This window comes from Henckelia pumila, chromosome 2, assembly GCF_033568475.1.
Source record: "Henckelia pumila isolate YLH828 chromosome 2, ASM3356847v2, whole genome shotgun sequence".
In the NCBI taxonomy this organism is placed as follows: Eukaryota; Viridiplantae; Streptophyta; class Magnoliopsida; order Lamiales; family Gesneriaceae; genus Henckelia; species Henckelia pumila.
Window position 1 is genome coordinate 99,372,476 of NC_133121.1, and position 72,089 is coordinate 99,444,564.

The 72,089-nt window shown below is 36.1% G+C and overlaps 3 protein-coding genes and 2 long non-coding RNA genes across 11 annotated transcripts in view; 1 reads left to right on the forward strand and 4 right to left on the reverse strand.

Moving 5' to 3' along the window:
• The window catches only part of LOC140883696 (probable lipid-A-disaccharide synthase, mitochondrial), a 3,944-nt gene extending 3,569 nt beyond the window's left edge, over positions 1-375 (forward strand). For all 5 annotated transcript variants that reach the window (XM_073290258.1, XM_073290259.1, XM_073290260.1 and 2 more), the window contains 2 exons: positions 1-26; positions 115-375. The exon at positions 1-26 is cut by the window's left edge and continues 201 nt beyond it. In XM_073290258.1, the coding sequence (XP_073146359.1) occupies positions 1-26; positions 115-286 (198 nt within the window). In that variant the 3' untranslated portion in view covers positions 287-375. The remainder of the gene's footprint in view (positions 27-114) is intronic.
• A 500-nt stretch (positions 376-875) lies between these two features.
• On the reverse strand, positions 876-4,674 carry LOC140880413 (transcription factor TCP2-like). 3 transcript variants are annotated; one of them, XM_073284833.1, is made up of 3 exons: positions 4,459-4,674; positions 1,762-3,149; positions 876-1,110 (listed from the first exon to the last, which is right to left on the reverse strand). In XM_073284833.1, exon 2 carries the CDS (start codon positions 3,084-3,086, stop codon positions 1,806-1,808), a length of 1,281 nt encoding a protein of 426 aa, XP_073140934.1. In that variant the 5' UTR covers positions 3,087-3,149; positions 4,459-4,674; the 3' UTR covers positions 876-1,110; positions 1,762-1,805. The 3 variants fall into 3 exon arrangements, with proteins under 3 accessions (XP_073140934.1, XP_073140932.1, XP_073140933.1); XM_073284831.1 differs by having other exon boundaries at positions 4,441-4,674; XM_073284832.1 differs by lacking the exon at positions 4,459-4,674 and having other exon boundaries at positions 1,762-3,606.
• A 13,011-nt stretch (positions 4,675-17,685) lies between these two features.
• On the reverse strand, positions 17,686-19,949 carry LOC140883762 (uncharacterized). Its single transcript, XR_012150453.1, has 2 exons — positions 19,828-19,949; positions 17,686-18,949 (listed from the first exon to the last, which is right to left on the reverse strand). It is a non-coding gene; the product is annotated as an uncharacterized lncRNA (long non-coding RNA).
• Positions 19,950-26,702: 6,753 nt separating this feature from the next.
• LOC140877565 (uncharacterized) lies at positions 26,703-27,813 on the reverse strand. Its single transcript, XR_012149287.1, has 3 exons — positions 27,769-27,813; positions 27,084-27,176; positions 26,703-26,958 (listed from the first exon to the last, which is right to left on the reverse strand). It is a non-coding gene; the product is annotated as an uncharacterized lncRNA (long non-coding RNA).
• Positions 27,814-44,609: 16,796 nt separating this feature from the next.
• Positions 44,610-46,112, reverse strand: LOC140878010 (uncharacterized). The gene is made up of 3 exons (XM_073281615.1): positions 45,932-46,112; positions 45,207-45,804; positions 44,610-44,946 (listed from the first exon to the last, which is right to left on the reverse strand). The coding sequence occupies exons 1-3, from the start codon at positions 46,110-46,112 to the stop codon at positions 44,610-44,612; spliced, it is 1,116 nt and encodes a 371-aa protein (XP_073137716.1).
• Positions 46,113-72,089: the final 25,977 nt, after the last annotated feature.

Consider the following 72,089-nt stretch of genomic DNA (forward strand, 5'->3'; position numbering starts at 1 on the left):
CCTTCACACTTGGCTCTGCTACTCGGGTGAGTTTCATGTTCTTTACACAGCGATTGAAATTTTAAAAACTGGCAAGTCGATGATGCTAGAACTTCAAGAATCGTGATGTTGCAGGGACTTGATTAATGACGAGGGTCTCCGCAAAAAACAAATGGATGCTGCTGGTAAGTTCATCAGTGCACTGAGTCCTAATAATAGAGCTACTACGAACTTAACAGAGGGAGAACCTGCACTGCTTAAGTTTACACCAAGCATGATCGCAGCAACTGTAGTACTGAATTCTTGACGCCTTTGAATTTTCGAACTGTGATTTTAATTTTTGGACTAGATCTTTTGGTTCACATTGTTTGAAGAAATTAAATTTATGGTTAATGTAAATCAGATAGCGTAACCATGATGAAAATAAAAATCATCAAACTGATTTTAAAATTGGCTTTAAGCCAATGAATCAAACTAGGAATGGTTTCGTGACTTAAAAATTGGAAACAAACACATTTCAATCACAGTTACTAAAAATAGAAAATCAAAACCAAAAACTTCTGTAAATCTACCACTAAAAAAGAAATTAACCCAACAAATGAGGTTTCTAGAATCAATGGCCTTTGAGGGGAGTCAAAACTCAATAGAGTGGAACGGCTATTAGACTAAAACAAGCATCGGTTTGGGATACATTAATATAATAATTACAAACATTACTTGTACTTGGTGTTACGGTTTCCGTTTTATAGAGTGTGCGTGAGTGTTATATCAAACAAATTACACGGAATAATGATAGATGCACTAATACACATTGTATGTATCCGTTCTTCATGCGCACTAAGCCATGATCACAAGTTGGAACAATGTAACGGTTTTATCTTTCAATACAAGAACTCTTAACCCCTCGAGTAAATCATAATAATCAACGTTTTCATACAGAAAATAGAACATGCGAATCAAATCAGGTAGCAACATGAGACACCCTGACAAAATCAATAAACTTAAAACTCAGCACCAATTCAGAAACAATCACCAACCACAAAAATGTCATGATCCAAAGCAGAAACGTGTGGTGTTTCTTGAAAATGGATCCTGTTTGAGGCAGGAAAGCAAATGCATTTCTGAGTGTACCTGAATCAAATTTGGAGAAAAAACTTTCAGCCTGAAAGCTTAACTAGCCATGACACAATGATTAAGGCATGCGCATAAATATGATCGTGTAATGTCTGTTGTGTAAAGTTTATGAATTACATTTGTCATGGTTACAACTCTCTAGGAACCTGGGATGCAATCTAAATGTCACATCGGGAGTATGTATATTCTCGTATACTCTTGAGTGGAATCTATGAAAACGAGATCAAGTATCCAATCATGTCAAAGTATTACCAGGTTTGCACTCCAAAGGATATACTGTGAGCCAGTGGAAGCTCATTGTCTTTAATCAAGAATTGTATGAATCGTAAGCTAATGTAAGATGTTAGTTAAAACATGTTCGATGCAAATATTGTTTTCCTAATAATGAGAGTCGAATAGCCAATCTGAGGTATACAAAATGCCGTTAAACACAAGAAAATAGTATAGATCATTATAGACAACAAATGATAGATTCACTACATTGAAGAAACCCTCAAACCAATGTCAAGAGAATTAGACAATAAGCAAACAGCACAAAACAATTGCAAGCGTCATAATTGAAAATTTTGGCTTTTTTTTAAAAAAAAAGTAATAATAATAATAATTCACGGGTATGAGTTTAATCAAGAAAAAAAAGAGGAAAATTACCAGGTTAAAAGACTTGGTTGAGAGGAACAATCTCTTCAATAAAGTCAGTTCTTTTCCTTTCCCTTCTGGTCGGATTGCCTCCCATCATCATTAACATTAGCATCTCCATAATAAAGCTGCAGGCGGGCATCGAATCCAGAAAGAAGCTGGTGGTGATTCTCCACAGGCACAGCGGTGCCGATGAAAAAACTTGGAGGTCCGTCTATGGGCGGAAACCTCTGGAATTGAGGCAGCAAAGACGGTGAGGAAGAATTGGACTGAAGGGTCCCCCTGTTAAAGCCTGAAAGGCCTGAAGAAGTAGCAGAAGAAGCCATGGTGAAATTCAGGTTGTATGCATTACTTCCGTTTTGGCGGTTACTGTTACCATCATTTTTTCCTCCGGCAGCGGCAGCATTGACAACTGAGACAAGGTGGTCTGGGACAAAGGAGAGGTGTTGCAGTTCTTGATGGTGGTCCGCTCCTAAACTGAACAGTGGTGAAGCCACAGGTGTTGCAGGTGGACCAAGTAGCCCACTGGTGAAGTAATCCATAGCAGCTGAGGACCACTGCCTTGGAGATTTTTGGAAGAAATTTGACTCGTTTGCAGCACCACGGCCGACTCCGCCGCTCAAGAGTTCAGTAAAAGTAGGGTGGGAAATTGTGTTCAAACTAACATGTGAAGTGTTTTCCTTGTTTCTCTCTTCCGCTGCATTCCTTTTGTTGGCCTGGTTCCAAGCTTTGATCTTGCTTTCAGATCTGGAAAGGGATAAGCCAGAACCTTCACTAGCTTCAGATGGGCTACTGCAGGCAGAGGACTTGGACGCTTTTCGCAGGTGATGATGGTAATTCTGACCTTCTCCGGCATTCATGTCCATTTCAGCTGAGTCGAACCCAAGATTATCGCCACCGCCGGTGCTAGACCTCTTCTCATCGCTCAGATGCTTAGGGCTGTCGGGAAATAAATTGCTTATCGGTGGCAGCTCCTGAATGGAACTCGCTGCGGCGTTCAGCAGCCACTCCACTGCCTTGCTTGGCTGATCGTAACCCAAACGATCTTGCAAATCATAGAATTGGATTGCAGTGTTGACGGAGAGTCGCACCCGGCGGTCTCTAAGTCCCTTTACAGTCAAAACTTTGCTGTGCCTGTCTTTCCCACCGGAGGCCCTCGAAACCCTGACGATTCTTGAAGAAGGCCAGCCATAGAACCTACCAACGCCACCGCCGAGATCTACAACACGTGCGGCGCTCCGCCTTTTGGGCGCTCTCTCTACTTCTTCATCTGCGTTACACTGAACATCGGCCTTTCCACCAGTACTGCTGATTCTTGGAATTTCAACTACCTCCATTCCACCACTTTCATTCCTTTTCTCAAGACCCTCTCACCTCTTTTGCTTTCTTATGAATCTTATCTACTCAGAAAGGCGAAAAATAATAAAGGGAAAGTGACAGAGAAAATTCATGATGAAAATGATCAGATTTTTAGGATCAAGATTTAGAGAGCAAAAGAAAGAACATTTGGTGTGCAGCTAAGAGGTGGGTGGGGTGTGGGTATTGATGTCCTGTCCTTTGCATTGATGACGATTACACACAGTACTTTGGCTTTTGTAGTGACACTTTCACAAGCTATACTCTTTCATAACAGATATCTTTTATGAACAAAAACTAATAAAAAAAAGAAAAAAGAAAAAACTTGCAATAAGATACATCACGATCAATAACAGAGAAAGCCTCAGAGGACGACTTTTGCTCTTTTTTTGGGGTTGCCCTAAAGCTCTATGCGGAAATAAAGCAAAAGATCAAAGCCTGGCGTGGGTCGACCCTAAAGCCTGTGCATATGCTCAGAACTACCTTGACTCAGCACTGAAACTACACAAAGAAAGGAAACGGTAGCCACATCCAACCAAAATAAAACCGGCCACTGAAAAATCATATCCTTCGACTTTAATATGATATATATATATATAACATCAAAAGTAAAATCAGTATTTAATCTTGAGGTTCATATATTTCCGTCCGTCACCTAGTCTGATACTAACAAATGGCTGGTGTCTTTACATTTCATTCAAAGATTATTTTTCCATTCGATGCAATGCATTGGATGATAAACAGATGTGTCATAGGAACCATTAAAAGCCATTTGATTAAATGTTCGAGTATTGGTTAGTGTGGAATAAATATAGTTCCAGACAGTGGGTTGAAAAATTAAAAATAATTAAAGCCCAGCTGAACCCAGCAATGACAGACATTATCGCTCCAAGCATTAGCTTCAATGACTGCTACTAATAAAATCAGTGTTTTTTCCTCGGAATAGTAATGATATCTTTTACAGTATAACCTCCAGTACTAATAAATGGTATTTTCTATCTACATATAAAAAATAATAAACAAATGGTATCTCATTCTCAACTTCTGCCCTCCTTTTGGTTAGAAAAATAAATGAGAGTGATTAACAAAACAATTTATACGCTCACTCGATCTGTGGAGAACTGCTTTTACTTGTTTATATATATTAAAACGTCAAGAAAACTACAGATTCAACTCTAGATTCAGAGGGAAAAAAAAAGTCCAGTTGCAGCAGGCGAATTTCTCAGCTTATTTCATGAAAATAGGTCGTATGAAGCATGAAAAATTTTCAGAAAAAAATTAAGTAAATAACATCAGCCAGTCACATGTAGAAGAAGAATCAAAGAAGATGCGCACCAAATCGGAGCAAATTACTTTAAATCGCAGTTGAGTTCCTTCTCTGAATTCAAGCATTCCAAACTCCGAAACACCTTGAAAATGCTCGATAAAATGCTCGGTGAGCCTACTCTTTCACTTTAAATTCAGGAATAAAAAAAAAAAAAAGAACGAGAAAAATCAGTGCGAATTGTAATGACATGGGAAAGGAAATCAAAAGAGGTTAGGCCATTGGAGCTATTCCTGAAATTTGGAGGGGAATTGGAATTTATTATTATTATTAAATAACAAATGGATTAATTTCATTGGAGCAAATCACCATGTTTATCGGGAAAGGACATATACGGCGCCGTTCCCTTGTATTCTCCAGTTAACCCTTCGACTTTTGCTTATTTACAGGTCGCACCAGGATCCAATTCTAAGAACACGTGAAATGCATCGATACCTTTCATTTTGACAATAAAATGTGATATTTTAGAAATAAAAAATAATTTTTTCATTCATCAATTCGTTAGAAGATTTATTTCATAAAATGATAGTCTTGTTGTGAAAAAATAAAAATTTATGGTAAAAAGTAAAAACTTTAAAACTCAAAATATATCAAACTCTACACTTCACAAATATTTTTTTTTCAATTCAATTGTATTTTTCATCACAAATGAAGACCTATTTATAGATCCACATTTGAGATTAGTCCATAAAAAATACATCATCATCTACATCATCACACACTAATTTTTCACATTTTACAACTCAATATTCAACATTCAACATTCAATATTCAACATAATATTAATAATAATAATATTTTTCAACACTTCCCCTTGTGATGATGATCGTGATATGATGACTGTCTTCATTACGTATTTTATACTGCCTCGTTAAAAACCTTACTAGGAAAAACCCAGTGGGATAAAAACCATAGTAAGAAAAAAAGAGTGCAGCCACGTAAACTCCCCCTCATATTAACATGAGTGATTCTTCACATATTCCGCAGATTGCGCATCCCAATGTTGTATATATGCTTTCTGAATATCGTCGTGGGAAGTGCCTTTGTGAAGAGATCTGATGAGTTCTCACTTGATTGAATATAACAGATATCAATATCTTTATTCTTCTCAAGCTCTTGAGTGTAGACAAAGAACTTTGGGGGTATATGTTTTGTTCTGTCACTTTTGATGTATCCTTCTTTCATTTGAGCAATACATGCAGCATTGTCTTCATACAACGTCACAGGCTTCTTGTATACTGATAATCCACAAGAAGTTTGGATATGTTGTGTCATTGATTTTAGCCAAACACATTCACGGCTTGCTTCATGTAGCGCAATAATCTCAGCGTGATTTGATGAAGTTGTTACGAGTGTTTGTTTCTGTGAACGCCAAGAAATTGCGGTGCCTCCACGAGTAAATACATATCCGGTTTGAGAACGTGCCTTATGTGGATCAGATAAATATCCAGCATCAGCATAACCAATGATACTTTGATTGGTGTCTTTTGAGTACAAAAGTCTCAAATCTGTTGTTCCTCGTAGATAACGAAATATATGTTTAATTCCGTTCCAGTGCCTCTTTGTTGGATATGAACTGAATCTTGCCAATAAATTTACAGCAAAAGATATATCAGGTCTAGTGCAATTTGCAAGATACATAAGGGCACCAATGACACTTAGATATGGTACTTCTGGACCAAGAATAACTTCATCATCTCCACATGGACGGAATGGATCCTTTTCTATGTTTAATGATCTTACAACCATTGGAGTACTTAATGGATTTGATTTATCCATATTAAAACGTTTAAGGATCTTTTCTGTATAATTTGCCTGGTGAACAAAAATTCCACATTCTTTTTGTTCGATTTGCAAACCCAGACAATACTTGGTTTTTCCAAGATCCTTCATTTCGAATTCTTCCTTCAAGTACATCATAACTTCTTGAATTTTTTTATTCGTTCCAATGATGTTTAAATCATCAACATATACAGCAATAATTACACATCCGGATGTTGTTTTCTTGATGAAAACACAAGGGCATATTGGATCATTTACATATCCTTTTTTCATCAAGTGCTCACTTAGCCGATTATACCACATTCGGCCGGATTGCTTTAACCCATATAATGATCTTTGCAATTTTACAGAATAAAATTCTCTGGGTTTTGAACTTTGTGCTTCAGACATCTTAAATCCTTCAGGGATTTTCATGTATATATCACTATCAAGTGATCCGTATAAGTAAGCTGTAACAACATCCATAAGACACATTTCCAAATTTTCAGACACTGCCAAACTAATCAAATATCGAAACGTAATTGCATCCATAACAGGAGAATACATTTCTTCATAATCAATTCCAGGCCTTTGAGAAAAACCTTGTGCAACAAGTCTAGCTTTATATCTGACTATTTCATTTTTCTCATTTCGCTTTCGAATAAAAACCCATTTGTATCCAACAGGTTTTACACCTTCAGGTGTGAGGACTATAGGTCCAAAAACATTGCGTTTATTCAGCGAATCCAATTCAACATGGATGACATCTTTCCATTTGACCCAATCATGACGAGTTTTACATTCACCAAAAGATTTTGGTTCATGATCCTCATTTTCATTTACGATGTCACAAGCCACATTATAAGAAAATATCTCATCAATATCTTCTATGTCTTTTCGGTTCCATATTTTTCCAGTATTAATATAATTGATAGAGATTTCACGATTCTCGTCAGTTTGTGGTTCTGACAGAATATTTTCATCATCAGGTGATTCTTCTGGAACACCATTTTCTATTTTATGATCGTCGTGTTTCTCTATGCCTTTTCTTTTCCGAGGATTTTTATCCTTGGAACCGACTGGTCTTCCACGCTTCAAGCGTTTTATGACATCATGAGTGTCTTCAATTTGTTTCTTTGGAATTTCAATTCGAGCAGGGGCATTTACAGCATGTATATATGATTTTGTTACCCCTTTTGTGTCTGCAAATGCATCTGGCATTTGATTTGCAATTCTTTGCATGTGCACAATTTGCTGTACATCTTTCTCACATTGTTTGGTCCTTGGATCCAAATGTAACAATGATGGTACATACCATGTGATTTCTTTTTCGATGTGTTTCTTTTCTCCCCCTAACACTGGGAAGATTTCTTCATTAAAATGACAATCAGCAAAGTGTGTTGTAAACACATCGCCTGTCTGAGGCTCAAGATATCGAATGATTGATGGACTATCATAACCGATATAAATACCGATTTTTCTTTGTGGACCCATTTTTGATCGTTGAGGTGGTGCAATAGGCACATACACCATACATCCAAAAATTATCAGATGAGAGATATTTGGTTCTTTACCAAATGCAAGTTGCAATGGGGAGAATTTATGATATGCAGTTGGTCTGATGCGAATTAATGCCGCAGCATGTAAAATTGCATGTCCCCATATAGAAATAGGGAGTTTTGTTTTCATAATCATTGGTCTAGCAATCAGTTGTAGACGTTTAATCAATGATTCAGCTAATCCATTTTGCGTATGAACATGAGCTACAGGATGTTCAACAGTGATTCCCATTGACATACAATAATCATTGAAAGTCTGGGATGTAAATTCTCCAGCATTATCAAGTCTTATTTTCTTGATTGTATAATCGGGAAATTGATTTTGCAATTTTATTATTTGAGCCATCAATCTTGCAAATGCCACATTCCGAGTTGAAAATAAGCATACATGTGACCATCTGCTAGAGGCATCGATCAATACCATAAAGTATCGAAATGGTCCACATGGTGGATGAATTGGCCCAAAAATATCACCCTGAATACGTTCAAGAAATACGGGTGATTCAGTTTGGATTTTAGCTGGCGATGATCTTATAATAAGTTTTCCAAGAGAAATGCTTTACATTGAAACTTATTATTCTGAAAGATCTTCTGGTCTTTCAATGGATGACCATGTGTATTTTCAATAATTCTTCGCATCATTATTGAACCAGGATGTCCCAATCGATCATGCCAATTTGTTAATATTGAAGAACTATTAACCACCATATTTGATTCGATTGGCCTTATATGTGTATAATGCAATCCAGTAGGGAGCATTGATAATTTTTCAACCACATATTTCTTTCCTGATTTATATGTGGTAAGACACATATATTTCTGATTTCCATCAGTTATCGTCTCAGTATCATACCCATGAGAGTATATGTCATTATAACTCAACAAATTTCTTTTCGATTGTGGTGAATATAAAGCATCATTTATCAGAAATTTTGTACCATTAGGTAACAAAAAATGTGCTTTTCCACAACCTTCAATCAAGTCTACAGGACCTGATATGGTATTCACCATTTTTTTTGTTGGTTTTATTTTCAAGAAATATCTTTCATCTCGCAGAATAGTGTGTGTTGTACCACTATCTGGTATGCAAATTTCCATGATATTATTTCCATGTTTGCTCATAGCATTTTCCATATCAAACTTCACAAAAAAATGCAATAAAGAAAAATTAAGTACAATACAAATGCAAAATATAACATGCTTTATAATACAAGAATGCATGAAAAATACAAATTTGTTACAATGTAGTCCCACCAATATTTTAATCAATGTCTTCGAAATCATTCAAAAAATCTGCAGCATTGAAACTAGTTGAACCAATTAAACGGTCACTATATTCAACAAAATTTGTCTCTTTTCCTTTCCCCTTTGTCGATTCTTTATAGAGCTTATATAGGTGCTCAGGGGTTCGACAAATATGTGACCAATGTCCTGGAGTGCCATATCTATAACAAACACTCTCAGATCTTTTTGAGTGATTTTCATTTTCACTCGTATTTTCATGCTGCCTTTTTGGTAGGTGATTCGTGACGTTCTTTTGAGATGAGTTATTGAAATAACTACCTCGATTATTTTCATATCCACAGCCACGACCATGACCGCGATAATTTTTACGTCCACGTCCACGTCCACGCCCATTTCCTCGACCTCGTCCACGACCAAAATCTGGTTAATGCCTTTGATTTTGGTTTTCATTTTTCATTACGACATTTGCTTCAGGAAATACCGTTGATCCAGTGGGTCGAGATTGATGATTTCTTACTAACAATTCGTTGTTCTTTTCCGCCACAAGAAGACATGCGATTAGTTCGGAATATCTCGAAAATCCACGCACTCTATACTGTTGTTGTAGAGTTATATTCGATGCGTGAAAAGTGGAAAATGTTTTCTCAAGCATTTCCATCTCTGTAACTTTAAGTCCACAGAATTTTAATTGCGAGACTATTCGATACATCGCAGAATTATAATCACTGACTTTTTTACAGTCTTGGAATCTCAACGTATTCCATTCAACACGGGCGGTCGGAAGTATCACTTCCTTATATGCTCAAATCTTTCTTTCAGCCCTTTTCATAAAGTCATTGGGTCTTTTCTGTGAGATACTCACATTTCAACCCTTCATCAAGATGTCGGCGCAAGAAAATCATAGTTTTTGCTTTATCTTGTGAGGTTGATATATTATTTTCTTTGATGCTTTCACTTAGACCCAATGACTCAAGATGCATCTCAACATCAAGAGTCCATGTCATATAATTTTTTCCAGTGATATCGAGTGCAACGAATTCAAGCTTTGCCAAATTTGACATGGTGGTACTAGAAAAATAACAATGCATTTTATTAGTTAATTTTTATTAGTATGATAATACAAAATAATGGAAGGACGAAAATTACAAGTGCGTATATAAATAGATAAAAAATCTGTGGTGGAAAATCGCCGGTGAGTACAAAACTCGTGAGCATGATGATCATAGTCGTTATGAAAAATAGCCTTAGAAAGGTCAAAAACTCCATCTTCTTCTTTTTCGAAAAAAAAACCGAGGAGAAAATATTTTGAGAGAAAGAGTGAATTTGGTGTGATTGAAAATGAGTTTGAGTGAACATATTTATAGGGCAAAAATTTAGCCGTTTGTTACCGTTTGTGACCGTTGAGGGTAAGAAAAAAATGATTATGTGTTGAATAAAAATTCGTGATAATGATGCAATGCATATAATGATAATCATAATTAAATAATTATGTATATCATATCACATTATTATAAGGTCGGTGTCGTAGACAACCTTTTATATAATAACATGAGATTATACAAATATGGTTAGTATATAAATACATAATAATATATATCATATCACGTTATTATAAGGTCAGTGTCATAGACAACCTTTTATATAATAACATGAAATTATATATTAATATAGTTAATATATATACATAATAAATATATATCATGTTATTGTTTAAAAACCTTAGAGGCTTTTATACTTGTCGTATCCCTTACCGGGAGTGTGGGATGTCGTCTTAACATCCTCCCAGGATTTATAAAAAGTTTTAAAAAAAACTTATTTTTTTCATAACATGATATTATATATTAATATATACACAATAAAAATATATAAACAGTAAAATAAAAATTCTTACTTGTTGAATATTTTTTACTTCTTCTTGTATTTTGGAGCGTCGGAAAATATAGAGAACCTTCGAGCGATCGTGCTGATAACGTGTTGTGAAAAAGTAAAAATTTATGGTAAAAAGTAAAAACTCCAAAACTCAAAATATATCAAATCTACACTTCACAAATATTTTTCTCTCAATTCAATTGTATTTTTCATCACAAATGAAGACCTATTTATAGATCCACATTTGAGATTAGTCCAAAAATAAATACATCATCATCTACATCATCACACACTAATTTTTCACATTTTACAACTCAATATTCAACATTCAACATTCAATATTCAACATAATATTAATAATAATAATATTTTTCAACAAGTCTCACCTCCGTTTTTATGTGTGATGTTATATCTTACTGACTTTTTACACGTATACGAAATGAACTGCTCTCTTGAATCAATTTTGACTAATTGTTAGATGAGTAGAATTCCTGTGAGTCGGTCTCTCGAATATATATTTGTGAGACATGCCGATCCAATTCATATCTACGACTAAAGTAAATCTTTTTCCTCATAAAAGGTAAATTTTTATGCAAAATTAACCCTTTTAAATGGGGTTTTATTTTAAAATTAAAGTAAAATAAAAAATTACTTTCAAAAATACCGTGGTCCTCGAATTATTTCAAGAATACCGTAAAACTCTGTCAGAGATAGCGGACGCTCGAATAAATTAATCGAGCTTCCGCTGTCTCTGACAGAGGAATCTGCCACATGGGTAGCGTCTGCTGTCTCTGGACGGTGCCCATGTGGCACCCATGTGGCAGCTCAACCCCTCCCCATCCGATTTTGGCATTTTTCTCGGTCCGGTCCCTCATATTTGAATTTTAAATTTATGGAGAACTTTAATGCACGCGTATAGAAAAATGTCCGCTCGTTCTTTTAAATGCACATGAAGTTTCAGAAGAAGCGTGAAGCTTTAATTTTCGCGGAGAAAACAATGTTCACGCGTAAATAATTGAATGCACGTGTAATTATATTGTCTATATATTTCCATATAATGCGAGAATATCATTCAACGAGAATACCATTCAACTCAAACTCATCAGAAAATATTTCTTTCCTTTATTCGTTTGTATTTTTTTACGCCAGTTTTATTTCTATTTTTCATTTTTATATCCGAAAATTCATATCTAGAATGGAAAACATTGATATCTTTTTATTTTTTGGTGGTCATGTTATTGTGAAGAATGGATTGGTATTGTATAATATCTCTTATACTAGACCGATGCGAGTATCACGATCTATTACTCTGTTCGAGTTGGTTGAAGGTGTGCATCAAATGCTGATGATTGATCCAATGAATTTTACTCTCGAGTTGTCAACGAAATATTCATTCATGGAGAATTAATCTTGACATGAAATTCAAGTCAATCTTATTGATGATAACGCTTTGGAGTTTATGATGCAATCTCCCAATATACGTATATTGCATTTGTACGTCGAAGCAAACAAAATTGACCATCACGTTGGTCATGTCGACCAAGAACCAAATATTTTACACGTCACTGAAGGAATGAACATGTATCTGTACCCAGAAATTGGATCGTGGGATCAATATATCGCTGGCACATCTGAACCTGGTCATGTACGTTGGCCACATACGACACGTGGTTGGGAACAAAATTTTGGTGCAACAGATTGGAATTCTGAAAATCCAAATTTTGCACCACGTGTTGATGATCCTAGGAGTGAAAATGAAGATGTTTCAAGAAGCGATACTGAACCAGAGATGTCATACGGGGAGTCTGAGGAAGGAGATGATGACTATGTTGAAGATGTGAATGATGATGAACATGTGAATATTCACGCAAATATTGATGAGAGAACGTCATCTCGTCCACCACCTCGTCAAACATTACAGAGGCAAGTTGTTCCATTCCTTTCTAGAAATTCTGATATGTCATCTTTTTTCAATACATATTTTGGAGAAGAGACTCCTAATTCTATTGGCGTACCTTCTGACATGCGAACAAGATACTATAATGAGGAGAGAGGAGAATTATGTGTAAACATGGTTTTCAAAGATAAAAAAGATCTGATTGCATCCGTGAAGGATTATTCGGTTAGAGTTTCTAGGCGTGAGTATCGTGTCGTTGAGAGCACACACATTTTATGGAAAATATAATGCAAAAATGATTCTTCTACCATCAGATGTCGTTGGGGTCTTCGAGATTCTTTCAAGAAGAAAACATGTTATCGGAAAATAATAAGATATGATGGGCCTCATACATGTATATCTACCAACGTCGGCATAGACCATCACAACTTAAATAGCGATATGGTTGCAAATACGCTATTGGGCATTGTACGATGTGATCCTTCGTACGAGATTAAATATATAATAGGGAGTGTGAAAGATAAATATGGATATCAAATCTCGTATACGAAGGCGTGGCGGAGTTTGAAACGCGCAGTGGAAATTTTTTATGGAACTTGGGAGAGCTCTGTGCAATTGCTACCGAAATATATGCGTGCTCTTTGCAAATACAATCCTGGAACAATTATCGACTGAAAGCATCTAAGAAACAATGAAAAAATAAAAACACTGAACTATTGTTTTTGGGCGTTCAAGCTGTGTACTGATGGATTTCGACATTTTTGAAAATCAATAGTGTCGACGATATACATTTGTGCACAAAGCACAAACATAAAATGTTGATCGTTGTCACTCTGGATGCGAATAATCAAGTGTTACCGCTGGCTTTCGCAATTGTAGATGAAAAAACATCTGATTCCTGGAAATTGTTTTTGGAGAATGTTGGTCGACATGTTATATGTGGTGAAAATGACGTGTGCCTAATTTCTAATAGGCATGAGGGAAGTGTGCGAACAGTTGAAGATCTACCCTATTTCAAACCTGCACAAGGTGTGCATCGTTTTTGTTTGAGACACGTGTGCTCAAATTTTAATGTCAGGTTCAAAGACGTGCATTTGAAAGATTAATGCTGAGAAGCAGGGAGACAACATCATATTTGTAAATTTGATGCAACAATGAAGGCAATCAAGAACAAAAACATTTTGGCACACATATATTTGGCTAGAATATCAAAGGAAAAATGGAGTATGTCCCATGACGGAGGTTTGCGTCGTGGAGTGATGACGACCAACATGTCTGAGTGCTTAAATAGTGTCTTAAATGGAGCTCATAGACTGCATATATCTGCAATAGTACACTTGACCCTTCTAAGATGCGTCCAGTACTTCTTTGAACTTGTGACAAAAGGTCAACGTATGGTTCAGGACAGTCAACTGTGGTCGGATTATGCATGTCGAAAATACGAGGAATGAGCAAGAAAATCTGGTGAACATCGTGTTGTCAAATATGATGTACGATCGCAAACTGCTCAGGTTGCAACCGGAGGAAGGCCAAGTCGTGGTCAACACATACAAGTGGTGAGAAACCAAGAATATCAACCACTGATTGTTCATGTGGTAAATGAACAATTTTTGACATCCCGTGTTCTCATGCTATTTGCAACGCTAAATGACACTCGTTAGATCCCAAACACTTGTGCAGTCATGGTGTAATATATCAGAGTACCTCGCAACGTATGAAAGAAGATTTGAACCTCTTGCTGATAAACGATATTGAGATCGACCTACCTTTGAGTTGCAACCCAACCCGGTAAGACGTAAAAGAAGAAGAGCAGTTAGGGATACAACGAGTCGACTGAGAAACGAGATGGACAGACCGGTAGCGATAGAAAGACAACAACGAAGAATGAACAGGGTAGAAATTTGGGAAATCTAATTTGTTGCTTTCATATTTTCTTATGAAATATATTTTACATTAAATATATTTTTTATATATATTTTGTATTTCGGGAACATCGGATGAACGTGGTATGCGAAGGCGTGCCGAAAAGTGTAGAACAACAATATGTTTCTAAATAACATGTGTTTGGTAATTTTTGGTTAAATAATGTATGCATTTGAATAAGATATGTATTTGATATTGGTTTGAATGCATTTATGTATTTTTTATAATATTTATTACTAATCAATTGCATGGACTAATAGATAACATTTCTTTAAATGTCAATACACAAATACATTACGTCTAAAATGAAAAATAAATATTTGTATCAAATTACAAAACAACAATGTATATCATGATTGTTCATGACAATTAAAGTTATACAAATGACCACCGGTTCCACAAGCAGGTGGTCTATGAGTCCGTTTGGATTTTGTAGAGATTTTTTAAAATAAATGTTTTTTTAAGTTATAATTTTTAGCTTTTGAAAAAGCTCTTTTTTAGACTTAAAAATGTGTTTTTAAGCACTTTTTGATCATCCAAACACCTTATTAGCTGAAAAAAATGCTTTTTTAAAAAAAAGTGCTTTTTTGGCCTGGATTTTGATACCAAACGGGGCCTATGTCTACGTTGTCCTCTACGCACTACATGAACATCAATAATTTTTTCACTCATCTCTTGTTGCTCATCAGAGTAATCAGGAAATATTACAGGTGAAAGAACGTTTCTTTCGGGATCCAAAGTATTGCATTGACCAGGTTGCTTCCAGTTAGCATTAAGAAGATCTGTAAAACTTTGGATATTTTCCTAAAATGGAGTTTGATAACCGGCATCAACATATGAACCAGATGGTCCTGCATTGTACAACCCACCGGATGGTCCGTTATTGTACAAACCACTAGATGGTCCTGCAGTATACAATCCATCGGATGGTCCCGTATTTTCAAATCCACCGGATGACCCCGTGTTGTAGAACCCACCAGATGGTCCTGCAGCATACAACCCACCGGAAGGTCCGGCATTTTCAAATCCACCTGATGGCCTCGCATTTTACAACCCACCAGATGGCCGAGGAGGAACAAACCCAAATGATGACTGATGCGAATCAGGAGATGGAACACTAAAATTTTGTGGAAGATTATTTTGTATGCCAACATCTAAATTGTGCTGATATGGCCTGAAACCAAGCCCAGTTACTGTAGGCGATATAATCCGTACAGTAATGCACTCAAACCATGGAAAATAATCATCATCGACCTGACTATATCTTCCATGTCGTTCGCCTCAGATAATATTATTCAATTTTCTATTCCAAATGTAATAGCATTTTATGATGTTCCCTCCAATCTGTGTCGCGATGATCGATTCTACTGATGTTGTGTAGGTCATCGTTATCAACTGAAGACCTTGGAATAGATTGGCGCATTTTGAACTGCTTCAACACCCGATCAGGACGATGCATCTCCACAATTTCAAAACAAATCAGAGGACAATTACACATCGCCAGATTTTTATTATCGTATGCATTAATGATCGCTTTAACATCTGCATCTTTTTTGTTGTCAACTATCCAGTTAAACTGCATAATAAAAATAAAAATTAATTCTAATTCATAAATAAAAATTAATTTAATTGTTGTAAAGTTTCAATAATCCAATAACACACCTCTTCATTAGTCATACGATCAAAGCAATCTCTTATAATTCTAACGGCGTGCGTTGGTGAATGAGTGTAACTAAACACATTTAACCACCTGCAATAAAGAAATATTATTAAAATTATGAGAAAATGAAGTTGTACTTTATAGAATGATAATAATTTTTATTTATTACCGTGCACCATAAGGACCAAATGGAATATTTTCATCGACTGCATTTTGAGGCACGTTCAGAGATAAGCCATTTAGATCAGGATTGACAAATTTAATCTTGTTCCATGCCCATATCTGTCATTAATTATAAATAAAATTAGAAAATTATTAAAATGTGATATTAGATAATCAAAATATTTTATACCTGCAGAATATATAGAGGCCCACTTATTATAGATTTTCCTATATGTGTGACATTGCATAACTCCGATATAGGAACGCCAAAACTGCACCTCCCCAACTGTAAGATTTGATGCGATCAATATCCCGAAGTAGTTGCAAAAGAATAAGTCTAATATATTCTCCTTGATAATCTGGAAGCATGATTTCTTCGATAATCATTAATGCAACACAACGGGTATATTTTACGACATCTGTCTCTGGACTATTATCATCGATAGGTGCAGCAGTGTAATGTTCATATAAAGTGGTAATCGACAAGTGACCACCTTTGAAATGCGATGTCAGTGGCGTAAATCCCAACAAAATCAAACATATTTGTTGCCACTCTTCAACTTTGTGAGAAACATCTATACCAGTTTGTTGCGTAATTTTGTGCCCGCAAGTGCACGATGTCAAGTTTTAATAAAGTGTGAGTAGAGTATTGTTCCCACGAGAAGTAATGTAAAAATTATTCAGTGCTTGTAATTAGAATAGTCTAAACTTTATCTAGAAAATTAAATAAGAGAATTTTGATTTTTAAAATTAAATAGATTCAAAAAAATTTAGCAAAGCGCACACAACTTCAGAAAATATCAATGAGAATGATAGTCTAGAGATTCTGATTTCACCTGGTTTCAACAACAACTACTCCTAATTAAATTATTTTCATGAATTTCATTCAATTAATAGCCAAGAACACTTAAGTGTATTATTTCCCTCTCCCGAATGCCAAATAATATGTATCCACTACGGTTTAATTTCAATATCCCTATTAAAAATCTAATCGTAGTGATATGTGTAAAATAATGTTCTTTTTAAGGCTCCATTAACGTTATATACTCTCCCGAGCTATATAAACAATTAACGGTGTGTTTTCTATTGGTCTTATTCAAAATCCCCCCTCTCGAGTGCCGGATTCCAAATAAAATATAACAAATCAATTATTGATTAAGTAATTGAAAAGACAATCAAATCTAGAAAAACAATTAATATAAGGAAATTCAATTCAATAAAATCAAAAATTTGTAGAAGCGTCTCAACCAGGCTACATCAACCTCTAGACTAAAAAATTTAGTTCATAATAAAAAATAAATAAAACCAATTCATTTCAAAAATCTAAACATCAATTCAATAATAATAAGTTCGAAAGAAAGAAAATAAATCCGAATATGCGATGCCGTGTTCGGTGAATCGATCTTCGTCTTTGTTCTTCAAGTTCTTCACATCTTGCCCAAATTTCTTCTCCAATTCCTTTCTCTCCAAGCTCACATTTAAACTCTATATTTTTCTTTGATATGTTGCGCGACGGCTTCCCCACAATTATGTGCATCCAAAGTCCCTTTTATATGTGCTTCCAATCCATTAAATAAAAGCTCACGAAAGTCCTAAGGTTTTCTTTCCGAAAAATAAAAAAAACTGACTTTCGCGATGGCGCGGGCGCGCTTGAGAAGAGGGGCGCCCGCGCATGTGATCTGTCTCCTCTAGGCTCAAAGTGCTCAACTGGCGCGCCCGCACATTAGTCTCGCGCGCCCGCGCATGCTTCTTGGGTATGAAATTCTACATCGTGCGACGATTTTAAAAAAAAATATATCTCACAATATATCCGTCGGATTTAGCTGAAGTTTTGACAGCAGCTTTAAAATATCCTAAATTTAATTATGAATGGTGGAGATCGGATTTAGATTTCTCAATAATTCCCAGTAATTTTCTGAAGTTGATACTCCATAATGCATCCTTCCGCTTCTTCTTGCTACTTTTGCGTCAATCCTTGAAACTCACAAAAACAACTAACACACATAAAATCCACTCGATACATTACAAAATCCAAGTCAAATCATATATAAATTAAGTGCATAAAATGCGTTTATCATAGTTACTGGCTCACCATCAATAGGAAGACCCAAAATAATGAAAATATCTTGTAAAGTGATGGTTGCTTCACCACATCTAAAATGGAACGTGTGTGTTTCACGTCGCCATCGTTCAACTAGAGCACTAAACAAATTATTATCATAAATTCGAGACCCACACAACAAAATGCCATAAATCCCCATATAATTTAAATATGCTATCACACGACTGTGCAAACCATTCTCATTATATAAATTCAAATCAAATTATCTAATCGTTTGGCTCGAACAATCTCATCAACACTTTCTGTAGAAACTGTTGGCTAAATATGTGTTGCTTGTAAATATAACACACTGGGATCTATTGGCTCACGATTTGTTGTCATCCTGACAAAATTAGTGACAATAGTTGATCAAAACATAAACTAATAATATGAAATCGCGTAGTGTAATAAAATAAGTTTTCTAAAACAAAAACTATCTAGTATACATATACACTTGATCCACGTTTAAACAAATTAGGGTGGAAACAAAAAATTAAAGTTTATGTTTAGGTAATGGCTTAGCACAATTTTTTGATTTCATCTAATTGTTAAATTAAACTAGATCCCTAATTGTTAAGCTTCTGGAGGGCAACTAGTGACGTTAAACTAAGCTAGATCCCTAATTGTAAGCTTTTTAACTTGTTTATTAATTAGTATATATTTTTGATTTCGTCAGAAAATCCAAGATCCTCGTCTCTTATTTAATTTGCAAGCAAAGGTGTTTGAATTACCAGCAAGTCATCCAATTAAACAACAAGTCATTCAACTAAAAATCGAGTGTACATCCATTTTCATCTAATTACTTAGTCACATTCCAAAAAAAATGTATCAAAATATGGTACACCAATCCTATAATTCTTAAATCAATATTTAGTTTTTTTTCTTTAAAAATCATTCAAATTATGTTACGAAATAAATATCGTAAAACACTTAATATTAATAAAAGTACCAGCTATCTATTTTATTTGTCTTATATATAATTTCGAAACACACCTAGCTAAATTAATTTACAGCAAATATCCATCACGACCCCATAATTGAAGGACTTTTTTTTTTTTTTTTTTTTTCCATTTCATTCAATCAACCACAACCAAATCTTATGGCCGATTCCAAATAAAAAATAACCTACTGCTTTAATGGATGTTTATCAACTTAATTGAAGAGCGAAAAATTAATTTTGAAATGTAATGGTATTTGAAATGAACAAAACAACACACTTACTTCTTAATTGAATTTGCAAACGAAAAAATCGAAGAAAACAAAACCACCACTACTTCAATGAATGCTTATGAATTGCGAGGAACGAAATCTTCGAAAATATTTGAAGAAAGCTTATGAATTGTGAGGAACGAAAGTTTAAAAAATATGGGAAAAAACTTGTATCATACATCTATTTAACATTTCATCACAACAATTTGGCCCCTACAAGTCTCCATCAGAGAGTCATCACGGACATGCATGTTGCCAAAATGGGTGAGGGACGGCTACTAGAATGTAGAATGGGTGGGGGACGCTGACGAACATGAGTTAGCTGCCACATAGGCAGTGTTCGCTGTCATGTTGCCAAAATGGGTGGGGGACGACTACTAGAATGTAGAATGGGCGGGGGACGCTGACGGACATGAGTGGGCTGCCATGTGGGCAACGTCCGATGTGGCAGATTCCTTTGTCAGAGACAGCGGACGCTAGATTAAATTTATTTGAGTGTCCGCTGTCTCTGATAGAGTTTTACGATATTTTTGAAATAATTTCATGACCACGGTATTTTTGAAATTAATTTTTTATTTTACTTTAATTTTTTTTTTAAAAAAACCCTTTTAAATGGCCTCGTAGGAGATTTGTGTTATTATATATGATTTGATAAATTACGCGTTCAATTTTTACAAGATTCTGTTTCATTTAAAATTCTCTTGATTTATTTATTATAATTATGTTCAAGATTTGCAGCATGGTAGGTCCCTTTACGGCTTTACCTATATAATGTTTAAACTATTGGAATTGACAAGTATAATTTATTTATTAAATCAATATTGAAAATAAGAAAATCTTCAATTGAACATGTTTTTTTTTTTTTATTATTATTATTTCTTGGACTCGACAATAATTGGATATCAGCATCAAATTCTTCTTTGGTACTGAGTTTTTATTACTACTTGGATTGGGCTTCGTACCCGCGAGCCTACTAAAATCGAATTCAAACTGTATATGTATAAAATTGAGCCCAATCCAAGTATACCTATACTGATTACTGAACTCGTCTAATTTATATCAGACTGGCTGACTGGCAGCTATAAAGTTGGGCCAGCCCAATCCGATTGACGATGGACAATTTTGACTCATAAATTTTCTTCTCTCTCTCTTTTTTTTTTTAAAGGAAAATCACCAAGAAGTCATTATTTAATTAGACTTCAAAAACCATGGAGATACTTATTCTAAAATCGAGATAGTTAAAAAAATTAAAATAATAAATAAATAAAACCCAAAAAAAACACGGAGAATAAATAATTGATAATAAAAGAGAGTATTTTCTGTTTCGATACTATTATGTCATCATAAAAGTTAAGACGTATCCGAATAAAATGTCTCTAGGCCACATCCCAGGAAGACAATCCATGTGCTTTCATTCTAAAAAACTGTCGGGTATATTTTCTTCTTAAAGAGTTAAAGTTTTCGAGTTTATATATTGTAATTTTGTGCATATGTTGTTCTTAATTTCTTGATTTAATTATAATATTATAGAAATTTAATTAAATATAATATGAGATTTATAAAGATCATTTTTTTTGTAAATATATAACATGAAAAATTAGGCACACCTTGTTGCATTAAATAAACTTACACTCTTGTTTACTCTGAGAGTACTTGAATAACGATAGTGTTTTAAAAGATGATGTCTAAGCGCAAGGGCGGAGCTACATATGCTTCCACCCGAGCTTTAGTCCGGGTGACACAAATTTTTTTTGAAATTTTTTATATATTAATTTTGAAAAAATTTGGGTTAATTTGATCTTAGCACGGGTAGCTCAATTCAAAAAATTAAAGCATTGGAGGGCTTAAGATTCTAGCCCGGGTAGATTGAAATTTTTGGCTCCGCCATTATCTAAGCGTTGGTCAATTGTTCCCGCCCTTATTTTTAGAAAATTGATGTCTGGGCACGTTATTGTATTAATCGAACGCCTATGCCGTCTAATCAACTCTTAGACAGTCGCCTAGATTAATATATAATATATTTATATATTTTTAAAATTTTTATTTTAAAATAAAAATATTATTTAACATATTTTTCTATCAATTTATATCAAATAAAGATGAAGAATATGCCATAAATTTTAATTTTGATTTCGATAAAGATAAATAATTAGAGAAATATTAAAATTAACAAGAAAAAATAGATATTTAAGCAAAAAAAAATAAAATCGAATAGGTTCCGTATAGACGGACGCCTAAACATCTAATCGCAAAATAGTGTTGACCGTCACCCTACTTTTTTTTATCATCGAATAAGAGTAACTTGAAATTTAACATTGAAATATCATCATGCAACATCCGCTCACATATGTGGTGCCACTCGTGTGACTATTTTCCCTCATTTTTTTTTTAAAAAAACTCATACTTTTGGATATTTGTGATTGTGATACATATTTTTTTGAGAAATTATTTTTTGGGTCTTGTTCTTGTATGTTTGCACATTTATGTTATCAAATTTTAATTTTAGTCCGCAATCTTTGTTTTTTTGTTTTTGTTTTTTTTGTTGAAATTTTAATCTTTTTTTTTGTTTTAACATTGACAAAAAACTTATGCAGTGTTGTGTTGATGTGTACGGTACCACATTAACACTCCTATTGAAAATGACTAAAATTACAAAAAATAAAAATTGCAGAATTAAATTTTAAATGTGCTAACATGATGGATCAATATCGGAAAGTGACAAAATTATAGAACAAAAAATGATGTATTTCATAATTTTTTAAAAAGTAATATAAAATTTGAAAAACCCGTGGCATGTTGTCAGTATATTCCTTATAAAATAGTAATTACTTCATCCGTCCCAATTATATAATCCACGTTTTTTTTGTTTGTTCCAAATATACAGTCATATATCATATTTATTAATATTTTGTTTACACTCTTTTATAATATACTCCTATTAACTACACCTTGAAAAATGTGCAATCATTTTTTAATATATTAAATAGGGATAAAATATGAAGTTTGAATAAAATTTGTTTTCCCAATGATTTTTTTTAATTTGTGTGAAAAAAAAGTAGGACTATATAATCGGAACAAAGAGAGTATAAATCAATAGTAGGGTTGGCACACCGAACCGAAAATATCGAATTTTTGGGATACCGCGTCGATTTTTTTTCGATATACAAATATTTTTTCGGTATGCGAAATTTTTTTTCGATATCTATACGTATCAATACGAGTTTTTCTATATCAAAATTTCAAAATTTCAGTATCAGTACCAGTATAAATTTTTTTTATACCGATATTTTTGATACAGTATATCGAAAACCCACCCCTAATCAATAGTAATGATATGATGTCAATGATAATTGATAACCCCAATAATAACAACAACAAAAGGATTTAATTACCTCTTTCCGAGGTATATAAATACAAGGGTTGATAAAAATTCCCGAAACTTGACTTTTTTCGAATCTCATCCCACTCTCGTTCCAAAAAAATCCCAAACCGACATTTTTTCGACTCGAATTTTTGGGATTTTTTCCATCCCGATTAATATCGGGAGAGGATCGAGAATAAAATCTTATCCCGATTGGATTTTCGACCCGTCTCGAAATAATATTATAATATATTTTATTAATAATTTAATTAATAGATTGAGATAAATATTATTAGGCTTCAACCCATATAAAAATTAATTATGGATTTAATTAACATAATGGTTTATTGTTGAAAAAATCGAATAGTAGAATCACGACATGAAATTTTATTTTTGTGTATTTTTTAAAAATTAAATTAATAATTTAAATAATTCATATTTATAATTATTTAATTATAATAAATATGTAAAACAAGAGATGCAATTTCACAATCTATTTAACAAAATTTATCTAGTAATTTGTATCCGAACATTTTATTAAGAATTATCCGATACACATAATGATGTTCTTCTCTTAACAAAATCTTGAAATATTATTCGAAATATTTTAATACTATATGCTTTTAGTTGAATTTTTTTTCTTTAGAAATATAAGTTTCTAAAAAATATTTTTTTTTAAAAATAATAAAACATTTTTTTTAAAAACGAAATCTTGAACATGAAAAAAATTTCGGGATTTTCTCTTCCTACCCGACGGGATCCCGAATATTCGGATTTCGAAATGTGTTGGATACGGGATCAGAAGAAAAAAATTTCTCGATTCTTTTCGGGACGTGAATTGTGTAGGAGGGTTACGGGACGTGTCCCGACCCTATCCCACCTCCTAATAAATACTACATAGTACCTCTTTTCAGGTTTGTTAAAAATAACAAATAAACACAAGAAAATTTTAGTATTACATAAATATAATTTAGGGTGTAAAACGTAAGTTAAATAAAAGAACATGATAGAGATGTTTTGTAGTTTTAGAAATTATTGAATTCATTTATTACTTTTCATAACCAATATGGAGTTAAATTTACGTTGAACTTTCTCAAAACAAAATTTAACGTCATATCCTACATTGATTACAATTTGTAAACAAAGTCTTGCCATAGGTTAATTTGGGATGAGTTCATGATGCCCTTCGAATAGCCTACCCGAAGGGCAATTGGACGGTGCAGATGCCCTTCGAATAGCCTACCCAAAGGGCAATTGGACGGTGCAGATCAATTTACAGATCAAATTGATCTGCCACCATTGATGCTGACATATGACAATTTGATATTTCTCATATTTGTGAGGTACAAATTTCCAACATGATTGATAGCACATTAAATTAGGGATCCCTCTTTATGTACGATGAAAATTGATAGGTCCTGGTTGCCCGCGGTACAAATTACTGGCTATAATCCAGAAACTTAAAATGGGCGGACGTCTTTGGATCCGGTATTTGACTATTCCCTTGTTTCGATCCGATAATAGGTTTTATATAAGACCGGATTCGACTCGACTCGACTCAGAGCGGATCGGTTTAGTAAATATATTATATATTAAATATGTATAATGTATATGTGAAAAAAATATGCATACTCAAGGATCAAGGATCGAAGCAGTACGTTGTGTGTTTATATATAATATATGAATGATACATGTTTGCATCTGTACGTGTCATATATTTCAATTTATCAAATATTTAATTAATTTGGGTTAATTTTTTCAGTGCTCTTATGTATTACTTTTTGGTGAGTTGGGTATGTTGGGAAGGATAATTAACTGAACTTAAAATAAGTAAATATTGTGACAAATATCAAACAACAGGTAAACTAATTAAAAGAGAAGGTTGAATTTGTCATTTTGTGTTGATCATATCAAAGAATACGTCATATTGTAATGCATTTACATCTGGTATGATATGTGGGTTCTTTATACTATTGTACTATAGTGATAATAGTACGTCATATATAATGCATTTACATTTTCCGTAAAATTTGGAGTATCAGCAGTTCATTGTACGCTCTTAGTCGAAATCTTCAATGAGTTGTTCCAACGTCACAAAACAAAGTCAGAGGAGCCGGGAGGGTTCCGTCGAAGGCACTCCGACGCTCAAGTCAGTGATTATTCAACGAATAATAATCGAGAGTAGAGCGTTATAGTGCTAACACTACAAGAAAAACGGCCAAAGACAATGTTTTTTCCGCGTTGTTAATGTTCCCGAAAAAGCGTTGTCGTAGCCAGTGTTGTAAAAGACCACGCTCAAAGACAACGTGGAAAAAGCGTTGTCGTTTTTGGAAAAGACAACGCTTTTTCAAGCGTTGTCGTATCTAAAAATGACAACGCTTTTTCCGCGTTGTCTTTGTCACAAAAAAGCGTTGTCGTAGTTCAAAAGCTTTTTAAGCGTTGTCTTTTTTAGTAACGACAATGCTTTTTCCACCTACGACAACGTTTAAAAAGCGTTGTCTTTTCTCAAATAAAAAACAAAAAAAATATAATTCACAAATTTTCAATATTATCACTCAATATTCAAATTTTTTGAAAATTAAATATAATATACAATATTTCAATATTATAAATCATTCAAATATAACAAAAATCATTCAAATATAACAAATAATCGAATTCTTCATGTTCATCTCGGCCATTTGCGCTATGCTTTCTGCCTCAAATCGGAGTCGGCGATCATACCAACTCTCAGAATGCTAAATCCATTTGGAGGACTGGAAATGTGCTGAACAATAGCAGCAAACAAGAATAACATTTCAAAGTCATGGTTATGAATGTCACAATAAATCAAACATCAAAGAAGAAAAGTAAAATGTAAACAAATACATAATCCGCATACTGAAAATGTGCTCCTCATCATCCAAAAGCTCCAGCCGCGCATCATTTCAAGAAACCTTATTTTCCAATTAATCACCTCTCAGACTTGACGAACGTTTTGAGAGATAACTTTGTCTAATAGTTTGAACCTAAAACTGCAAGTCTGAAGTTTCAGACTAGCATTCAACACAGAATAAAATAAAACAGTAGTAGAGATAAAAAGTTCAGTAATGAAAAAATAATTATTCATAGCCACAGTCTAAGGCTTAATTTCAACTTCGAAAACTGCATATTTAATCCATATATAAGAAATAAATATAGCATTCCTTTAAATCCAGATTCAGAAAAGTTTACGTACACATACAACGAATTACCATTTGAACCCTCGCGATGAGACTCATTCTTGATTTACCCCAAATATTTTCAACTGACTAGCTCTATTCTTCATAAAGTTCTGGATCAGTTATCCTAATGAATCAATCCAAATCCACAAATTTTCAAGTGTGTTATATATATTTATATGTAAACATACGTGTTGAGATCACAGGTATTTATAGAGCTAGCTTAACATGTGGAAGAAAATGCTAATATATGAGGCAATTAAGGAAGAAGTAAAATTGGGCAATAGATCCAAATTTTCCTTCGTAATTTGCTTGCTTTAATATAAAGGTAGGATTCATCATAAGCCCCATATTATCTTATGGGCATTCTATAGAAATACACGCATGATAGAATACTGGATGAGAAGATGGTAACAATCACCATAAATCAAAACAAATGCACACACGACTAAAACCCAAGAGCTAGTAGTGATTCACAATGTATGTCCCAAAAAAGTATGTGGAAGTCACCTGTATAAAGTAAATTGCGCAATTACTCGAAATATAGAAAACTCTCAGTTTATCTGTTGGCAAACTTCTAGCCTGACCAAGAACAACAATTGAATTGTTAGTCAATTCTTCATGTAAAATCAAGCTAAAAAATATTTGACACACCAGTCAAGACAAGGAAAGTTATTCCATGTAATTATTGTGTTCACGAGTATTACCTGATGATAAATCTCTGCCCAAAAAAGGACAAGAAGCGTGTATGTGGAGAAGAACAGAAGGCCAGGAAGATCCAACAGTACCAAAGTGAAAGCCTGACAAAAAACATATATAAATACACATTTCATCGATTAAGAATCGATCATGACAAGTGTCCAGTAACTTCAAGGCCTAAAAATGCAAAGTAAATTCACAAATTGTCATAGGTATTAATCTCATGTTCACGTGGAGGGGCATGACACATGCTGCCACATGAAAAGAACATAGTAATTGGACTAGATATCTTGGACCTTTTATCCGGACCAAACAATTCTATAAGGCAGTGACACCGCAACTTGTATGTAAGATGAAGCTCTCCTCTATTTCCTCCGTAATCCCAACAAAAAAATTTGCAGTCCATAGAATTATCAAGCCGCTAAAAAGGTGTCACAAATAATATCATGCTAAAAGCGCTTGTTGTGTGAATTAACCCGATGCATCAAGAACACCATCATCAAGGCAGAAAGCAACCAACAATGGACACTAATAGAAAATGTTGGAACTATTGTCTGTATATGGTATACCATTTATAGAATCATAGGAATTCCAACCTCTTGGACTAAAATAATTCAAGAAAAAGAAAGTTTGAAGAAAATGTGGTGGGAATCAGTTAAGAAGTACATTTATAGTAGATATGGAGAATCTTACCTTGGGATGCAACAAAAAAACTAGCTTGTGAAATCCAAATGAAACAGCACGGGCTGCAATTTGTAGCTTGTGATTAATCTAATGAAATATGAACACAAGAAAATCGAGTAATTTGTTTTAATACTAACTCCATTCACAATAAAATTCATGAAGTGGAAAACCTTCTGAGTGGTCCAACCATACTCAGGAACCCTCCATTCAATTCTTATTAGTTGAATCTGCACAAAGTTCACACACACTCAAGTTGGAATATTCAAAATAACCTAGCAAATTGATTGCAACAGAATACAGTAGTACATAGATAGAAACAGGAATACATACTGAGAAACTAATCGAAGACAATAGTTCACAGATAGAAAGGAATCTGAAAATTCAATAAAAATATATTATAAAATATCAATCTTCAACAGTTGCACATGCACAACTCCAAAAGGATCAAATAAATTTTACTCTATGTTTCAACTTTCAATCAGTTTGAGTGATACGACGACAAAAACTACAGTTCGAAATGCATAGTAAAATTTAAACATCCACTCGACCAGTCGATATAATGCTATTGCTATTCAGGATTCATCAATTGCACCTGCTCCCCTCTGCATTCTAATAACCATAACATGAAAAGGTAGAATTTGAGGATGGCAACACGTAATAATCACGCTGTCTGACTTAAATTACAGACAATAAGAAGAAATATAAACAAACATAAGTATAAGACATGCACTGTCTAAATTAACCAAAACCAGTGTTGCGATTCAGAGAAAATGTTAGCCTTAATGTCCAATATTTCTTATAAATATATATAGGGTAATTTAAAATCTCACAAGTCACAACTTAATTAGATACCGTAGAACGTGTTAGTTTCTTATAAACTAAGTAAAATATATTGTATTTAGTTTGAAGAAATATGTCCAGGCACATAAGATTCCTAGTCATGCCACAAAACAATTTCAACGTGGAACATTCTCAAATTAACAATTTAGTCACACACAAAAAGCTAGTAATTCCACACCACGTGATATTCCTCAGAAAAATGAAATGATTCAGGATAAAAGAAAATGAGCAGGAAATTACAAGCAAAGGGAACTTGCCCTGCTTTTCCGCAATTTTATTCCAGTCAAGCAAAACATGCTCCCTCCCAAATCCTTCTTCGATCTGAAGAACTGATTAAATTATTCAACCAACCTTTTTTTTCACAAGCTAATTTCCTACACAACAAGAAGTAAACACACAAAAGGAGCCACTTTCAGGAATTATAAATAAAAGAGAGTAAATACAAAATCACCCACATTTCATCCATTTTGGCAACCTCCTCCGGGTCATCCATTGTATCCACATTCAAAGCACCCTGATCAATTCTTTCCGACCTAAGCATTACAGAACGGATGAAATCTGATTTAGTACAAGGGAGATCAACGGACTGTTCTTATTCAAGATATATAAAGTTCGAGTACGCTGGTGGTTATTGGTTATAGAATAGGAAGGAGATCCGACGTACCACAGCGTGTCAACAAAATTAGTATTTTTCATATGCTCGAAACACTAGAGGGTACATACACACACACACGTACTTAATTGAAAGCAACAAATGTTAAAACAAAATAATAAATATGTCAAATAAAACAATATATAAAGTCATATTTATACAAAACCATAGTAGACTATACAGAGGTAATATTCCAAACAGATCATTACGACTGTCGGCTCTAAGCAATTGAACAAACTTGCTCGAAAACCAAGACATAAGAAAAAAAGTTCCTATATACAAAGAGGAAACAGGCAGTTTCTGTCCCAATCTATGCATACAATTCAAATTTTTAGAGCAAATTGGTGACAAATAGAGATACCATTGTAAAATTCTGCTATTGATTGAAATAAATGTCTTTGCAATAACTTCTTATCATTGGTTTGGCTTGCCTTCAGGTAGATTTTCAAATACACATTTCTCAAGAATATATAAAGCCGAGGACTGAGAAAAAAGATGCCCATAATATATCTGTAGATAACTTTCAGGCAGCTGGCACACGCACTGTAGGTTTGTGCCAAAAAGAATTTTGACCTTTGAGCAAAATTTTTCAGAAAGAGAGTCATCCAGATTGGTTTCAGAAAAAAACCCTCCGTTGGGACATAAGATATGCCTCAAATCTCAATAAATACAATAAAAAGTAAAGCTTTTCAGAGTCACCGATAAGAACATTACAGGATGAAAAAGAATAATGGAGATTTTATTCAGCAAAAACTTAAAACAAAAGAATAATAAATGCAAAATCTCGGCTGATACAATCACGGTTGCGTGAGCCTCGGCCTGAGGCTTGCTGTCATACATTTCTGAGGTATCCAGGTGTGTAAAATACATATGAATGCTCACGTTATACGCAGAATGAAAAAGACGCATAACGCAGGTCTCAATTTTTATTCACCAGACTAAACTCTCAAGTAACACCTTTTGTGACTGACAGACTATACATAACCTACATCATTTCATTGAACCTATAAGATTCCTGCAGTTAAACTATAAAATTATTGGCAGTTGATTTGGATTAAATCATTTTATGTGGGCAGTTGATTTGGAGAAGACTATCCATATAAGTTGTGCAAATTTCAACTAAATATCTTATATGTTTTACCCTGAAATCCATTCATCCAAATGCAGCCTTAGTTCCTTCCCATTCTTCATCCTTTTTGAGACATTACGACCCCTTCCCTCCCATTCATACAAGCTAAGAACATCAATTTCACTAGAAACAAATTTTTGGGCACTATTATCTACCAAACATGGCCTTTGTTTTAAGATTCTGAGAATGGTTATTACCTTTATTCCATGAATTTTATGTGAAATCTACAAACTAACATTAACATTAGCATGCAGCCTGTCATGTTTAACATTCATTGGTATTTGGTAAAGGAAAATTAACCTCTAGTTAAATTCAAGGATATAATCCAATCAAGAGCAACGAAAACTAAATGTTTGCTGTTGCTGCCGAGTAATCAAAAGTAACATACAAAATGTATTACTGAGAAAATAATACAGATACTAGCTGTGAACATCTAACAAGCGTTGGCCTCTGGGCCACCATTCCTGTTAAAATCAACCCATTCTCAAGCTGTCCTACATCATCATTTTAATCTTGATAGTTGAAAAAGTGATACAATTTTTTAAGAAATATAATTCCACACATAACATACCATGAAAGTCAACATTTCAGAACCGCAAAACAGATACTACTATTTAGCCTTCAGCTTCTATCTAAACCACTAAAGAAAACTTTCACACAAAGAAGCTGGTTCACATAAGAATAAATGGTATTTCTTAGTAATTTCAATCATATTCTTATATGTTTATTATAACTAATCAGGCTCTCCCCAACGAACACCCCTTTCCTTTGCTTCAAAACTATTTAGTATGCTATCACTTACTACAAGATAAAATCTTATCAAATTAATATCTCAACTCATCCAAATACATCTCATGATGACAATAACTACAACTAATTTCAAAATTATTCGCTAAAGATGAATTAGAACAAGCCCAAAATCCATATAACACGTCAAAAACTCGATAATCGAAACAGCAGGCATGAAAAAACTGGAACCTTGACTTTCCAGAGAGCTGCTGCCTGCGGGGAAATGGCGTCTCAAATCATCCAACAGCAAAAATGTGTTTGGAGGAGAAGGGGGAGAAGTGGGATTTTTTAGGGTTTAACTGTTGAAGTCAGGTGATGACGGCCCGAGTGAGAACAACAGTGACATGGGTTTGTCTTTGATCTTGTCCTTCACGCCCTTCTTCCTCCTGCCACCTCCCCGTCGTCCTCAGAAGACTGCCATACATTAAATTTTAAAGATGAAATCAGTACATATATATATATGCTAGCCTGAAATTACAAAAGAAATAAGGGACAAGAAGACGTACGGAGTTTTCAGAAGCTGTCGGATTGGCGGAATAGACTGAAATTAAACGTATGGAGCTACAGAAGCTGCCGGATCGGCAGTGTTTGGGAGCGTCGGTGTTGAATGAGAGAAAAAGGAGAAAGGGATCGGAGGGGAGAAGTAATCGAGAAGAAATGGGAGAAGGGGTCTGATTTGGGGATTTGGGTATTATTATTTATTTTATGTTTTATTTTAAATAAAAATAATATTTTTTCTACAACACTTTTTAAAAAGTGTTGTGCTACATGGAAAAAAAACGCTAATAGACAACACTTTTAAAAGCGTTGTCTTTGACCCAAAAAAAACGCTGATTGACAATGCTTTTTAAAAAAAGCGTCGTCTTTGAGTAATAAAAAACATATAACCACAACGCTTTTCGCTAAAAGCGTTGTCTTTTAAAAAAAGACAACATTTTTCACTAAAAGCGTTGTCTTTTAAGTGTTGTGTTTGTACATTTTTCTTGTAGTGTAAGAAAAGTGTGTACCTTAATAATGAGGTGACTTGAGCTATTTATAGATATTCGAAGAGTTTCACGGGCTTGAGCCTCTTATGAGCTTTTGTAGAATTCAGGGTCTGCTTAAATTAAATATAAATAATTGATAAGTGTATTTTATACAATTAAATTATATATGATTTTAATTGTTAATTGTTTGTTTCGAGCATATTTATGTGGATATTTTGTTGTTTTTGTGCTTGCAGAGAATTATTGAATTTATTTGAAAAAAAGAAGAAAAATAAGAAGTTGAGAGGAGAAAGGAATTAAAAGAAAAGAGAATTGATAAAAGGGAAAATAAAAGGAGAAAGAAAAGAATGATCAGAGAAGGACAAGAAAAGCAAATGGGCTTTCAAATTGGGCCAAAGTTTAGCGCTGCAGAAGAGCAAACGCGCAGTGTGTTCTGAAGACTTGAGAATTGGAATTTCGAACTGAAGGCGCGCCCGCTCTGATCGTAATCTGAGTGTTTTTATTATTTTGGAAAATTATTTTCATGGGCTTTTGAGTGGGCTTTTGTGTCAACATATATATAAGATTTTGATCAGACAATTTAGAAGGAGGGCCGCCACAACAAAAACTTACGTACATCAGAGAGAGAATCAGGGCTTTGATCGTGATTTCTGGAGGATTTTGTGCTTTAACTTGAAGAGCGAAGACGGAGTTCGATCGACCGGACACGGCGGCGACGACAGATTTGTTTCTTATCTTTTTATTTAATTCTGAATTTATGTTTGGATTTTTGAACATGTTTTATTTTATTCAGAATTTTATTATCAACTAAATTTTTAGAGTCTAGAGGTCGGATGGAACCTGGTGTAGACGCTTTCATGAATTTTTGATTTTATTGAATTGAGTTTCTTCTAGATTAATTGTTTTTTTCTAGAATTGATTGTCTTTTCAATTATCTGATCAATAATTGATTTGTTATATTGATTTGAAATCTGGCACTCGGGAGAGGAGATTTTGAATAGGACCATTGGAAAATACACTGTTAATTATTTATACAGCTCGGGAGAGTGTATAATTTTAACAGAGCTTTTAAAAAGAATATTGTTTTGTGATAGATCACTGCGATAAATTCTTAATAGGGATATTGGAATTGAATTGTAGTTGATAAAAATTATTTGTTGCTCGGGAGAGGGAAATAATAAACTTAAGTGTTCTTGGCTATTAATTGATTGAAATTCATGAAGATTAATTAATTAGGATTGATTGTTGTTGAAACCAGGTGAAATCTATACCTCTAGACCAATTTTCTCTGATTGATTATATCTGCAAGTTGTGTGCGTGCTATCAAAAACATCCTGATTATTTTTATTTATTGCAAATTTCTCAAATATTGATTTTTTAGATAAAGTTTAGAATATTTTAATTACAAGAACTGATTATTTTCAATTTACTCCCTGTGGGATCGACACTTGATTCATTCACTATATTAAAACTTGACACTCGTACGCTTGCGAGCAATTTTCACAACAAGTTTTTGGCGCCGTTGCCGGGAAGTAATTTTTGATTTTGTTTAGTCTTGTTACCAATTAGTCAAAGTTTTAATTTAGAGTTTTTCTTTATTTTAATTTAAGTACTAATAACTTGCTGTTGTTCTTACCTGCAGTTTATGCTAAGAACACAAAGTGCGAACTCTTTGCTCTTTGATCTAGAAATTGAACGAACCGCACGAGCTTTGAGAAGAGCTAGGAGAGAAGAACAACTTAACATGGCTGAAGAAGATGTCAATGAATTGCCCTTGGTGTCAATTAGATATCATTTCAGGCCGACGATCCAGGCTCACTATTCTGGAATCGCTCGAGGGACAATAAATGCCAACAACTTTGAGTTGAAGCCGGCCTTAATTAACATGGTTCAGCAGAACCAATTCAATGGAACTGACACAGCTGATCCTCACTTACACTTGCGCACTTTTCTAGAGATTACTGATACTGTAAAAATAAATGGTGTTTCTGAGGATATAATACGCTTACGTTTGTTTCCTTTTTCTCTCAGGGACAAGGCACGGAGTTGGCTGCAGTCATTGCCGCTAGGACGCATAACAACTTGGGAGGGCATGGCTGTGAAATTTTTAGAGAAGTTCTTTCCACCATCTAAGGCAACCCAGCTGAAGATTGAGATCAGTACCTTTCAACAGCATGATTCAGAACAGCTATACGAGGCATGGGAAAGGTACAAAAATTTGTTAAGGCGTTGTACTAATCATAATTTTGCAGATTGGGAAGAAATAGAGTTTTTCTACAATGGACTAAATATGCCTACAAGAATGTCTGTGGACTCTGCTGCTGGAGGTACCATATTTGCCAAAGATCCCATTCAGGCTTATGATATGCTGGAACAGATGACTATCAATAGTTATCAATGGCCATCTGATCGTACGGGAGTCAAGAAACCAGCTGGAGTGTATGCAGTGGATCCTCTCACATCCATCACTGCTCAATTATCTGCACTGACTACACAGGTAGCTTCTTTGAATAAGATTAATGTTGCAGATTCAATTGGAGTCGAAGGATCACATACCCCAGAGGAAGTTAATTATATTAATCCTAATGGCTACCGAGGTTATGGAGCTTACAGAGGTAACCCTGTCCCTAATACTTACCAACCTAGCTTGCGAAATCATGAAAATTTTTCATATGCTAATAATACTAATAAAGGTGATGGTAAGTTGTCTTTGGAGGATGTGGTTAGTACCTTTGTGCAGGAATAAGGTAAGAGGATGTCGAGAACTGAGTCTCGCCTTGACAGCTTGGAGACGCATATGGCCAACATGGGCGCGGTGTTGCAATCCATGGAAACTAGCATTGGGCAGTTGACAAATGCATTGAAGGATAACAACAGAGGTCAGTTTCCGAGCAACACTGAGGTGAATCCCATAGAACAGTATAAGACCATAGAGTTGAGAAGTGGAAAAGAAGTTGGAGTCCAAAAACCTGCTATTGAAGAGGAAAAATTTGAGAAGAAAGTCGAAGAGAAGGAACTTAAAACTGAGCCAAAACCGGTGTACAAGCCGCCACTCCCCTACCCACAAAGGTTCAAGAAGAAGACGTTGGATGAGCAGTTCTCCAAGTTCTTGGAGATTTTCAAGAAAATTCACATCAACATCCCCTTTGCTGAAGCTTTGGAGCAAATGCCGAAATATGCGAAGTTCATCAAGGAGGTGATGTCCAAGAAGAGGAACCTGCTAGAGAACGAGGTGGTCAATCTGACTGAAGAGTGCAATGCGGTGCTCCAAAAGAAGATGCCACAAAAGCTTAAGGATCCAGGGAGTTTTACTATTCCTTGCACGATTGGCTCTTCTCATTTTAATAATGCACTTTGTGATTTAGGGGCCAGTATTAATTTAATGCCATTATCTATTTACAGGGCCTTGGAGTTGGGAGACATGAAATCAACTAAGATTTCATTGCAATTGGCGGATAGAAGCATCACATATCCATTGGAAATTGTTGAAGATGTTGTAGTCAAGGTGGATAAATTCATCTTCCCAGCGAATTTTATGATCTTGGATATTGAAGTAGATCATGGTGCTCCGCTGATTTTTGGATGCCCGTTTTTGGCTACTGCTGATGCCAAAATAGATGTTAAGAAGGGTGAATTATCGATGGGTGTGGAATACGAAAGAGTAATTTTTAACATATTCATGAAGACACCTAGGCCACCCATTGAATAATTGTGCTTGATTGAGCCAGTTGTGAAGCCGGTGGAATGTCCAAGAGCAGATTTTGCGGTTGATTCATCGAAGGACAAAGCGCCAAATTTATCGACGAAGAAAACCACAAAGAAGAAGAAAGCAAAATTTAAAAGGCGATTCGTGGAATTGATTTGGCGAGTTAAAGAGAAAATGAAGATCTAACACCGGTGAAAGTCGGGCTGACGACTTTAAACCAAACGCTACTTGGGAGGCAACCCAATAATTTTCTTTTATTTTATTTGCTTTTATTTTCAGTTTATTTAATTTTTGTTATTTTATTTTTTAGTATTTTTATTTTCAATTTTTGAGCTTAATTTTTCTTAATTTTCAATTTTTTCAGGCTCCAAAAATCTTAAATTCGAGCAAGCGGCGCGCCCGCCCCATTAATCTGAACGCCCGCGCCATACCCTGGAAGAAAATGGTATTGATTTGCGAACTAGAGGCGCGCCCGCGCCACTTCTCTCGAGCGTCCGCGCTCTCTCTACGCCAACAACAATCGTCAAGTGCGCAATACCAAGCGCAATCGCGCTACTGAGCAGCGCCTGTCATGAACTATTGCGCTTCCGAGCTGTGCCATCCATGCGCTAACGCACCAACAAAGAGCGCCATCCCTTGCGCTATCGCACACCACAACCGCGCAGGCCAACTGCGCTCCACCAAGTGCTAACGTGCAACCATCCATCCTCATCTGCGCTTTTTTAAGCGCAATCGCGCCCCTCCAACTTTCATCAGCGCTGCTTCGAAGCGCAAACGCGCATGCCAGCTTCCCAATTGCGCAGGTCCTTGTGCAAATGTGCATCTCCACCAACCTCCTTGCGCAAACAATCTTCATCAGCAGCGTCCTCCATGCGCGATTGTACTTCTACAGCAGCAAATTCCATGCGAAATCGAGTACCACCCATGCTGCAGTTGTGTTCTCGAGTTCCTTCACCTTGCACCATTCACCCTGAGCAATCACACTCTCCACAATGATCTCATTCATGCGCCAAGAAGCTACCTGAATAGCGCTTGAATCAAGCTTTCTTTCTCTTATTAAATGGCGACTACAATTCGAGTCTTGTGCTTCTCTATTGCTTTGAGCCTCATTTTAGTTCTTAAAAAGTGTGCCTGTATTATTTTTAGGTTCCATTGGATGATCATGTCTTGTTTATTCTACATTCTCCATTGATGATCGGCTTCAGATGGTGTTTTACATGCTGGAAATTTTTTATTCTCGTGACGAAGATTATGATGCCGAGTACTGATGCTCGGTGTCGAAGGTACGAGTCCCTTGTTCTTTTCTTGATTTTTAATCATTAGAGACAATGATTATATTAAGTTTGGGGGGATGATTTAGTGTTTGATTAAGTTAGTTGGTTGATAGTTGAGTTTGTTGAGTTTGTTGAGCTTTATTGTGTGCTTCATAGATAAATTTTTTTTTGTTGAGTTTAGTAGTGTTAGTTGAGTTGAGTTGAAAATAAGTCGAGAAAGAAATGGATGCATGACTGATAAAAAATAATTTTTGTGCTATAACTGAAATCCATGATTAATGTCTACCTATCTGAAAAATATTTTTGAAAAAAAAATGGAACCAATTAGATGAACAATTTCTTATATACTCTGTGATTATGCTTGAATCTGATTTTTGAGACATACAGACATAGATATGATTAAGACATTGTTTGGATTTTTTGGGCCTGATTTTATTGAATAAATTTATCCTTAGTTTCCCAGTTGAGCCTACACGTATATTAATACTTTGAGGTATGGAATAATCTAAATTTTTTTTGAAAATCATCGTTTACTGCTGATGATTATTCTTTTCTGCACTGATTGAATTTGTATGAATTAATTGTGGATTGAGACTTGTCTAAAACTAGTTCGGACACTCTTTGAGGCGAAATACGGGCAAAACTGAGATTAGGAATGATTTAGGCGATTTTTCTGAATTCGTTTGAGCCTTTCAAGCTACCTATTAATTTATTTTATCCCTAGTACCTTGTTTGAGATTTATTGAAAATCGAATGACATGCGTGTAAACGTGTGATTAAACCCCCATTCGTCATTATTTCAAGGTCCTACATTGACTACCTGAATAGCCTATACACTAATTTCTACCTTTAAGGGAGTAATTTAAATGCTAAATTTTTATATGCTCCTAGTTATTATTTGTGAAAAATGGAATGGTGTGGTGGATGAGTTGAAAAGAAAGAGGTAGTAGAAAAAAATGTGGTTGGAAAAGTTGTGAAAGAAAGAAAAAAATTGTGAAAGAAGTTGTGAAAATTTGAAGAAACAATTGAGTGAAGAAAGAAATAAGTGTGAAATTGTGGTTGAAAAGGAGTTGAAGTTAGAAATTGAGCATGAATATAAATTACTCCTTATTTTGAATTCTAATTCCTTCATTTGTAGCCATAAGCCAGACCTTACATTATAAGCTGATTAAGTCCTATTGACTGAGTTTCAGTTGCCCAATATACTAGTGGAGAAGAGTTGCGAGAATTTAGCCTATGAACTTTTGATTGATACTTTTAATGATTATGAATTCTGATCGAAACACGCACACACTATTATTCTTTGAATTTACCTAATTGTGAGTGTTTTTGATTAATATCCTATATTTGATCCTATTCTACCTTGAAAAGTCCTCATGATCTATGAATGTGTGAATTGAATTTGGATAGGGGTGTTTTGAACGTGAGTTGCGGAGATTGTGAGTTTATGCGGTTATTTTGGTTATGACTAAAATTTTCAAGTGTTAGTTGGGTGTGATATGATTGGGTTTGAATTTTTTAAAATCATTGTTGAGGCCATTGCTCCATAATATTTCTTGGCTATTCTTATGGGTTTGATAGAATGAGTTTTTTTTAGAATTTAGTGATTTGAATAGTTTTGCTCGGGACTAAAAAAAGTTTAAGTTTGGGGGTATTTGATAAGTGTATTTTATACACTTAATTTATATATGATTTTAATTGTTAGTTATTTGTTTCGAGCAGATTTATATGGATATTTTATTGTTTTTGTGCTTGCAGAGAATTATTGAATTTATTTGAAAAAGAGAAGAAAAATAAGAAGTTGAGAGGATAAAGGAATTAAAAGAATTAAAAGAAAAGAGAATTGATAAAAGGGAAAAGAAAAGAAGAAAGAAAAGAATGATCAGAGAAGGACAAGAAAAGCAAATGGGCTTTCAAATTGGGCCAAAGTTTAGCGTTGCAGAAGAGCAAACGCGCAGTGTGTTCTGAAGACTTGAGAATTGGAATTTTGAACTGAAGGCGCGCCCACGCCGCTTTTTGCGCGCCCGCTCTGATCGTAATCTGAGTGTTTTTATTATTTTGGGAAATTATTTTCATGGGCTTTTGAGTGGGCTTTTGTGTCAACATATATATAAGATTTTGATCAGACAATTTAGAAGGAGGGCCGCCACAACAAAAACTTACGTACATCAGAGAGAGAATCAGGGCTTTGATCGTGATTTCTGGAGGATTTTGTGCTTTAACTTGAAGAACGAAGACGGAGTTCGATCGACCGGACACGGCGTCGACGATGGATTTATTTCTTATCTTTTTATTTAATTCTGAATTTATGTTTGGATTTTTGAACATGTTTTATTTTATTCAGAATTTTATTATGAACTAAATTTTTAGAGTCTAGAGGTCGGATGGAACCTGATGTAGACGCTTTCATGAATTTTTGATTTTATTGAATTGAGTTTCTTCTAGATTAATTGTTTTTTTTCTAGAATTGATTGTCTTTTCAATTATCCGATCAATAATTGATTTGTTATATTTATTTGAAATCTGGCACTCGGGAGAGGAGATTTTGAATAGGACCATTGGAAAATACACTGTTAATTATTTATACAGCTCGGGAGAGTGTATAATTTTAACAGAGCTTTTAAAAAGAACATTATTTTGTGATAGATCATTGCGATAAATTCTTAATAGGGATATTGAAATTGGATTGTAGTTGATAAAAATTATTTGTTGCTCGGGAGAGGGAAATAATAAACTTAAGTGTTCTTGGCTATTAATTGATTGAAATTCATGAAGATTAATTAATTAGGATTGATTGTTGTTGAAACCAGGTGAAATCTATACATCTATACCAATTTTCTCTGATTGATTATATCTGCAAGTTGTGTGCGTGCTATCAAAAACATCCTGATTATTTTTATTTATTGCAAATTTCTCAAATATTGATTTTCTAGATAAATTTTAGACTATTTTAATTACAAGCACTGATTATTTTCAATTTACTCCCTGTGGGATCGACACTTGATTCATTCACTATATTAAAACTTGACACTCGTACGCTTGCGAGCAATTTTCACAACAATAATACTTAAATAAGTTTGAGTCTCAAAATTATTTGGAGTGAACCTTTATGATTGGGCCCAGACCCATTGGTATTTTTAGATGTAACCCATAATAGGCCCCCACTCTCGGGTGTGTCGCGTGTGTCGAGAGGACCGAGAGTAGGAAATTTTATTAGAATATTTTCAGAAATTTAGTTGCCGACAACGAATAATGTTTGCCACTGCGAAAATAATATTTTCAGAATCCTTTATATTTTTCGAAATTTTTCTTAACAAATATGGAGATACCGTGATCGAATAGTTATAGTAGGACTGTGATGCAATTGGATAGGAATCAAAGTCCTGCCAGAATAATAATTGCAAAAACCCAGGAGAAATCTGACTGAAATAATTATTATAAATTCAGCACCGTAGTATTCCATCACAATATACTAACGTGAAATTATTTCTCAATTTGTATTGGAGTATTTGCGTGATCTCGTGTCAAAAATCGTTAAAGGATAAATAATTCACCGGATGCACATGACAGGTACAAATCACTTTTGTCTATCACATGTACCTTATTTAGAAAAAAAACGTGTTTCTCTCTTTTCTTCTCCCTCCCTCCTTCAACGTTGGAATATGTGGTGTGTATCTGTGTGTGTAAATCTCCATCCATTCAATCCTCCACCATCATCATGGATCATCACTGACGACCATGAGAGGCGATGGCGCGACGGAGAGAAGGAGAGGCAGCGGCGGTGGCGCGAGCAGATGAAGGCGGAGATCTGGGCGAGGGAGGAGCGGCAGCTGGACCTGTGAAGAAGAAGGAGGAGAAGCAGCGGCGACCGGATCTGTGAAGGAGAGAGGAGAGCAGCGGAGGCCGGCTTTGGAGAAAAAGGAGTAGGGAGGCAACGGCGCGGTTGGAGAAGAAGGAAGTGGGCGGCGGCGCAGCTGGAGAAGAAGATCTTGGAGCTCCAGCGATAAGGCGGCGACGACAGGAGCGGTGGCTAGAAGCGACGACGAAGCGACGATGGCGCGACGATGAATTCTTTGGGCCATGAGAGGGATGTATGGATGCATGTATATACACACATATGCATTTACACACATATTTCTTGTTGTTTTGTGTTTTGATAATAATAATTTTATTTGTGTTTAATTGCATGATCTTCATTATCATAAAATTGTGAGAATTTTGATTTTCGCACTCTTATTTCTCTTGTCAAATATTAAAAAAATTATGACTTGGTTAATTGCAATGAGTGGTAGTGGTAAAGTGAATATATGACATATATATACTGTTAAAATATATATATTTGTGCAGGTTGTTCCTCACGGGGTAAGATAATGTCCTTGTTGAGGGTGAACCGGAGTAATGATCTATCACCTCACACGGAGTCTAGTGGCAATAGTGATTTTGATGGCTGTTTTTCTCCTTTGAGTGATTTAAACACATCTTTGTCTCTTGATGCGAAGAGTACGATTCCCTTAAAAATTGTTAGCGAACCCAACTATTGTGAAAGGAGTAGATTCGGAGGGTTATTGGAGGAGGCTGACGAGTGTGTATTGGGCAACACAGAGAAACTTGAATTATTGTCTAGACGTATTATGAAGATTCCTACAAAAAAAGATTCCTGTCATAACCCTCCCGCGGGTTATTTCACCGTTTACTTGAAGTATTTTAATTATGGGTTTTTGCTTCCTCCTAACGCCATTTTGATAGAAATTGTTTGTAGACTTGATGTGAGTTTTAGTCAGTTGACCCCAGGGGCTATCCTCATATTTGCATGTTTTCTTCGTAGAATGAGCGAAATTCAATTGCTTCCGACTGCAAAAGTATTTTTCTCGCTCTTCGTAGTGCTTCGTTCCACGTCTGACTCTTATATTTATTTCAAACCTCGTAATGACTGTAAATTTTTATCCCACTACCCTTAGCCGAAGAGTGTATGGAGATCGGAGTTTTTTTATGTTTGGGATTATGATGGGGGAGGGGGGGTGCCCACGACTTGGAGTCCGGGGCCTAAAAAAATCATAATTGATAAAACTCACCATACTTTGCAACTTGACTTTCGATTCATAGGTCTTTTCGACGAAATATATGATCCTAAGAGTTTGGTTCTTACTGGTAACCGTTGTCTAAGTTCGTTTTGGCTAATTGTATTTTATGTCTTCTTGGGCTTCTTTTGCTCGTTGTAATTTAAAATTTACTAAATTTATTTATTCACCATTCTCTCTTTTTTTTGTAGGTGACAAAATAAAATTGGTGGAGGTTCGTGCTTGCATAGAGAAAAACGAGAAGCCTTCAGAAAAGATGTCGAGAAAAGAGTCCACAATGGATCGGGGTATCCATGGTTCCCAAGAGTTTCCACGGAGAAGGAAATCTCCCGGGTTGTCCGATTGTGTCAATCGCTCTGGTCCACCGTTTAAAATACTGACGTGCATGACATAAGAAATGGTGGTAAAAGAAATGATGCTATAATAGGAACTAACGTCGATGCCCGTATTAGGGAGTGCGATAATGGTAAAAGAAATCCAAAAAGAAAACGCGATGATGAGTGAGCAATCCTTTTCGACACTCTTGAAGGTCACCACTTGTTCGTGGATGGCGTGAATCATAAGAATAACGCTGGATCCTTTTGGGATTTGATGGATCAGGAGACTGGTTGGATAACATGAGCTAACCTCGTTGGAGATCATGATAGGTTGCATCTGCTGCCTCAGCCTACCGAAATGTTAACTCGTTCTCTTGATTCGACCGCATTCCAGGTATATTATTAATTGCTTGTTATTTATTTTGATTTTTACGTAGTAAATAATCTTATTTTCCTATGATTATTTACAGATTTTATTGCTTGCTCACACTTTTCAATTTCGAGAAGAGAGGTCTCGAAATTCTAGAAAGAAATTGGATGACAAGGTGGCGTCATTAAGGAGTGAGTGCAAAAGACTTGGCGAGAAAGGCGCTAAGGTTCAAGATGACTTCATCCAGTCGCGTAAGGAGCTTGAAGAAAAATTCAGAAAGTATGATGCATTGTGCAAGGAGCTGGAGCAACTTAGGGAGAAATATTCTCATGAATCGGAGACTGGTGAGAATTTTCTCAATTCTTTGGTAGGAAATAATCTCTTGCGGAGTACCCGAGAAAAGGCGATTGAAGGCTACCGAGAGTCCTAAGCTTTTAGAGATGAAGTGATTCAGCGGGCGATTGTTATTCATGATGGAGTTGTGGTTGATTGTCGCCAAGAACTACGAAAAACTAAACTAGTTCCGGAGGAAATTATTATGATGATTCACCCTAATATTTCAGAGTCTAATGCTGTAGAAGTTGAGGATGGCTCGGGCCTTCCCTTGGTAGACTTACTTGGAGGTTTGGGTGACGAAGAGATGATCAAAGCTTTGCGCTTGAATGTCTAGTTTGGGTAACACTAATGACGACGGGCACATGTCATAGCTGAGTGGAGACTAATCTTTGGAGTCGTAAAATAGTTTAGTTTTTACTATTTCTTGCCACTTTCGGGCAAGGTTTTGATATGTAATAATTAATTGGAGTCTTCGACTTTGTTTACTCATTTTTCATGCATAAGCAGTTGGTGGTGGTACAAAGGAAGAACAACTATTCCTTTATTTGGATATTCAATTTTGTTGATTATCATATCTCTTTGCGTTTTGGAGTCGTTAATGTATACTTGTTTGATGAATAAAATACCATCACTTTAATATTGGAGTACTTGGGAGGGGATCAGTCTCCCAATATTTTGTCTCATAGTGAAGTCCTAATCCCACTTGATATGTGGTGAGGTATCCCAGGACTTTCATTATTTTTTTGTCCTGACTTCTTACATCGTCATAAGTTAAAATATCTTGTGGGGCTGGCCAAGCCTATTATTTTTGGGGAGTTTTTTTTATGACTTCTAGTGTCTATGACGTTCAAGTCATGATTAAGCGTTAGTATAGGAGAGGAGATATGATATGCTTTTGACAAAATAATCTGCTTGTATAACAAAATAATCATATTAGTTGAAAACTGTACCACATAATTGTAATAGAAAAATATAAAGAAAATATGTTAATAACAAAAAAGGTAAATATAGCCTATTATTGGAGAGAGTTGCAGTTTATGCATAAAACTTATTCAGGTTGGCCACGTTCCAATGTTTGGAAAGTATTCTTCCATCTAAATGTTGGAAACGATATGTTCCCATCGTCACAATCTCAATTACTTTGTACGGGCCTTCCCATTTTGAGTCCAATTTACTCACAGACTTCAAGATGTTAGATTTTCTCAAGACAAGGTCTCCTACTTGAAAAGACCTTGGTTTGAATCTATCATTGTATGCTTTAGTCATGCAAGCTCGATATATTTCAGCTCGTGTCGAAGCTTCATCTCTTAGTTCATCCACCAAGTCCAATTAAACTCGGAGGGCTTAATCAATCTCAGATGAAGTGTATTGTTTCACTCACTATGATTACTCTCCCCTTCTGCAGGACCCACAGCTTTCGCTTCGTAGGCTAGGTTGAAAAAGGATTCTCCAGTTGAAGAGCGTGGAGTGATTCGATATGCCCATAGAACACTTGGCAACTCATCTACCCATTTCCCTTTGGCATTTCCTAGGCGTGTTTTGAGTTGCTGTAGAATGGTCCGATTGGTGACCTCGGTTTGCCCATTGGCTTGAGGATTCCCGACAGAAGTGAAGAACTGCTTGATAGAAAGTTCTTTGCACCAGTCTTTTATCTTCGCTCCATAGAATTGAGTTCCATTGTCCGAAATCAGGGTTTTCGGGATGCCAAATCTGCATTTATATTCTTCCATAAAAAATTGATTACTTCTCTATCAGATATTTTGGCCAATGGCTCAGCTTCGACCCATTTGGTGAAATAATCCATAGCAACTATTAGAAATTTTCTTTGTCCGATAGCAGAAGAAAAATGACCTACCAAATCCATTTCCCATTGAGAAAAAGGTAAAAGACTTTTTAGGGGCTGCAAGATTGTAGCCGGCTAATGATGGAAGTTAACATGCTCTTGACATGCGTGGAAACATTTCGCTAACTCGATAGCGTCTTGATTCATCGTTGGCCAGAAATATTCTTGGCGTAGTGTTTTCTCCGCAAGAGCTCTACCGGCTAAATGATTTCCACATATTTTTTCATGAATTTCACGGAGCACATAGTTTCCTTTGGCTGACGTTAGACACTTTAGGTAAGGTGAAGAGAAGCTTCTTTTGTACAGCTCTCCGTCAATGATCGTGAACCGGACAGCTCTTACTTTAAGTTTTCGAGCCTCGACTTGGTTAGCAGGTAGGTTATCTCGCATCAAGTAGTCGACTATTTCATCTTTCCAACAAGGTTCTTCGCTATCAACACAGAGGATTGTAACATTACTTCCATCAGTTTCTTCCCTGCCATATGTTAGGAATGTTATCTTCCTATTATCAATGTTGGCCAAGGAGCTTGATAACTTGGCATGGCAGTCCGCTGACTCATTTTCCACTCTAGGTATCTGCTTTACATCGTAGCTGTCTAAACGCGAGAGAAGCTCATTCACTTGAGTGAAGTATCCAAGAATTTTATCTTCCTTCGCTTCATAATTTTCATTAACCTGACTGACGATAAGTTGATAGTCACTGTGTATCGTCAGTATTTTTGCTCCTACAGACAGAGCCAATGTAATTCCCATGATGAAAGTTTCATATTCTGCCTCATTATTTGTTGCAGGGAATAGAAATTTAATGGCATATTGAATATTTATCTCCCTGTGGGCTCTCCACAACTATACCTGCGCCGCTTTTTGTAGATGTTGATGAACCGTCGACATAAACCATCCATGTTGGGGTGGAGATTTCTTCTTGATTTACTGTCATCTCTACTATAAAATCAGCCAAAATCTGTGCTTTAATCGCTGGATGCGGGCGATATTCAATTCCATATTGACTCAGCTCTACAACCCACTTAACCATTCTTCCTGATGCTTTAGGGCTTGAGATAATTTGTTTGAGAGGATGATTGGTGAGTACAATTACTGGGTGAGATTGAAAGTAAGGACACAATTTTCTTGCTACAGTAACCAAGCCATTGCCTGTTTTTTGATCTTCGTATATCTTAATTCTGCTTCGTGTAAAGTTCGACTGATGTAGTAAACTTGTTTGTGCTCATGTCCTACTTCAGAGACCAATACTGCACTTAGCTCCTCCGCGGATATTGCTAGATAAATCAGCAAGGTGTCACCTTATTTTGGTTTTACCAACAGCGACGGAGAGGTCAGATGTCTTTCAAATCGCCAAATGCTTGTTGGCACTCTTCTGTCCATCGAAAACCTTTTTCGCTCCTCAAAATTTTTAAGAATGGTGAACCTTTGTCTGCAGATCTTGAGATAAATCGGTTGAGGGCGGCCAAATGTCATGTTAATTCTTGGATGCCTTTCACACTATTCGGGAGATTCATGCTTAAAATTTCTCTGATTTTTTTAGGGTTGACCTCTATTCCTCGTTCTGACACCATGTAACCAAGGAATTTGCCTTCTCGTACACCAAAAGTGCATTTATCCGGATTAAGTTTCATCATGTATTTTTTGAGTATACTGAAGCATTTCCCAAGATCTTCCAAGTGATTAGATGCTTGGTTACTTTTGACGAGCATGTCATCTATAAAAAAATTCATGTTTCGTCCGATTAAGTGTTCGAACATGGTATTTACCAGACGTTGATAGGTAGCTCCAGCATTTTTCAGCCAAAACAGCATAACATCATAGCAATAAATTCCCCGATCAGTGATGAAACTTGTTTTTTACTGGTCTTCTGGCGCTAGGTTTGTCTGATTGTATCCTTGATATGCGTCAAGAAAAGTGAGTAGCTCACATCCTGCTGTCGAATCGACTAATAAGTCAATTTGTGGGGAGTGGAAACGGATCTTTGGGGCATGTCTTATTGAGATCAGTGAAATCTGTACACAAACGTCACTTTCCTCCGGGTTTCTGAACTAAGACAACATTTGCAAGCCAATCTGGGTATGAAACTGACCTGATGTATTTTGCCGCTAAGAGTTTTTCCACTTCAGCGGCTATATGTCGATTTTTCTCTGGGCCAAATGCTCTTTTATTTTGCTTCACTGATCTCATTTTTTGATCAAAATGGAGGTGATGGAGCGCATGTTCATGAGGTATTTCGGGTAGAGGCTCATCACCCCAGGCAAACACGTCCAAGTTGCGACCGAGGAAATTTTTCAGCTTCTCTTCCAATTTAGGAGGTAAATTCGGTCCCGATCTTCAGGTCTTCTTGGGATCTTTTGGAATGATTTCTATGTGCTTTAGAGTTTTGGTTGTTGTTATTCTTTCTTTGCTCTCAACTTCTTCATCCACCAAATATATCCCGTTTTCATGCAAAAGTTTTTTGGGTTTCGACACTCTTTCCTCACTAGAAACTTGTTGTAGTGACCCAACCCGGATCCACTACTAATCAAAGTTTAAAGTTAAATTAAGCATGCAATAAACAGTAATCAGAGATACATTGCAGAAACTTAAAATAAATACTGGTCGACAGAATACAACCGACTAACAAAACAATTCGATATACAACCCGATCGAATGATTCTTAGCAACAAAATTTCCTACAGCTAAGTCCTGCTGTCTCTTCTTGGTCACCGGCTACTCCGAGTTTCTGAGCGCACTACCTGCACCTGAACCCGTCGAATGGGTGTCCAGAAAACATAGAAAATGCTGGACATGAGAACTAAAGCTCAGTACGAGAGTACAAATATACACATGCTATGAATGCAAATACAAATGCATATGAATGGGTACCGGGAACCTATCATAGATAGAACACTGCTCAGTCAAAGGTGCCTTGGTATGTAGCACGCTGGGCCGTCGCATCAGGAGTTGGCTTCCATACCATAAAACCGTGGATATAACCGGATCCAAATCCATGAAATCCAACCATTAACATATACGGGGCTGAGCGACCCCTACTACGACTATGCAATTAAGACATAAAGCTCAACGTGTCCATGCATGCAGCATAATATCCATGGCATAAAAAATGCACATATAATCAATGACACATAAACATTCAAACATATGATATGTATATTCTACCAGGATATCTTGGATAATAAGTCTGTACCTTACTAAAGGCAGTTCTAGAAGCATCCCTCTAGATTCTAAGCCTATCATCAGCTCTAAAATGCAAAGTACCTATGCATCATTAACAATGCTCTAAAAGCCATAACTAAGCTATTTCCTACTCCTTAATATTTTTAGGAAGTCAAAGCTATACCTGTGTCCATCGTCAGTCCCTGATGGTGACAGTCCCAAAACTTAGGCACAGCTCCGCTACTATCCCCGTAGCGCCTTGCCCCTTCCGGCTTGTCAATAGGAAGCCTAGAAAGCCCCTAAAAGCTAAAAGACTAATAAGAAGAAGAGAGGAGAAGGGAACTTGGTGCATCTCAAAATGAGCTCGACACCCCCTTATATAGGTGGAGATCGGAGCGTCTGATCTTGAGTTCGGAGCCTCTGATCCGGATCGGAGCGTCGGATCCCTGCGTCTGATCTCTCTCAGCCAACCACGTGTCTAGCTTCCAGAGGACGCCTGCCGACACTAGTTCGGAGCCTTCGATCCACCTTCGGAGCGTCTGAAGTCCCCTAAGTGACGTCATCAATGACGAATTATTTCCGGACAGCTGGCCATGCAAGATCGGAGCCTCCAAACCCATCAGAGCGTCCGTTCTTTAGGTAATGGCTCCGTTCTAGGTTCGGTGTATCCGATCCCTCCGAACCCTCGGAACCTTCCCAACCATTTTCGAGTGTTCTGGATCTATTTTTGAATTCCTTAAACCCTTTTAGAAATCCCTTAATCATGTTTTACTCAAACTAAACATGATCACTTGATTAATTATCGATTAATCATTATTTTTGGGTACGGGTTACTACACTTGTCTTTTCTGATTTCCTGATAAACCCCGTAGAGTCACTGCATGACACTCTTTGTCTAGACAATTGTCTCCAATGGCTTCTCCTACTCCTCTGGGATTCAGAAACTTTAGCTTCATATGATAGGTCGATTCGATGGCTTGGAAAATACTGAGACTCAGTCGTCCCAAGATCACATTGTATGCAGATGAAGACTTTACTACGAGGAATTTCACAATCTTAGTAGATCATTTGGGGTAAGAACCCAAGGAAAGAGAAAGCATTATTTCTCCCAAAACTTCAACTATTTCTTCGGAAAACCCGACTAGTGGAGTGTTGACTGGCGTTAACTATACATTGCTAATACCCAGCTTGACGAACATCATGAAAAATTATGTCGGCCAAAATTCCGAAGTCCACTAAAATTTTCTTTACCCAAAAATTGGAGATTGTGGCTGAGATGACTAAGACATCATTATGAGTATCCCTTTGGTTTCCAGATCGTTGTTGCTGAATGATAATCCGCCTTGGATGGTTATAATTTCATACATTGGCAGGGATGTGGGGCTGGACAAATTGTTGGTTCTTTGCTGCCTGTAGAAGGGCTTTTCTTGCATTGTTCGAGTTGCCACAAGCAGGTCCCCCAGTTATTACGGAGATTACGCTTCCGATGGGAAAATTTTCATCTGCTCGTTCATGATGTTTCCCGATTTCATCATGACGCTTCTGATGGTCACGTTTTTATTGTTCATCCCAGCACCTATCATCTTATTTTCACCGCGGTACTTGTCTACAAAATTTTTCAAATGTTCGCGATTTATGAGTTTTTCAATTTCTGCTCGCAAACTAAAGCAATCTTCTGTAGTATGGCGTTTATCCTTGTGAAAATGACAGTATTTGTCTGAACGTTGGCGTTTTGGGTTATTTTGCATTGGGCGAGGGGGACGAAACAATCCTTGTTTTTCTACTACCACCAATATATCGATCAGACGTGCATTGAGGGGTATATTCTGGAGGCGGGGGCTCTGTGCTGCTCGCTTCTCGTCTCGCCTTCTAATATTTGGTTTATCTTCTTCTCTCTTTATTTTATTCAAGTAGTTTGGCTCTATAGATTCTTCAACCCGTAAGTATTTCTCAGCTCTTTCCAGCAATTCCTCTAGGTTTTTGGGTGGCTTTCCCGTTATTGATTCCTTGAAATTCCGATGGCGCAAGTTTTGCTGCATCATTCCAGCTAACAAATCATGGTTCACGTATAAGACCTCGTGAACCGCATGAGTAAACCGCTGAACATAGTCCCTCAAACTTTTCCCTTCTTTCTGAATGACTGTAAACAGATACGCTGCTGTTTTCGGTTATTTCTTGTTAATTGAGAATTGTTGGATGAAGCAGTCGGTAAGTTGTTCTAAATTGGAGATGGATCCAGAGGGTAGCTTATTAACCATGTGAGTGCTCTTCCTGTTAATGTTGTTCGAAATATTTTATAGTATGCAACATCCGTGATGTCATACAAATTTGCTTTTACGTAAAACTTGTCAATATGGTCTTGGGGATCACTCGTTCCATCGAACTCAGGTAAGCTGAGGATTTTGACCTCCTTTGGTAACACTTCAGATAGGATGTCGTTTTTTGAAAGGGATTCGACGCGACGACAAGATTGTTGACGAATTCTCTCCAGTTACATATGCGTGAGACCCATCTTTTCGGGTTGGATTAGTGGTTTGTTTTTGTCAGAGATGTCGTGAACTGTGTGATCACTTGGTTCACCGTCTTTATGAGTAGTATTTTTCTTGGCCCCCTTAGGATCTTTGTCATTCACTTTAGACTTAGTTTTCTTTGGGTCTTCTTTATCAGGGTCACGAGATGATGAGCCTTCACTCCGAGCCTTCTTCTTGGTGCTTTGGCGCTTACGGGATCCAGGAACTGAGCAACTGCTTCTGTTGCTGCGCGTGCGGCTGTGTTTTTCATTAACGCAGTCAAGACTTCCTGGGTGAGAGTAATGTTTGGTGGTACATTTTCATTGCATTATTTCCTTGAAACATTTTTGAAGTAATATGTGCTCTCAATGACGTAGAGAACAGGTTTCCACAGGCGGCGCCAAGCTGATGTAGCCAAAAAATTGCTTTTACCCGACAGGTTTCTTCCGCAAAATCCAGAGTATCAACAGTTCTTTGTACTTTCATAGTCGAAGTCTTCAATGAGTTGTTCATACGTAGAGCTGTCAAACGGGCCAACCTATGGCGGGGCGGGCCGGCCCACCAAAAACCCACATTTTGGCGGGTCGATGGCGGGACGACCCACCATCCTGGCGGGCTAGAAATCCTCAACTCAACCCAACCCAAGGTGGGTTGCGGGTTAGGCGGGCCGACCCGCGGGTTGGATCATGACAAATAAAAATAAATAAATAATATTATAATTAATTATAGATATCATTTCATAAATAAATATTAATAGAAACATATTAATAAAAATTTTAATTATTGATTTCATGTGTGTAAATTTTATATAAAGTAATTAATACAAAAAAATCATAACTTTTATTAAAAAAATACATATATAAGAATAAAAATAAAAATAAATAATTAATTTTCCAGGCCCTCCATCTAGGCCCACCTTTTGTTGGGTTGAAAAAATTTCAACCCAGCCCACTTAAATTGTGTGACGGGCCGGGCTAACCCGCCGAGTTTAACCCAAATTGACGGCTCTATTCATACGTCACAAAACAAAGTCAGAAGAGTCGGGAGAGTTTTTAGCGAAGACACTCCAACGCTCAAGTCAGTGATTACTCAAAGAATAATAATCGAGAGTAGAGCGTTATAGTGCTAAGAAAAATGTGTACCTTAATAATGGGGTGACTTGAACTATTTATAGATATTCGAAGAGTTTCATAGGTTTGAACCTCTTATGGGCTTTTGTAGAATTCAGGGTCTGTTTAAATTAAATATAAATAATACTTAAATAATCTTGAGCCTCAAAAATATTCGGAGTGGACCTTTATGATTGGGCAGAGATCCAGTCAAATTTTTAGATGTAACCCATCAATATATATATATTTATTTATTTTGTTTTTTTTTCCTTTGTATGTAATTCCTCAACGTTGGTATGTACATTAGGGAAATATATTTTATGAATAATATCATCCAAACATTATTGTAAGCTTTTACGTTACCCGATAATGAGATAATTTCATCATACTTTTACAAATACTACCATAATGATGTATTTAAGGTTTGAGATTTATTAATATTTTTGAGATTTACTGAAAAAATAATAAACCTCACATGTTTTTATAGATCTCAACCGTTAAATCCACATTAAAATTTTTTGTATATACATTTAAGATATGATTTACCGAACGAACGTGAGCTGTTGTTTTCGGTCACTAATTATAATTTCACAAGCCACCAATTAGCGTGGCATTTAATTTCGAGTCTTGGTCCACAAACATAGGCATGCCGATTTGCATGTTTGCTTTATTCACGCCCCTAGCGAGCTCCGGAAGCTCGGCACTTATTTCTCATTCTAATAGCATGCAATCGGCAAAGGATATGTCATCCACTTTCGACACGAGCATCGGCGGCCGCAGTGGAGAAGGACCCGGTACGGCGGCGTACGAGAGGTGAGCGAGTTGGTTTCCGGCAATCCGGTGGTGGTTTTCGCCGTCAAGGGGTGTTGCATCTGCCACGCGGTGAAGCAGCTGCTCTTCGGGATCGGTGTCGCACCCGACATAGTCGAGCTCGCAAGCGATGCGTCGGACCCGGACATCAAAGCAGCCGTCTTGCGCCGTATTCCTCGGGTTTTCCTTGATGAAATAATGTCTTTCTTCTGTACAATAATATGTTCACATATTATAAGTAGCCTATTAATAAGTGATGCTTCATTTTGCGATTTGCCATTTGGGCTACAGTTATAGGGTTTTCCTTGTGATAGTGTGGCAAACATCTTACAAATTTTAAACAGGTCAAGATCTAATTAATATATAAATACATATATATTTTGGAGCTGGTCAATTTCGTGGATTTATATCTGCGAAACGATCGATCCACAACTCATATTTATAATCGAAAATAATATTTTGACACGAAATTTATTTTTCATATGTTTGATCAAATGAGAAACAAGTCTTATAAAATTGACTCGTGCATCGTCTTATATGAGTTTTTATGTATATATATATTTTGAGCATTACAAAAAAATCTGAACGATCAAATAGTTTATATTCAAAACTACTCAAGACAAGCATATATCTGATCAAATAGTTTATATTCAAAACTACTCAAGACAAGCATATATCTGTTTTTTTTTTTTTAAATACGAGTGAGGATATAATAACTAAATACAAAAAAAAAAATGTATTTTAATTTCTTTTTCCGACCAATAATCGGGCATAATTTGTATTATACTATATTGTTAAGTTTGAGGCACCTAAAATAATTAACTTTAGAACTATGTTCTGTTTTTTGATAAACCAAAAATATTTTTTTTTTCTCAAATTATAAAATATTATATTTTCTTTAATAAAAAAAGCTCATTAAACCTATTTCAGTAAATCTATACATCTAATTTACGTCTACCAGATGCTAATGAAATATTTCTCTACCTATAATTTTTTACATTTAATTTGAATTTTAAAACTAAATAATCATATCACTCATAATATGAAAGATGATTACATATAACAAATGTTATATATATATAGTTTCGATCACATAAACAACCACCATGGACAACTACATGAACAACAGCTGACGTGACAATCAATATTAAAAGAAAACTGACATATACCATCATAAATCTATTCCTCGGGAGAACAACTAACCTTGTACTATATTGTTGAAGTGTGCTTCTATCAGCTCGACTGAAAAAAAATCAGATCAAAGAGTAGAGATCAGATGAGCTCAGTGATCAGATGAGTTCATGGTCAGATCGAACACCGGGATCAGATTGAAGTCTATGGGCAGATGAGTTCTTCGGATGAGTTCAGGCAGATCGATTGCTCGAGTACTGGGACTTGGTTAGAAGTCAGATGAATTGTTCGTGAAGCTGTAAGCTTGAAGGCAGATTGAAGTATGAGAGAAGATCAGACTAATGTTAAAGGACTTATCGGGTTGGACCATGTGATTTTAAGATTGGGCCGTAGTAAGTTGTTGACCTAAAGCCCAAGAAGAAAATCGGTGTATTTTTCTTATATAAGCATATGGAAAGATGGTTGTAACAATCATAACATAAAATCAAATTCTCCAATCTTCAGAAAAGAGTTTGAGTAAGAAGAGAAGAGAAGAGAGAATACAGAGAGACAGAAATGGGGCGTAGATTGTGATGGGAAGATTCAAGGATTTAAAGCTTGAATTGAATCTGTATCTAGCGTTAGAGTTTTCTTGTTTGGATTGTAACAAGCTCTGGTTTGAGCTTGGGTTTTTTCTCTTGTTTGTGATTAATAAAGTGGTTGTATTGCTCTCCCGTGGACGTAGGCAAATTCCTTGCCGAACCACATAAATACTTGTGTCGTTGTTGTGTTGTTGTTCTTGAATTTGCTGTGTTTGCATGGTGAATTCTTGGAATATCTAATTTGTTCTGATTGATTCCTAACAAGTGGCACCATCCGTGAGAAACTAAGCAAATATGGTGGGATCAATGAAATTTGATATTGAGAAGTTTACTGGCAAGAACGATTTCTCGCTCTGGAGAATTAAGATGCGAGCGATTCTGATACAACGAGGATTGGTGGAAGCCCTCAAAAAGAAGAAGGAGATGTCTGATGATATCAAGAACAAGGATGAATTGCTTGAGAAAGCACATAGTTTGATAATTCTTTGTCTGGGTGATAGACCTCTTCGAAAGGTGGCCAGAGAAAAATCCGCGGCAGCTGTGTGGCTTAAGCTTGAGAATTTATACATGACAAAATCCCTAGCTAATCGTATGTACATGAAACAGAGGTTGTATTCCTTTGTGATAAAGAATGATAAGAACCTTGAAGACTAGATCGAAGAATTCACCAATATATTGGATGACTTGGAGAATATTGAAGTAAAGCTTGAGGATAAATATCGGGCTTTGATACTTCTGAATGCACTCCCTAAAACATATGAAAACTTTAGGGATGCATTGCTCTATGGCAGAGAACATACAATAACTTTGGAAGAAGTTATGTCTGCTATTCAATCCAAGGAACTTCAGATAAAATCAAAGACAAACACTCAATCACATGGAGATGGTCTTATGATAAGAGACAGAAGTGATAAGAGGAAATCCAATGGGAAGTATAGGCCAAAATCCTGATCGAAGAGTCAAGGAAGATACCATAACAAAAATTTTGGAAATTTGAAGTGTTTTGCATGTCATAAGGTTGGGCATCTGTGAAGAAATTGTCCAGAAAGAAAAGGAAAGCAGCAAAAAAAAACCCAAAGAAGATGGTACTTTGGACATAACTTCAGATGAATATGACTCAGCTGAAGTATTGGTGGTTTGTAAAGGTGATGTAAACCACAAATGGATACTGGATTCAGGATGCTCTTTTCACATGTGTCCTATAAGATCCTGGTTTGAAAAGTTAGAAGAATCTGATCAGGGCATGGTACTGTTGGGAACACAATCAATCATGCAAAATAAATAGCTCTGGGAATATCAGAATAAGGATGAATGATGGAATTGATCGAGTACTCACTAATGTGAGATATGTGCCGGAGTTGAAGAAAAACTTGATATCATTGAAAACACTTGATGCTCGGTAATACTCATTTAAATCAGGAGCAGTAAGTCTCTCACTGTCTAAAGGGTCTCTGGTTATAATGAAGACTGTCAAAAGGAACCTCCTATATGTACTACAAGGTGAGACAGTCACAGGAAATACAGTAAGTATTCAGGAACATCAAGACAGAACCAAGCTATGACATCTGAGGCTTGAACATGTAAGTGAGAAGGGATTACATGATCTGTCTAAACATGGTTTTTTGGGTGGAGATAAGATCGAATCACTGGAGTTGTGTGATAGTTGTGCTCTTGGAAAATAAAAAAGAGTATCATTTGGTCAAGGAAGTCACACAACTGAGCAACTATTGGCCTACATTCATTCAGATCTATGGGGTCCTTCTCGGACAGAAACTCATGGTGGAGGCAGATACTTCATGTCTTTGATAGATGATTACACAAGAAGAGTATGAATATTCATCTTAAAGACTAAGGATAAAGCTTATGACAAATTCAGAGAATGACTGCTGGCAATTGAGAATAAGAGTGATTGAAAAGTGAAACACCTGAGTGAAAGAGTGGGTGCCCGGTTAGCCAACTTGTGGCTAAGGGCTTTCATGACTCTATGTAAAACAATTTTTTGTTTAATATAATTTACACTTTTATAATGGCATTGACTTTATCTTTCTTCATATTGTTATATTATGATATACTATTGTTGTTTTGATAAAGACCTTGAATATACTATAATGTATGTAAGATGTGGTAGCACATGGGGATGGCTATCATGAAACACATCTTATAGTCACTGTATATTCTAAACTGTTCCTAGTCAATTGAGCCGTCCGAAAATAAGGATAAGGATCGCTCAAGATTGAGACTAGCATTTGCGATGCCGAGTACCACGTTTCATTGGTATAGAACATAGAGATGTTCAAAGCATGCAAATGGATATTCATATGATGAATGATCGAACTACCCTATTCGGACTTTCCAAGTGGTTATCACTTATCGAGTGGATAAAGTCCGCGGTTTTGGTTGTACACCATTAGTCCTTATTACTTTAAACATCATTGAGACTCTATATGCTAGTACTGTACTTTGACTCGTTTACCGACTCTATTGGGGTCATCAGGTGTCGGGATTGGGTACAGTTATGACACATAAAGGAGTCGATGCTTTGTTGTCAAGGATTCACCACATACTTACGAGTGTGGATATCCTATGCGATCTGAGGAGATATTAGTGTGACGAATCTCTGGCCAGAGTACATGATGTGTATTAGGTTACTTGGTGTTCCTAGTAACACATGCGATGTCACTAATAGATCTCCAAGATGTTATACATAGTTATCGAATCTCGAACGACTCTCGATATACCAATGGTTGTTGATTCGATCGGGATATATGGATGAAGGGACCGTACTGTACGCTAACCAAAATCTACTGGTTCTTGCAGGCACTATCAGTAATACCTAGGGAATCATGGGGCGATGTTGCTAGGCGCTCTTACCATGATTCGATGGGTAAGTCGAAAATTGTTGTTCCGAGTCACAAGGAGTTGTGAGCCCACGGCTAGCTGTATTCCTGAACCATTGAGGGTTACACAAGTAATGGATTACTAAAACCCCGTAGAGATAGTTAAATTTAAAGAGTTAAATTTAATGAAAGAGAAGTTGGACTTCTTAACTAAAGGGAGTGAGATTTCCTAAAATGACATAGGGATGGACATTTTTGGAAATCACTGAATTCGGATTCAGAAAAATTATCTTGACTCTAAAAGATGCAGAAATGGTTTCTGTGCACATTGGTGAAGTCAGTTTATCAATTGGAGTCACGATGAATTTTATATTAATTTCTATAACAACGGGCTTGGCTTATTGGGCTTAAGTTATGGATTATGGGCCCTAAGGAGTTAGAGTCCAAATATAATTATAACTTAATCCAGTCTAGAAATTATCTATAAATAGGATTGCAGTGTTCGAAAATTGGGTGTGAATTCAGTCTTGCAATTTTTGAATTTCAGCCTATATTATTCAAGGGGATTTTCGAAATCCTCTGTCCCTTTTGGAGAAAATTAGGGTTGTGTTTTTGTGAAAAATTACAATCTGAATTAACAGATCATATTTGTTTATTCTCTACGCAAACTTCTGATTGATTTCTAGTGCAGTCATTCAGAGGGTTTTGTTTTTTATTCGTGGACCTGATTGAAGAAACGCTCGTTCATCAGTTCCGGGGATATACAACAAGAGCAGATTAAATTCTGTTGGTGTCCATAATCTCGCTTCGAGATTTTAAGGTAAAATATTTAATAGTGATTATTTGTTTTACTTACACAAATTTAATCGTAAAGTTTTGATACCCAGATATGAAATCGTTTCATATTAATAAAAATAAATTTTCAAACTTCCGCTGCACCGGGTATCAATTCTAATTGATCTGAACACAGTTTTCCAACAGTGGTATCATAGCCAGGTTGCTCAGATCAAACGATTAAATTAATCGATTGTACAAAATTTTTGGCCTCGGTTTTTGAAACAAAACAAAAATTTTTAAAATTTGAAATTGATGGGCACATCGGGCAGCGCTGGGCGCCGCCCAGGGCAGGCGGCGACGGGCTGCTCGGCCCGGCCCCTTTTTGGGGCGCGGGCTGCCCGGGATTGTCCCGGGCAGCCCGGGAAAAAAATTATTTTTTAATTTTTTAATTAAAATTTTAATTTTTGAAATTCTAGTTTTTGATTCGATCGAAAATTGTTTTTGATTGGTTCACGAGGCATCGGATCGAATTGTTCGAGTCCGAAAATTTTAAAATTGATTTTTGGATAAATTTGAATTTTTGGAAAATTTATAAATTTTATCCGTTAAATTAAATTTTATAAAATTAATTATTTTGGTACAATTGATGATAAGATATGATCTTATGGATGGATAAGATAAAATATGATTTTATCTTTTAAATTATGATGCCTTTGCATGTTTATCCAATTATTTAATTATTGAATTAATTAATGGATAAAGGATGATCGATTGCCATGACCAATGTTTTAGGTGTATGTTAGGTGATTTACATTTGTCTTATTGTTGTTGGTGTTTATTAATGGGCTTGCTTTATAGCCCAATATGATTGTCATATGTAATAAAAGTGGGCCTGGTTTATGGCCCGTTCCCACCCCTAAAAATGTATCCCATATTTGTCATCGAAATTTATTGTAAATTTATTAGACTTAGTGGGAGACAAAGATTTGAAGAAATGGTGGGCCCAGCAGACAATGAAGATCGAAGAAATGTAAATTGGAAGCACAATGTAATAGGATTGCATTGCATACTTGCATATCACCTAGGATTGGACTTAGACTCGTGATTGGCAACCACGGGTCGATTAGTTAATGGGATCGATCATCCTTTAATAATATATGATATTATTGATGTATGCATGTTTTGACATAAATTGTATGAATCCCGCAAGCATACATAAATTGCATGATGAGACAAATTTTCAAAATAAAATCCCTCATTTTAAATATGATTTAAAATTGATATCAGGATAAACAAAAAGGAATTTTAAATATTGTTTAAATATTTCTACCTTCCATCAACGATCAATGTATGTGATGCTACCCGCGGATACGGTCCGGCTCATATTATTGGGGGGGCCCGTTCGTCGGAAAGTTGTACATTGGATCGACATATGTTGTAAGTTGGGTGGAACTCCCATGGGATTGGCTCATATTATTGGGGATCCACATGGCGACCGTCCATAACAACTTAATATTGATGGGTCATCTTGACATGTCACAATAAACGGCGTCATATTATTGGGCCCTTATTGGACATGAGGTAAAAACATGAAGGTTGCTTTGGAAGCAATTGGGCTCTACCTTTTGAAAATTATAGTTGGCTGATATTATTCGGGACTATAGTTTGTCAATTGGACTTCATGTTCCCACTAAAGAAAATGTTTCTCGTTTTCACTAGAGGGTAGTGAAATCGTCAAAATAGTGGGAGTGTAATTCATAAAATGAAATTCGCCATATTTTATGTCTTAGTAAATTAATTAAACAAATCACTGATTATTGTCTGTTTCCTTTTTAGTATTATATTACGATGAATCCACGCAATCCACTATTTTCAATTCTCGAACAAAACAAATTAACTGGCGCAAACTATACGGAATGGTTCCGTAAGTTAAAGATTATTCTTACTTCGGAAAAAGCTTTCTACGTGTTAGATAAGCCGCCTCCGAAGGAAGCCCCGGCTAATACAAGTCCGGAAGAGTTGGCCAAACTTGATTTATGGTGGGACCATGATATCAAGGCCAAATGCTACATGCAGGCTTCGATGTCTGATGAGCTTCAAAGGAGATTCGAGGATTCCGTGAATGCTGCTAACATTCACAAGAACCTCAAGGAACTCTTTGGAGCTCAGTCAAGGTCAGAGAAGTATTCCACCGTCAGAGAGCTCATGACGAGCCGCATGCGAGATGGGACTTCGGTTCGTGAGCATGGGGTGCGCATGATTGGGCTCATTGAAAAGTTGGTAACACTCGACTTGACTTTGGAGCATGAACTTAGCGCAGACTTGTTGCTTCTATCACTTCCTTCATCGTTTGACGGTTCTGTGATGAACTTCAATATGAACAAGATAGAGGCCACCCTTGAAAAGATGGTCAATATGCTTGTCACATATGAAACCACACTAAAGAAGGATAAACCGGTACTCTTGGTTGGCTCCTCTTCTAACTCTAAGAAAGGACCAAGTGGAAAGGGTAAGAAACGTTCTGCCCCGCCCAAGAAGTTTGTACCAAATAAGAAGGGAAAGGCCAAGGCTTCAATTGAGATAAAAGATGAAAACGTTTGCCATTACTGCAAGAAACCCGGTCATTGGAAACGTAACTGCAAGGAATACCTCGAACAGTTGCGAACTGCAAAGGGTATGTTTTACATTGAAATAAATATTTCGCTTAATACTTCTTCTTGGGTATTGGATATCGGATGTGGATCTCACATTTGCAATGATTTGCAGGTGATGACAAGAAGTCATAAGCTAAGGATGGGTGAGACCCAGCTAAGGTCGGGAATGGTTCTAGAGTCGAAGCCAAAGCTATAGGAGACATTTATTTAGTTTTGCAGAACAATTTTAAGTTATTTTTAAGAGATGTTTTATATGTTCCGGATTTGGTCAAAAACATTATTTCTATTTCTATGCTTGATAGAGATGGTTTTTCTTGTAATTTTGTGAATGGGATTTGCAATATTTACAAGAATGAATGTTTGATTGGAAATGGACAACTTGAAAACGATCTATATAGCTTAAAATTAAAAGACGTTCCAATGAATTATGTTGATAAACCGGTAACAACAAATAAAAGGAAAAACGATAGTCAAAACCCGGCAAACCTTTGGCATGCTAGGCTAGGTCATATTTCCTCAAGGAGGATGAACAAGCTAGTGGGAGAGGGCATGTTTGATATGTCTGATATTAACTCTCTACCTACTTGTGAGTCCTGCCTAAAGGGAAAAATGACTAAATCTCCTTTCAAAGGGAAACCTGAGCGTAGCCAAAATCCGTTGGATTTGATCCATACGGATGTTTGCGGTCCATTTAGGATTGGTACTAAATGTGGCAACACCTACTTCATTACCTTTACTGATGATTATTCAAGGTATGGGTATCTATATTTAATGAAATATAAGTCTGAAGCATTTGAAAGGAAGCAACACCTACTTCATTACCTTTACTGATGATTATTCAAGGTATGGGTATCTATATTTAATGAAATATAAGTCTGAAGCATTTGAAAGGTTCAAAGAATTCAAGGCTGAAGTAGAAAACATGCAAGGGAAAAGTATTAAAGCACTTCGATCGGATCGAGGTGGAGAATACTTAAGTACCGAATTTTTGGACTATCCAAAAGAGAATGAGATTCTCTCTCAGTGGACTCCTCCTATGACACCTCAGCTGAATGGTGTTTCGGAGCGTCGCAATCGAACTTTGTTGGACATGGTTCGATCCATGATGAGCTTCCACCTTTGTTTTGGGGCTACGCGCTTGAAACGGCGGTATTGTTGTTGAACAACGTCCACACTAAAGCAGTAGATAAGACACCATATGAGTTATGGAATGACAAAGCTCCTAAGTATTCGTACTTGAGGATTTGAGGATGTCCTGCTTACGTGAAGCAGACAGTGGGAGATAAGTTGGATAGTCGATCCTCCTTATGTTATTTTGTGGGGTATCCGAAGAATTCAATCGGATATTATTTCTATCATCCTAATGAAAAAAAAGTGTTTGTTTCAAGGAATGCCACCTTCTTGGAGAAGGAGTTCTTATTGGATAAGAAAGGCAAGATGATGGAACTCGAAGAAATTCGAGAAGAACCCGAGATACAAAATAACGATCCTACACCTCAAGAATCATCACAAGACACGCCTATTGCTAGAAGATCCGAGAGGACTTCTAGACCTCCTATTAGATATGGTCTTCTTCTTGAAGGGGATCAAGGTGAACCCTACATTGGATGTGATCCAAGAAACTTCAAGGAAGCAATTTCTGATGCGGATTCAAATTTATGGCTTGAAGCTATGCAATCGGAAATAGACTCGATGCATACTAACCAAGTTTGGTCTTTATTAGATCCTCCCGATGGAATTGTTCCAATAGGGTGCAAATGGATCTACAAGAGAAAGCTTGGGCCTGACGGAAAAGTATTGACCTACAAGGCACGATTGGTGACAAAAGGTTATACTCAAAGACAAGGAGTTGACTATGATGAAACCTTTTCACCAGTCGCCATGTTCAAGTCCATAAGAATCCTTATTGCCATAGCAGCATGGTATGACTATGAGATATGGCAAATGGATGTAAAGACTGCTTTTCTTAATGGAAACATTAAGGAAGAGATCTATATGATGCAGCCTGAGGGATACACATCCATGGGAAGCGAGCATAAGGTATGCAAGCTTCAGAGATCAATTTATGGTCTCAAACAAGCATCAAGAAGTTGGAACCAGAAATTTGATGAAACAATAAAGGATTTTGGTTTCATCAAAAACCCGGAGGAACCATGCGTGTACAAGAAAGTAGTTAAGGATGCGGTAAAATTCTTAGTACTTTATGTTGATTACATTCTACTCATGGGAAATGATGTAGGGATGTTGCAGTGAACAAAGATATGGTTATCAAGTAGATTCTCGATGAAGGATTTGGGTGAGGCCTCCTATATTCTAGGGATACAGATCTATAGAGATAGATCTAAAGGAATGATAGGACTCACTCAAGCAACCTACATCGACACCATATTGAAAAGGTTTTCAATGGATGGGTCCAAGAGAGGACATCTACCTATGTGTCATGGAGTTTCTCTATCCAAGTCTATGTGTCCTAAGACTGATGAAGAGATAGAGAAGATGACACACATACTATATGCGTCAGCCATTGGTAGTATCATGTATGGGATGATATCTACCAGACCGGATGTGGCCTATGCTCTGAGCGTCACGAGCAGATATCAAGCCAATCCCGGTCAAATGAATTGGAAAGCCGTGAAGGATATTCTTAAGTACTTGCGAAGGACTAAGAATGTATTCATGGTTTATGGAGGAAGAGAATTGAAGTTGGAAGGCTACACCGACTCTAGCTTCCAATGTGACGTGGATGACTCGAAATCAACCTCTGGATTTGTATTCGTGCTCAATGGCGGTGCTGTCTCTTGGAAGAGTTCCAAGCAGGACACCACAACGGATTCCACCACTGAGGCAGAATACATTGCAGCATCAGCTGCTGCTAAAGAGGCGGTTTGGATAAGGAAATTCATCCAAGAGTTGGGTGTAATTTCTGAAGCTGTTGGTCCAGTCCCGGTGTACTGTGACAACACGGGTGCCGTTGCTCAGGCAAAGGAACCAAGGTCTCATCAGAAGTCCAAACACGTACTGAAGAAATACCACATCATCCGGGAGATCGTGGAAAGAGGAGACATCAGTGTCGAGAGAGTGGTCTCTACAGACAATATCGCTGATCCGCTTACTAAGCCCTTGCCAGGACAATTGTTTGACAAGCATCGCGAAACAATGGGATTACGTAGTATGACTAGTTGGCTTTAGGGCAAGTGGGAGATTGAAAGAGTGGGTGCCCGGTTAGCCAACTTGTGGCTAAGGGCTTTCATGACTCTATGTAAAACAATCTTTTGTTTAATATAATTTACACTTTTATAATGGCATTGACTTTATCTTTCTTCATATTGTTATATTATGATATACTATCGTTGTTTTGATAAAGACCTTGAATATACTATAGTGTATGTAAGATGTGGTAGCACATGGGGATGACTATCATGAAACACATCTTATAGTCACTGTATATTCTAAACTGTTCCTAGTCAATTGAGCCGTCCGCAAATAAGGATAAGGATCGCTCGAGATTGAGACTAGCATTTGCGATGCCGAGTACCACGTTTCATTGGTATGAAACATAGAGATGTTCAAAGCATGCAAATGGATATTCATATGATGAATGATCGAACTACCCTATTCGGACTTTCCAAGTGGTTATCACTTATCGAGTGGATAAAGTCCGCGGTTTTGGTTGTACACCATTAGTCCTTATTACTTGAAACATCATTGAGACTCTATATTCTAGTATTGTACTTTGACTCGTTTACCAACTCTATTGGGGTCATCAGGTGTCGGGATTGGGTACAGTTACGACACATATAGGAGTCGATGCTTTGTTGTCAAGGATTCACCACATACTTGCGAGTGTGGATATCCTATGCGATCTGAGGAGATATTAGTGTGACGAATATCTGGCCAGAGTACATGATGTGTTTTAGGTTACTTGGTGTTCCTAGTAACACATGCGATGTCACTAATAGATCTCCAAGATGTTATGCATAGTTATCGAATCTCGAACGACTCTCGATATACCAATGGTTGTTGATTCGATCGGGATATATGGATGAAGGGACCGTACTGTACGCTAACCAAAATCTACTGGTTCTTGCAGGCACTATCAGTAATACCTAGGAAATCATGGGGCGATGTTGCTAGGCGCTCTTACCATGATTCGATGGGTAAGTTGGAAATTGTTGTTCCGAGTCACAAGGAGTTGTGAGCCCACGGCTAGCTGTATTCCTGAACCATTGAGGGTTACACAAGTAATGAATTACTAAAACCCCGTAGAGATAGTTAAATTTAAAGAGTTAAATTTAATGAAAGAGAAGTTGGACTTCTTAACTAAAGGGAGTGGGATTTCCTAAAATGACATAGGGATGAACATTTTTGGAAATCACTGAATTCGGATTCAGAAAAATTATCTTGACTCTAAAAGATGCAGAAATGGTTTCTGTGCACATTGGTGAAGTCAGTTTATCAATTGGAGTCACGATGAATTTTATATTAATTTCTATGACAACGGGCTTGGCTTATTGGGCTTAAGTTATGGATTATGGGCCCTAAGAAGTTAGAGTCCAAATATAATTATAACTTAATCCAGTCTAGAAATTATCTATAAATAGGACTGCAGTGTTCAAAAATTGGGTGTGAATTCAGTCTTGCAATTTTCGAATTTCAGCCTATATTATTCATGGGGATTTTCGAAATCCTCTGTCCCTTTTGGAGAAAATTCGGGTTGTGTTTTTGTGAAAAATTACAATCTGAATTAACAGATCATATCTGTTTATTCTCTACGCAAACTTCTGATTGATTTCTAGTGCAGTCATTCAGAGGGTTTTGTTTTCTATTCGTGAACCTGATTGAAGAAACGTTCATTCATCAGTTCCGGGGATATACAACAAGAGCAGATTAAATTCTGTTGGTGTCCATAATCTCGCTTCGAGATTTTAAGGTAAAATATTTAATAGTGATTATTTGTTTTACTTACACAAATTTAATCGTAAAGTTTTGATACCCAGATATGGAATCGTTCCATATTAATAAAAATAAATTTTTAAACTTCCGCTGCACCGGGTATCAATTCTAATTGATCTGAACACAGTTTTCCAACACTGAGAACAGATAATGGGCTGGAATACTTATTAGATAAGTTTGTTAAGCTGTGTAAGGAGAAAAACATTACCAAACACAGAACAGTGGCAGGAACACCAAAACAGAATGGTCTAGCAGAGAGAATGAACAGAACTCTTCTGGAAAAGGGTCAGATGTATGTTGATCAATGCTTCTCTTCCTAAGTCTTTCTGGGGAGAAGCATGATCTACTGCTTGTTATTTGGTCAATATGTGTCCATACAATGCAATTGGTTTCAAGACTCCAATGGAAAAGTGGAGTGGGACACCTGCAGACTATTTAAACTTGAGAGTATTCGGATGTCTTGCATATGATCATCTAAAACAGGACAAGTTGAAAGCAAGGGCAGTCAGATGTATATTCATTGGGTATCCGGATGGTGTGAAGGGTTATAAAGTTTGGAATCTGGATTCAAGAGGTCCAAAGTGTTTCAACACCAGATATGTAAAGTTTGATGAAATCAAACTCGGATATAAAATGAATACAAATGGAAAGGACAGTCAGATCAGTGAGAGTCCTAAATTACCGGTTGAGGCAGAGTTTTCTGGGCCAGATACAGAGTCAGATAAGATGCAAGATGAGAATGTGACAGCAAGTGATCCAAAAGAAGACTTGAGTACTTATAATCTTGCAAGAGACAAAACGAGAAGGGAGATCAGAGCTCCTAAAAGGTTTGGTGAAGTTGATCTGGCTTGGTATGCACTTACAATAGCTGAGGAGGTGGAGTATTCAGAGCCTAACACATATAATGAAGTTATGGCAAGTAAAAACAAAGACAAGTGGATAGAAGCTATGAATGAAGAGATGAACTCACTTGAGAAGAATCAAACCTGGACATTGGTAGACATACCGAAGAATCAGAAGACATCGGGATGAAAGTGGATCTATAAACAGAAGAAAGTAAATCCTGGTACAGATCAGATCAAGTATAAAGCCAGACTGGTTGCAAAGGGTTTTGGTCAGGTAGAAGAGATAGATTTTAATGAAGTCTATTCTCCAATAGTAAAACATTTTTCCATCCGAATTATGTTAGCACTGGTGAACCAGCTCGATTTGGAGCTTGAGCAGCTTGATGTAAATATTGCTTTCCTAAACAACGATCTTGAAGAAACCATCTGTATGGAACAACCTAAGGGCTACATACATCAGAAAACACAGAATAAGGTCTGCTTACTGAGGAAATCATTGTATGGGCTTAAGCAGAGTCCGAGACAGTGGAACAGGAGGTTTGATGAGTTCATGATTGGTATTGGTTTTTTGATAAGCCAATATGACAGATGTATCTACCTAAAGAAGGATGAAGAGCAGGTTATCTTGTACCAACTGATTTATGTTGATGATATTTTGATTGCAAGTAAAAGTAGGGCAGAGATATTATCCTTGAAACAACAGCTCAACTCAGAGTTTGAGATGAAATATCTAGGAGAAGCAAAGAGAATTTTGGGCATGGACATAATGAGAAACAAAAAAAGGCAGGAGATTCATCAGAGTCAGAAGAACTATTTGAGGAAGGTAGTTCTGAAGTATAATATAAATCAAGCAAAATCTGTCTTGACCCCTCTGGGACAACATTTGAAGCTATCTGCTAATCAGTCACCTGAAAGTGAGGAAGACAAGATGAAGATGACTGGTATTCTATATGCTAGTGGAGTTGGGAGTCTCATAAATGGAATGGTATGTAGTAGGCCTGATCTGGCATATGCAATCAGTATTGTGTCAAGATTTATGGCTAATCCAGGTACATATCATTGGAAAGCTCTTAAATGGATTCTCAGATATCTCATAAACACTACTGGGCAGGGGTTGAAGTTTGAGAAACAACAAGATGATATTGATCCGGTGGTTGGATATGTGGATTCAAATTTTGCTGGGAACTTAGATACGAGGAAGTCATTGACAGGATATGTGTTCACCTTTTATGGCACAGCGATCACCTGGAAGTCTAATCTACAGTCAGTGGTTACCCTTTCTACCACTGAATTAGAATTCATAGCTGTTACCGAAGCCATAAAATAAGGATTGTGGTTAAAAAATATGATAGCGGATCTTGGTGTGAAGCAAGATCAAGTTGTAGTACACTGTGACAACCAAAGTGCGATACACTTGACAAAACACCAAGTCTATCATAAACGATCGAAACACATAGATGTGAAGATGCATTTCGTCAGAGAAGTAATTGAAAAAGGAATTGTGATCCTTGTGAAGATAGCATCATAAGAAAATCCTGCAAATGTTATGAAAAAGTCACTGTCGTATGCTAAGTTCAAAATGTGTTTGGACTTAGTTAATGCGGTGATTGAAAATTAGCCAAAGGAGGCTAGACGGAGAGCAGCAGTCAATCTGAAAGAATCAAGGTAGAGATTGTTGAAGTGTGCTTCTATCAGCTCGACTGAAAAAGATCAGATCAAATAGTAGAGATCAGATGAGTTCAGTGATCAGATGAGTTCATGGTCAGATCGAATACTGGGATCTGATCAAAGTCTATGGGCAGATGAGGTCTTCAGATGAGTTCAGGCAGATCGATTGCTCGAGTACTCGGACTTTGTTAGAATTCAGATGAATTGTCCATGAAGCTGTAAGCTTGAAGGCAGATTGAAGTATGAGAGCAGATCAGACTGATGTGAAAGGACTTATCGGGTTGGACCATGTTGACTTTAAGATTGGGTCGTAGTAAGTTGTTGACCTAAAGCCCAAGAAAAAATTCGGTGTATTTTTATTATATAAGCAGATGGAAATTGGCCGTAACAAACATAAAAGAAAATCAATTTCTTCAATCTTCAGAAAAGAGTTTGAGTAAGAAGAGAAGAGAGAATTCAGAGAGAGAGAGAGAGAGAGAGAGAACTGGGGCGTAGATTGTGACGGGAAGATTCAAGAATTTAAATCTTGAATTTAGTATGTATCTAGCGTTAGGGTTTTCTGGTCTGGATTGTAACAAGCTCTAGTTTGAGCTTGGGTTTTTCTCTTGTTCATGATTAATAAAGTGGTTGTGTTGCTCTCCCGGGGACGTACTCAAATTTTTTGCCGAACCACGTAAATACTTGTGTCGTTTAATTGCTTTCGCGTGAGTTGGTGATTGATCTGTGTGTGTTGCGTTTTATCTGATTTTGGGATTGTTTTGTTGTTCTTAATTTTGCTGTGTTTGCGTGGTGAATTCTCGGAATATCTAATTTGTTCTGATTGATTCCTAACAAGATTGTTAGAAATGGTAAACCAAAGTCCCACATTGAAAGATTAAGGGAAAGATCATGGATTAATATATGAAATGATATCACCATTGTTATGAGGCCTTTTGGGGGTTCCAAAAGCAAAACCATGAGGGCTTATACCCAAAGTGGACAATATCATACCATTGTGGAGATATCCGAATTCCATTGATCTAACAAATGGCACTGTCTGTGAAAACAGAGTCATGGTCTGATCAAGCCAATGTGGGTGAAATCCTCGAAGACTCAAGAAAGAGAAGTTTGAGGGCTCCGGTAAGATCCGTGAAAGCTCTCGAGGGGATGCTCCCGGTAATTCATGTAAGGCGTGTGTTGCAACGCATTGAAGGTGAGTAGGCTCGATTGGAGGGACAGATGAAGGGCATGCCCGGTGGGACTTCGTTTGAGGGGAGGATTGTTAGGAATGGTCATGCCAAAGTTCACATTGGAAGATTATGGGAAAGATAATGAATTAATATATGAAATGATATCTCCATTGGTATGAGATTTTTTGGGGGGTTCCAAAAGCAAAATCATGAGGATTTATGGCCAAAGTGGACAATATCATATCACTGTGGAGATATCCGGATTCCATTGATCTAACATATATATTCATGTCAAATAAATCATTTCAGGTAAAAAACGAAATAAAAAACCACAAAAATAGAAATATAAAGTAGAGTTAGAGCAGTAAAAATGAGTCCAAGTACTGCCTCAAATGATCAAATAAGCGTGTCAATGACAGGTTCGAAACAAATATACCAGACCCAATTTCTCTCGGATCACGGGTAACGATCCATTTTTTTAATTATTTATGTTTTAAGAAAAGAAACTTTATAATCTTAGTATTATTGATAGTTTGAAAACTTAAGTATTTTGATTTAAAGTGTTTTTAAAAGTATTTTTTAAAATAAAAAAATGTAATAATTTTGTGTTTGGGTAATAGATTGAAAACATTTTTTTTAAAAGTTAAGTTATAAGAAATACACTTGGAAAAAACACATGAAAACCAATAAAAGCACTTTTTATTTTTTTTACAATTTTTTTTTATTTTAACTTCTTAATTAATCCAAACGACTCAAAATCTTTGTCAAACAAGCCACCAAGATCGTAACCCGATTCATCATTTTTTTAGCATTACTAAAAGATTACTTGGATTGGGCTTCGTACCCGTGAGCCTACTAAAATCGAATTCGAACTGTATATGTATAAAATTGAGCCCAATCCAAATATACCTATACTGATTACTGAACTCAGACATCTAATTTATTATATCAGACTGGCAACGATAACGTTGGGCCAGCTCAATCCGATTGACAATTTCAAAAATAAATGTCTCTAGGCCACAGCCCACGAAGACAACCCTTGTGCTTTCATTCTCAAAGACTATTCTTCCTTATAAAAAGACAAAACAGAAAAATCAGAGTTCTTTCATTCTCCAAAGAATATCGGGTTTATTGTTTTCTTAAAGTTCTCGAGTTAGTTATGTATTGTGTGCATATGTTCTTAATTTGTTGCATTAAATAAACTTGCACTATTGTTTACCTGAGAGTAACTTGAATAACAGTTCATACCACTACAAAAAAACTAGTCTTATAGGAACGTTTTTTTTAACTTTTAAAAGCGGTTTTGAACCGCTCGAACACTTTTACCATCGGTTACAAAAACGTTTCTCTTATTGGTATCTCTATATCTTATAAGAGCGATTTTTTTAACCGATGATACATGTTAAAAAATCGTTTCTATTGTTCACTATAAGCCCGGTTTGAAACCGATTTTACAAGTCATGCTTATTACAACGATTTCAAACCGTTTTCATATATATATATACAATTAAGAGCTTTGCGTTCTAAAATGCTATAAGTTGTAAGGTTGGTCATAAGCTGCTCCTACGCACAAAATATATACAAGCAATTTGCAAGCGCTATTGATTTTAGCAATATAAGAACAGTTTCAAATCACTCCTATATAGCATCTATATAGAAACACTTTCAAAATGTTTTTGGAGCTAGTTCTAAACCATTCCTAAAACAATAGATTTACAAACATTAATTTTGAAGCTATGTATTTGGAACCGTCTAAATATTCTCCTAAATCCCATACAAGAGGAGCGGTTTTAAAACCAAACCTTTTCAACATGAGATTTAGGAGATGTTTGAAAAAGGTTTCAAAGACGAAAATACACTTTTGAATTAATATCTTCTTTCTCAAATGATTCATCGTCATTAACAAAATAAATAATTTCTCACCAATTAAACGCGAATACCATTCACATTCAACTTGAATTACAAAATCAATATATAGAATTACAAATTAAATATTCTATACAAAAAAATGGTGTATCTTACAAATTCTTAAATCGTTAATAATAATTCGGGGCGAGGTCTACGACTTTGTTCTTGCGCATTTGGTAGAACATGTGTTAGAGTTATAATATCTGCATCAAAACAACAATCTATAAATAAGAATTTACATATGACAGTAATATATTGTACTCAAGTGATTCTTCTTTGGACAATTTTGTTGGCTTCATTCTCTCATATGTCGTGGAGGTCAACCGATGCGCAACCCACTGAATGAAAAATAACCAAAAAAATGTCAATAAAATAAAAATAATTCAAAAAAAATCCCTTTAAATTCAATACAATAATAGATAATACTAAAATAATTGTAAAGAAAAATAATTCACCCTATATTTTATGTTATTTTTCTTTTCTTTTTTTAAAATGGGTATTCTTTGTTATTGATTGAAATTTTTTTATGTTTGTATAACTATTTTTATATACATGAAATTAAATATGTTTCTAATTCATATTGTGTCTCTCTCGCTAGTTTATCTAATTCAGTCTCAAAATTTATATATATTTTTAATACTGCTATGTACAACGAACGAAGGACGACTAGAGTAACAATTTTTCGGGTCAAGAGTAATTTATTTTAAGGTTGGTTTACTATGAGATACAATTACCCTATCTATATATATAGTGAAAAGTAATACGTTTGACATTAAAAAAAATATAGTCGAATTTAGTAAAAGATTCGTCTCGTAAATTAATTCGTGAGACCGTCATAATAGAGTTTTAATGGTTATTTTATATATATATATATATATATATATATATCAAAATAC

Bases quoted from the DNA above. Each gene is read 5' to 3' on its own strand.
- LOC140880413 (XM_073284833.1), bottom strand. From the start codon at position 3,086: ATGGAGGTAGTTGAAATTCCAAGAATCAGCAGTACTGGTGGAAAGGCC.
- LOC140878010 (XM_073281615.1), bottom strand. From the start codon at position 46,112: ATGGTTAAGTGGGTTGTAGAGCTGAGTCAATATGGAATTGAATATCGC. The intron at 45,805-45,931 runs GTATAGTTGTGG...CTCTGTCTGTAG, and splicing joins ATCTACAAAAAGCGGCGCAG to GAGCAAAAATACTGACGATA. The intron at 44,947-45,206 runs GTTAGCGAAATG...ATATAAATGCAG, and splicing joins ATGAATCAAGACGCTATCGA to ATTTGGCATCCCGAAAACCC.